This window comes from Coptis chinensis, chromosome 7, assembly GCF_015680905.1.
Source record: "Coptis chinensis isolate HL-2020 chromosome 7, ASM1568090v1, whole genome shotgun sequence".
Taxonomy (NCBI): Eukaryota; Viridiplantae; Streptophyta; class Magnoliopsida; order Ranunculales; family Ranunculaceae; genus Coptis; species Coptis chinensis.
In genome coordinates, this window is record NC_141462.1 from 87,451,207 (window position 1) to 87,519,423 (window position 68,217).

The window sequence follows — 68,217 nt, forward strand, 5'->3', positions numbered from 1 at the left end:
GTTCATGATATATTTGTTATATCAATTTGATTTTCTTATTTACTTAACAATAATTATATTTTTGGAATAAGTTTCCTAACAATCTTAAGACAAATTCTTCTTTATTTTTTTTTGAATTAATTTGGTTGAAATTAATTTTGGCTATACTTATTGTAAATACACTAACAATCTTGAAGTGGGTTTTTGTTAACGTGTCGTTGCGGTGGTCCAAAGATTGATAAGTGGCAAAATTATTTCTTGCCATGGAGAATCGTATTACGCTTATATAAGATGTGGTCTTCGAATGGAGCATACCAGTAAACTTCAAGCATATGAGGAATCAGAAACGCACAGGGTTGCAATATTTCGAATATCGATAAGTTGGATTTCAGTTTCGTTTTAAGTGTATATTAATTTCTGGATATCTTAATAAATTGTTGGGAGTCAAAGTAGACACCGCTTCAAAGATATATACCAAGATCGCGTGCCAATGCCAAAACCGTCAAAAGATGGGTGGCAGTTAATCATTTGATTATTCATAGTGAGTTGGTCAAATGGATTTTCGAAATGTGCGTTGGTTTTGAGATGTGCAAATAGTGGGTGGTCACTGAAGTCGCACATTTTTTTTTTGGAAATATGTGGAACAGTAAAAGTAAGCAACGCCTAAGCCTAATAGTTTTTCAATTTTTTAATTATGGCTTGGGCCTTCTAGTTAGTAAAAGGTAAAAAGTGCACATGTTCAAAATGACGCATGTTTGAAAGGACACATGTTGGAAAAGTAAGTTTGAAAGGACAAAACTAAATAAGTGGCAACTATTAGCGCCAGACGGTTAAAAGCATGGTATTTGTCTATTACTAAGAACAGTAAATTGGTTCCATTTCATGGTTTGATAATTAGTAAAGGAAATCATAAACAACAAGGTGCTTTTCACACCTTCCAATTTTGAACTTTCTGAAAAGGACATCTCATGCACTGTTGATTTGTTACTGAAAATGTACTTTTGACGCCCATTCTTTCTTTCTCAAACAGAAGCAAGTTCACATATTAGTTTGTGAGTGTATCTTTTTTACTAAACAGAATATGTTTCTGTTTTGGGTTTTAAATAATAACAAAGTGTATTTCTATTTCAGAATAAAAATGACAACACCACCATGTTCTCCTATTCATGTTGTTCCTATTGCATTTGCTAGACCTACTAGTCCGTTGAATGGTATGAACATTTTGGTCCCCGATGACAACCTTATGTTCGTAGATGTGGAACTCAACAACTATGGGTGTCTACTAGCAATGGTGGATACTGGTTCAACTCATACATTAATCTCTGAGTATATATCCGAGGTTATTGGATTGAAACTCACTGAATGTAAAGGCTTTATGAGAGGCTTGAACCAAGAAGCCGAACCGGTGAAAGGACTCGCTTTGGAAGTTGACATTAAGATGAACAACTGGCGAGGAAAGGTGGACCTGATGGTAGCTCGCTTAGACCATTTTTAAGTCATTCTTGGAATGGACTTCTTGAAAGCAAACAAGGTGGTGGTAATGCCACACTTGGGGGGGATTATGATCCAAGATTCCGAGAATCATTGTTTCATTCCAGATGTTAGGAATGGCGGGTGCTAAAAGGGTTCTAAAATTATTTTATTATTTGTAAGATGTATGTGTTTTACTATTGCGTCAAAGAGTGCCAATAAAGAAGATTGCTTAAGATATTGTTTTGTAAGCATACTTGTAAGCAAAATTGAGGTCTTAGAAGTGTTTTCGACACTATATGGATGATATGTGACATTCTTTAACAAGATGCCTCACTTGAAAAACATATATCTAAATGGTTTTCCAATTTATTGACTTTGTCATGAGAAATTGGAAAATGTGGGGGATTATGTATCTTTTTGAATTAATCAATTCAAAATTGGAAATTTGTTGAAGTATTACTAAAAAGACATCAAATGTGGTGTTTTGCTCTAGGAGAGATGCATCAATTTCAAGGAAATTCCTCATAGCAAACGTGCATAACAAGGTCCACTATGGAATCATAATTCATAGTGTTGGACAAGGCTAGAGAAGAAGAAGCTGAGTGACTTCGAAATTTCTTAGAGGATATTCCAAATTGGGCTAAACCTGTGCCAGCAGTGTGTATACACTGTGACAGCCAATATAATCCGCTATTGGTAGAGCACAAAGTAGCATGTATAACGGGAAGTCTCGACACATACGTCGTAGACATAACACCGTTAGACAATTGCTCTCAAATGGAGTTATCTCAATCGATTATATAAGGTCAAAAGATAACATTGCGGATCCACTTACAAAAGGTTTAACAAGAGAGTAAGTGGAAAAATTATCAAGGGGAATGGGCTTAAAGCCTTTGAGATAATCAACCAAGAGTCCTCATAATGGAAAAACCAGTTAACTGGAGATCCCAAGATCTATGTTCAAAGGGCCAACTGAATTATGTTTGTGACTCAGTTAGCACTGGAAAGTAATAATATACTTTAACCCATTCCTATATAAGACAGAACATATCTGCCACGAGACTAGGATAAGTCAAGCTTTTAACGATTTACTATATCTTGAAAAGTTATGTTATCCAAGTGGAGTATTGCAGGATACTCTTTATAGAAATCACCTATGTGAGGTGAAATGGGGCCACTTCTATGAGAATTTTAAGGCAAATGTCTCAAAAACACTCTCTGAAACCAAGAAGTGTTCAAGGCCAAAATGAATACAAACGTGAGAACCAACAGTATTCGAGAAAGTATTGCGTGAAGATGATTGTCTAGGTTTATACAAACGGCTGACAGTTCAAGGACATTAATTGAAGTCTACTGATCATCCAATTAAATCCGATCATCTTTCACTAAGGCAAGTTCAAGGCCTCCCATGCTACTTGACCTGATGCGGTATCTTTTCATTTGTAAAAGAATAGAAATCCGATGTTTATGATAGAAGAAACCATTTTCATTCATGTGGGGGATTGTTAGAAAAATGGATTTGAACAAATCCATTGAGATATGAATGAATAATTTGTCTCCCAAGTTACCCCACTTGAGATGAAATGAGTTTCTCTTGAAATAGTACGAAAAGTGAGAAAAACTTTTTCGAAAGGGTGCACTGGTTTGAAACAGTGCATTATGCCGAAAAGGTGCGACCTTTCTGAAATGTGCATTGTTTCAAAATAGTGCATCATGCCGAAAAGGTGTGACCTTTCAAAATAGGCACTGGTTCAAAACAGTACTTTATGCCGAAATGGTGTGTCATTTCGAAACATGTGACTTTTCAAAGAGTTGCCTACTTTTTCCCAAAAGTCACTGTGTTGTTTCGAAGAGGCACCACTCACCTATAAATAGTGGATGAATTTGGAGAGAAAGATACACCAGATCACACAGAGTTCTGATCTTTCTTTTCTCTCCCTGTTCTTAGCCAAATACTATGTTGTGTTCGCTGATTCTATAGAATTGAAGTGCTACCTTTCTATAGAAGGAAATGTGTTCTATCTTGGGAGACAATTTCCATCAACCTTCAAGCACCGTGAGGGGGAAAATCTGTCTTAAGTGTTGGAGTTATCCCTCACATGAGGAGAGAAACAGAGCTGGAGAGAAACGGAGCTGATTCGGCGTTGATATGTCGAGGCGCTGCAAGCTTTCGAGGAGCGCACTCGCTCGTGGACTCAGTGTGTTTGAAGCGACCAGCCATATGAGGCGCGCACCGCCATAGCTCCAGATGTTTAGCGCCGACGCTCAAAGCGCACCCAGCGCCCGTGTCTAACTTTCGTGGGCTTCGCTACAGTAACCGTGAAATTTGGTTTTTGGATATAAAACCAAAATCAAGGTTTTGGAAAACCTAACCAAGTCAGAAGGATTGGAATCCAAACTAAAACAAAGAGAGAGAAATCCAATCTTGAAAGCTATCAAGATTGAGAGATAACCTTTACAGAGATACAACCCAGTAAAGAGATAAGAGTGATCTAGTAAGGTGAGAGACTAAAAGGAGAGATTGTAATCTTCCTTCCCACTTTATAAAGAACCGGCTCTTGTGGAAGTAGGCATCATTGGCCGAACCACGGTAAATCTTTATGTTGTGGTTTGCCTTTACTACTTTGCATTATTATTTGTTGTTGATAGTTGTTTAGCGAGTTGGGCATGTTAGTATAGGTTGTAGTTGATATTTAGATTTTGTTCGGAGTTGAATTGTGTTCAAATACAAGTTATCTGTGTAGTGGGGAATCGATTAGTATTGGTATAATCCCCAACAAGTGGTATCAGAGCCTTGGTTAGAATAGCCTAGGGTGTTATCCGAATCTTGGTCAGAAGGTGTTTGATGAAATTCCCCGGAGAAAGATTTGAGGTTAAATAACTTGTAGAGATGGACCATTCCGTGAACACTTGCATGATGAGTCTGAATAGGAAGAACTACACCATCTGGAAAGCCAAGATGGAAGACTTGCTATACTGCAAGGACTTAACACTTCCCATTGAGAATAAGGGAGTAAAACCAGAAAAGACTGATGAGGCTGAGTGGAAAAAGCTTGACAGAAAAACGATTGGATACATTCGACGCCGGATTGACGACATGTGTTCTTTCACCATGTGTCCCAAGAGACTACGCCCGACCGCGGGAAGAAACTCAAACTGTATGAGAGGAAGTCGGGTGGAAACAAAGTGCTAGTCGTTAAGAAGTTTGCGCATTACGAAGTACCAAGAAGGTTCTTCAATGTCCGAGCATCTTAATGAAGTACGAATATCATCAATCGATGCATTTGATGAAGATCAATTTGGGAGACGGTTGAGGCTTTGTTTCTATTAGGCTTTCTACCCGAAAGTTGGGAGACATTAGCGGTTTCTACACGGAGCGACCAAAGGATGGAATTGTTACCATGGAGATGGCTACCACGCCTTTGTTGAATGAGGAGACTAGAAGGAGTGCAAGAAGCGGCTCCTCTCACTCGAGAGATCTTTTCACGCAGAAAACGGGGGAGAGGTCAAAACGAAAAAACCATCTCGCTTCTAGAGGTGATGACGTATAAATCTAGGGGGTGAAGCTAGAACTCCTAAGGCGGAGAGGCAATGTTACTATTGTGCCACCAAAGGCCACTTCGGATATGAGTCGCAACAATCGAAGAGGGATGAGAAGAATAACCGTACATGAAGACATGGTGCGAGGAACGGAAACATAAAGGAGATACTACCGCACTAGTCGACGACCTAGTGGGAATTGTGTCAGATTGTGGTGTGTGCTATCTTAGTACCTCATGTCAGGATACAGAGTGGGTGATAGATACAGGAGCATCCTATCACGTCACACACCACCACGAGGGATTCTTCACTACCTACAGTAACCGTGAATATGGTGAAGTAAGAATGGGTAACAAAGGGAGTCTCAAGATTATAGGCATTGGAGATGTTCATATAGAAACCAATGTCGGCTACACCTTGACACTCAAGGATGTAAGACATGTACCTGACATTCGGCTAAGCCTAATTTCAAATTTGGGAAATTAGATGACGATGGCTTTATAAACTCGTTTGGTAACGGGGTATGGAAACTAAGCAGAGGTTCCATTGTAGCGGCCGAGGAAAGAAAACTTGCTCTTTTACAAAACACAGCTAGTTTGTATAAAGCGTAAGTTTAATACGCGTAAAAGAAGAAGCTTCATCCGAACTGCGGCACAAAGAGACCGTAATCACATGGGCATAAAAGGGATGGAAGTTCTTGCTAAGCAAAAGGTCGTGCCGGACATTAAAGGTACACATTTAAATACATGTATACTCATCGTTTGGTAGGAAAGCATCACGGTGTGTCTTTCCAAAGATTCCCGTCTCACAAAAGGACAATCGCCCTTGAACTAGTGCACACAAATTTATGTGGTCCTATGAGAGTAAAGTCCCACCGGGAGGGAGCCGTCTTCTTGACATTCATTGATGATCGTCAAGAAAGATATGGGCCTATAGTCCGAAGACCAAGGATGAAGTACTTGGCGTGTTTGAGAAATTCCACAACATGGTGGAAAGAGAGACCGGGAAGTTGTTGAAGTATATTAAGCCGGATAATGGGGGTGAGTACATTGGGCCATTTGAAGAGTATTGCCAAAGTCATGAGATTCGTCATGAAGCGCACCCGTTCCCAAGACACCGCAAATGAATGGAATAGCGAGAGAGAATGAACCGCACCATTGTAGAGGGATGAGATGCATGCTATCTCACCCTAAGCTACCTAGAAACTCTTGGGTAGAAGCAATGCGTCTGGTAGTGCATGTGATCAACCTGTCGCCGGCAAAACCTCTGAATAGTGATTATCCAGAGAGAGTATGGTCAGGCAGAGATGTTGATTATGGATACTTTAGGGTATTTGGGTGCATGACATTTGTGCATATTCCGAAGGATGAGAGATCCAAGCTTGATGACAAAGCCAAGCCGCAGTGCATTTTTCTGGGTTATGGAGATGAAAAGTTTGGTTACAAACTCTATGATCCGATTAACAAGAAGGTAATCTGAAGTCGAGATGTTGTGTTCTTAGAAGACCAAACCATAGCAGACTTTGAGGAGGGTGAGAAGCTACAGGCTTTCACCAATGATCTTGTTGATTCAGAAACAGAAGTTCCTACTATGGAACATGCAGAAAGCATTGAGAAAGTAGAGAACCATGAGTTTGAAGCTCATGATGAGAATCCTATTACTCATGATGGGATATAACCTATTGGTATAGAAGATGCAGATGAGATGCATGAACCACCACCGAGCCGGCGGTAGTGCATCCTCCCCGAGGCACCGCCAGGATGGGGCAAGCGAAGGTCCGATAGAGGGAGACTAGCTTCAACTGTATCCACCACATAATGCACGTCGCTACTATCGGATAGTGGAGAACTTATGTACTATCAAGAGGCACTTGAAGCGTACAGATAAAGAAAAGTGGTTGAAAGGCCATGCATGACGAGATAGATTCTTTGCATAAGAATCACACTTATGAAGTTAGTTGAGAAACCCACGAGGGGAGAAAAGTTCTCAAGAATAAGTGGATATACAAAGTCAAGCATGAGGAAAACAATCCTCACCCAAGGCACAAAGCTCACCTTTGTTGTGAAGGGATTCGGTCAAAGGAAAGGGGATTGACTTTGATGAGATTTTCTCTCCCAGTGAAGATGACTTCTATCCGGGTGGTATTGGGTATGGCCGCAAGTATGAACCTAGAGGTTGAAAGCAACTAGATGTTAAGACAGCTTTTTCTTCATGGAGACCTTGAATAAGATGTCTACATGGACCAAACCGGAGGGTTTGAGGTCAAAGGCAAGGAGCACCTAGTATGCAAGCGATAAAGAGCTTGTATGGGTTGAAGCAAGCATCGAGACGATGGGTACATAAAGTTTGACTCCTTTATGGCGAAGCAAGGATACAAGAAGTCCGCTTCCGATCATTGTGCTTTTGTTCGAGAGATTTCCGGATGAGGATTTCATAGTGCTTTATTATTTGTATGTGGATGATATGTTGATAGTTGGCCCAAACATCAACAAGATATCCAAGAAGAAAAACTTGAGCAAGTCCTTTAAGATGAATGATTTGGGTCAAACAAAGCAGATACTTGGGATCACGGATCACTCGTGACGAGAAAGAGTGAAAGTTGTGGCTTTCTCAAAAGCTACATTGGTAAAGGTGTTGAAGAGATTCAACATGGATCAATGCCGGGCCGGTTATCCCGCTTGGTGGCGGTTCGCATGACCAAAGAGATATGTCCTAAGGGTGAGCATAAGCAAAGTCGATGGAAAAGATTCCTTATGCATCCGCGAATGGGCGGTTTTGATGTATGCCATGGTGTGTACTAGACCGGATATTGCTTTTTTCGCCCGTTGGTGTTGTTGTAAAGCGATTTTGTCAAATCCCGGGGGGAGCATTGGGAAGGTGTTAAGTGGATATTGAGATATCTCAAGGGCACTTCCAAATCGTGTTTGTGTTTTGGTGGAAGTAAGCCCTTACTTGAAGGCTAATCGATGCATACATGGCGGTGATGTTGACTTCGATGAAGTCCACCTCCGGTTATCGTTTACTTTTGCGAGGGGAGCGGTTTTTGGCAATCTAAGTTGCAAAAGTGTGTTGCCCTCTCCACTACGTATTTTAAGTATATTGTAGCCACCGAAAGTGTTGCAAAGAGATGCTATGGATGAAGAGCTTCTTCGAACTAGGGCTAAGCGTAAAACAGTTTGTAGTTCTATGTGACAGTCAGAGCGCCATCCACTTGAGCAAGAATCCGAGTTTTCATTCTAGATCCGATCCAAGCACATACATGTGCGTTATCATTGGATTAGAGAAGTACTCGAAGACAAGCATTTATGTATCGAGAAGATCCATACCGACAAGAACGGGTCGGATATGATGACCAAAGTCTTACCGAAAGGTAAGTTTGATATTTGTTGTGCTACCGCCGGAAATGGTAGCAGACTCCTCTGCTTGATTTGAAATTGCATGGAGGTATCCCCCTCACCGCTCGAGGGGAAGATTGTTGAGTTATCCCTCACATGAGGAGAGAAAACAACCAGGTGAGAGAAATGTCGAGCGATTCGGCGATATGCGAGGAGCAAATCGTGTTGCGGTTTTGCCTTCGTGAGATTATTTGTTGTTGATAGTTGTTTTAGCTCGATGGTTTGGACTCAAATACCGTGCCATATTGAATTCGCGACCATAGTGAGCTTCATAGCTCCTAAAATGTTTGTTTTGTTTAAATATTTGCGCGACCAATAAGCTAACAAAAGGGCCAAAGAAACATTTGCCAATCAAAGTCTAATTTTCGTGGGCTTCGCTAATGCAATTAATATTAACCCTTGTTAAATTTGGTTTTGGATATAAAACCAAAATCAAGGTTTTGGAAAACCTAACCAAGTCGGAAACCTAAATAAATAAATGATTGGAATCCGGACTAAAACAAAGAGAGAGAAACCCAATCTTGAAAGCTATCAAGATTGAGAGATAACCTTTTTAAAACTAGAAAATAAGGGTTTCTCACGTAGAGATACAACCCCTTTAACGTAAAGAGATAAGAGTGATCTAGTAAGGTTAGAGAGACCGAAAGAAGATTGGTTTTAATTTAAAAGATTGACCGTTTTCTGGACTTCAATATTTTCGACTCTGTTAATAATCTTCCTTCCCACTTTATAAAGAACCTGGACTCTTGTGGAAGTAGGCATCATTGTTTAAATGTTTTGTTGGCGAACCACGGTAAATCTTTGTGTTGTGGTTTGCCTTTACCGCTTGATGGTTAGGTAGGTTTCAATTTTGTGAGCATTATTATTTGTTGTTGATAGTTGTTTAGCGAGTTGGGCATATTAGTATAGGTTGTAGTTGATATTTAGATTTTGTCCGGAGTTGAATTGTGTTCAAATACAAGTTATCTGTGTAGTGGGGAATCAATTGGTATTGGTATAATCCCCAACATTAAGGACATAGTGAATCTTCACTAGGCTCGGATTTAATCATTGGTAAATTAAGTTCATTAGTTAAACTAAAATGTTTGTTTGTTTGTTGAACTAAAGGTTTGTTTATGATATATTTGTTATATCAATTTGATTTTCTTGTTTACTTAATAATAAATATATTTTTGGAATAAGTTTCCTAACAAGATGTTCCAGGTCAGAAACAAGGAACATTTGATTGAAACCGTGACAATCAGGGGCAGTGGGGAGTCTACTGCCCTTCCATGTAATACAGATAGCTTAGTTTTCAATCTAATGCAATTAGTTATATTCGTTTTTGTTAGTAATCACGATATGAGTTGATTGTAGTAAGTGCAATGGGTCGAAATTCTTATTTCTATTTGAGACCTGTATGCCTGACTCCAAAGGAAATGCATCAGCTATCAGCTTATAACCTATTAATTAGTGGCACAATGGCTCATGTTATTCGCGTCTTCCTAGACTACTGGAACTCGCAACTGGAAACCTAAATAAATAAATGAAATAAAATAAAAGATGAATCGAAAGATGAAAGCATTGTATTGTAAATTCTGAAAATTACAAAAGAGCAACCGCCTGACTGACATTTGCGTTTCTTTTTATTGCCTGGCCTTCCAATCTGTGCAGCTCTTTGTTGACTCTGTCTCAGCTGAATGACCTTATATCTGGAGTGTCATGCACTCTGCCTGAAGTCTTGGCTGATTGATCTCGGCACTTCGTTATAGGCTCTGCAGCAGAAAACAGCTAGAGGAATACGGAACAAGGATATCTGCTTCCAGTTTTGGTAGTTCTTGTATGTAGGCCAGTAGGCCTTGTTGGAATTGGCCACAATATTCTACCGTCTAAGAAGCAGTTTTATTTTCAAGATTACAAGTATTATATGGGCTAGGAAATCCCCATTTCAGCTCTTTGGTTGCACTTAAAGTTTCATTTTGAAAATCTCTCTTTTCTTAATTTTAGTAATATCAGGGTCAGAATTTAGGAGGCAATGCCATTTTTCTTCTGGGTGTCTGTGTGGGGCATCTGGCAAAATATTTAATGAGTTGTATTCAAACCACATTCGCGCGCAGTCAGGTCCTCATAGTTTATATGACTCGCATGTTAAACAAACATAGAACTGTGCGGAGTTAACTGTTAAGGCAGTTGTGACTCGTGAGATGGCCAGCCCTGCCCAAAAAGTTGAAGTACAAATTCAGAATACGTAAGTTGCAGTTTCTTCTTTAACTCAACAGAACTGAAAGGTCTCAACTAGTGACTGCATCTAGCTACTTGGAATCTTAGGTTACACGTACAAAATGCTTTAAATTAAAGAATTCTTCCTTTCTCACCAGGCATTTCATTCAAGGACTTAATTACAATTTACATTCAATCATCCTAGGTACATACATGTTTGAAACCTCTAACAACAACTGTGGCAATTTGCGCGGTGATGAACCTAGAAAACATCAGAAGGCCGGTTACGAAAATACCTATGGGCATTTACAAGAAATCACCAATTCAGATCACATCTATATGCCATCATATATGGTGTATGCATTTGCAATTGGCTTAATGGGGTTCAATCTGTTAGGCTTTACCCAGTTGGAAGTGGGGATTCCGTGCTGTTGGAACCATTCAGGCATGTGGAACCTATCATAGAGAATCGGTTTTACATCTTCCTGCAGAGAGAGATGTTTGAGCAGAGGTAGGAGGACCCCCAATAGCTGAACCATCACCGAAAGACACATCAGAATGGGAAAATTGATTTGAGCATTTTAAAGAGGAGGTGCAAAAGCACCATCTCGATCATAATTTTTTTTCCGTGTATGCTGTAGAGAATTTGAGGTCAAAATTTTGTACCTGCTCATCATAAGGCTGTCCCACAGAAAATGGTATGCATGGTACCCCATTCAGCGGTTGCAGCACGAAACTGAATGGGTTGTTGTCAACAATAACAGTTCGTCGTAGATCCTTAGAGAGGTAGGACAGATCTTTAACATGTTCCCGATACTCCCTGTTAATTGCCACATTCAAAAATTCTATAAACTAAAAGTAAGCTTAACCTTAAGCAACTACCATAATTTAAAACACTAATGTAAAAAGAAGAAAAAAGTAAAAAAACTTCGTGACATAGGATTTTATTATTTACCTTGTACTATATGATACTGTCTGCAAAAGAATTTGCATGAAATTTTCGATGGACTAACGGGATACTCATATTCTAAAACTTGATTAGGTACAGCCGTACAGTGTTGAGAACAAGGCATGAAGCTGCACCTGTTGAACTTAGAAAAAGAGCACGAGTATGTTTTTTTTTGGATAGGAAAGTGGGGTTTTTGAGAGGTACCCTACCCCTTTTCATTAATCATAAATAATAAAGCTGGTTACATTCTTGGATACTTCCTACCTATTGCATCCTCATAAACAATTTTCCTAATGTCCTCATGAGTATGTTATTAATGCAGGGATGCGGTATGCAGACAGACAGCAATCTCAATTTGCTGTAAAATTTAGATAATGCCCAAGCCTAGACTCTGGAACATTAAGCCTAGATCAAAGACCTACTAATAGGACATTACGAAAGGGTTGGTGCAGGCCAGGCGTTGCATACAGCAAGCTAATTAACGGAATCCAGGCGATGCAGGTGTGTCATTATAGGTGTATCATTAGAAATAGATATACTATAATTATATGTCTGCTTATAGGTGTGTCATTTTTCTGGGATAAAACATATAAAGCCAACGAAAGTAAGAAACTACATGACAGTATGAAAATGAACCTCCTAGAGTCTTAGCAGTATACATATTAGGTGGTGCCGTGATGGTATATAAAAACAAAGTTTTTCTCTGAGCATAAGAAAATGGACCGACTTGATAGTAGGCCTGATACTAATGAATGTGCATATGCCTCCTAATGATCCTGCGATCTGTAATTCAGCGTATTCATATAATATTGATACTAACAGAATTACAGAAACAAACTATCAAACACAAATCCCTTTTATATTGCAATGCTACAGAATAGAAACAGAACTTACGTGCTGACAGTAGAAGGCCGGTAAAGGCGATCTCCAAATCGATTCTCAACATCTATTATGTCAACAAGTGGCCTTGCATAACCTGCACGATGGCAAAAGACTGTAAATCACACAAATTAAGAAACATAGCAGCCAAAGATATAACATGGTGAGCGAATCACAAACATGGTCACCATACTTTCAAGGCCAGCAGTGAAGAGCACAAGATCTGCAAATTCACTAATCTTTTCCAAAAATTCTTGCAAACCCGGACGCTCAAATACTGTGACATGATTAACCTTGGGTTTTCCATCACAATCCTTCACCACAGCAAGTTTTATTCAAGTAAGCTTCTTCCCACAATACATACAGTAGGCAAAGAAAAAAGAATTAAGAAGTATCAGGCACAGACCTTGTCCAAAGATACACATTCCAGATCAAACCACTTCAATCCAGATTCTATAGCATGATTACAAACAATGTCAGGCAAAATAGATGTCTCATAAGAACACACCAGTGTCTCGTCCAAGTCTAGAACCACCTGTGTGTCAAGAGGCATACAAATCAACAGCTAGACTCTAGTAAATGACGTAACTATGTATGTAAGAAGCATTTTCTCTTGATCAAGTTTCCAAGAATTCAACAACTAAATAACTTCCGTCAATGAGAAGGGTAAAGCACAAACGAGTATAACCAATCATAGCTAAAAACCATATGTTCATACAACCAATTTCTAGTTATAAACTTTTACGAAATGACTGCGTAGCATAAATCTTCCATGTTAATACTCTCAGCTATTAAACATACATTTATATGCTTCAGATGTAGTGGAGAATTACATTCGGAAAGAAAACTTTTGTAGAGTCGATCTGGAGAGATCTTCATACTTGGCTTGTATAACTATTTAATGATATTATTCAACCACTGCTCAGTTTAAGTCATCAATCCTATCTGTTTTTATTCCTCAAATGCATTGTTACACAAAATCCACATTCTATAACTATGTGGCATGCATCATAAGTCCAATTACAATGTAGCATGCCTTCATAAGTTTATATACATGCGGTGGTCGAGCTAGTAAATGGTGCAATCACTTCATTCCTTCTCTTGTTAGATATAATTTACATTATTCACAACTCCAATTCTCTGTCTGCACGGAACTTGAAAATCGAATAATAAGACGACACCTCCCTCTATTATCAACTTATAATCATCAATTCATCAGTGTCCTGTCCCTCTCTCCCCAGTCCCCAATATACCAAACCAACACAAATTAATCAATCTTAAATACAATATACACTCTAGCAAGCACACCAAACAGTACCCAAACAACAAAAAGAAAAAGGTTCAAATGATCATACCGTGAGCTTCTCAAACTTTCCATCATTTCCAACTTCTTTTTCCTTGCTGCTAACATGCCCAGTAACAGTAGAATCCGACTCTTGTTGAAGTGCAAGTTCAACAACGGGCAAAGGTTTGAAAGAAGAAGCAGAAGAAGAAGAAGGAAGTAAAGGAGAAGAAAGACGAAAAGCAAAGAGAGAAAAAAGGTGAGTGATTGAAGGAATGAAAATTTGAAACAAGAAGAACGTTAGCCAGCTTAACACACTTTTCCATATTACTGTTATAACTGTTTTCGGTTGTGGTGGTAGTTGTGCATAGAGCTCTGTTTGCTGAGTCAACTCTGCCATGTTTATCAACTGTTATTGAAAGTTTTCTTCTGAACTTGCGATCATTGAGAAGAAAAACAGGACAAAGAAAGATCGAACAATCATGCAAACTTAAATGGGTCCCACCATACCGACCAATAAGAGGATTGGTATATCCTATTTTTGTTTTTTGACTCACTTGTTTATGACCAGACTAGTCTCATCACACGAGTGTAAGCGACACTGTCTCAAAGAGCATCTTCATTTTGAATTTAACCATGCAGCTACAGCAGACAGTGAATATACTTAAATTTTGTCAAGTACACTCCCACATATATAGCAACAAGGAAAAATGAATGAACAAAACATAAAGAAGCGGCATGGGGTTTGTGCATGCCATGAACAAAGTTGTTTTCCTTAAAAAGGAGATCCGAATGCAAGGGTTACTTTATTTATTATCTTCTTTGTTAAAAGCAGAATGAGAAGATATGCACCTAATAACCTGGTGTTAAAGATAAAGATGGGACAACCACTTGATTAAACAACATTTTAGCGATGATTTGTTGGTTGACCATACCGAGAGCCCGAGTCCCGGAGGTGGCCCTCAAGGCCTTAGCCTTCATGCATTATTATGTTGAGAATTAGGCAAAACAGCTGACCTGGCGTGGGTTTTGTTTCCTACATTAATGTTGATTGGACAAAAGTAGATGACCAAGATATCTAACGGGACCCCTATTGTCCCATTTCCCTCCCCCCCTTAATCTAGCCCAGTGATTTTGAATTGCTGGCCGTGCTTTAGTCAGTTTAGTCCTTTAGTGAACCAAGACAGTGAATCTTATTGTTTCCTGCTGTAGTAAATGGTAACTTAAAACAGTGAAATCCTATTTTCTTTTTCCTAAAACGTTTGCTTCAAAATTTGATTTTAAAACCAGTTTACCAGTTTAGGTATTTACCTATTCATTCACTCTTTAGTATACGATGGAGATGCTCAACTATTTACTTCAGAAGAATGAAGAATCTAAAAACTCAATGTTGTTATTCAGCGAATGCAGTGCGCAAGATACATCAGCTCTGGTTGATATCACCTATGAAGAACCATGCCATCAAGTCTCAAACAAACAATATAGTTATTGACAGCCTCACAAAATTTAGTGCTTTTATTCACAAAGATATCTCATAAAAATATACATCAACGGATACATGTGCCAAAATTGTGAGCAATATACATACATACACATCAAATACCCAGAGATGAAACAAGAGACATACTCCAGATCTTCAGCTTCCAATGACGTAAATGTTTTCCAACTCACAGAATTGATGCATCTGCATAGAAACCATCTGCCCGATCTCTCAAAAGGGAATAAGGAATTTAGTTGTACATCGGTGTTAAAGTCATAGATACTGCAGACCTTAATTCCGAAAGAAATTCAGTCGTATTGATAAGAAAGCCATGGATGCTGCAAAGCCTCACTTGCGGTGGGTCGTCTACTTGGGTTCATCTGAAGCAAGCATTTAACAAACTCAACAAAGCCAATATCAGAAACCTTTAGGTGATTCTCCAGCGATAACTCTTCTGGGATCATGTACACCAATTGGTTTGTTTCCTGAAAAAGGATATATACCAACAAAAACAAAATGAGAATCTGTGTCTGAGTCAAGGTGTCAACAGATTAGTTCCTACAGAAATTATATCCAAACGAATGAAAATACATAAGCAAAATTGAATAAGCACAATGTAATTGAAATAAACCTCATTTATATGATACAAATTTTCATAGTCTTTCGTAAAGTATTTGTGCGTCTCCTGCCCCTTCACCAGCATCTCCATATCAATGGGCCCAAACATCCCAATCATGCGTTCGAGCAACGTCACCAACCCTTCATTTGGGAAAAGTACCTACAGGAAAAACATAGCTTGTAAAACGTATGCATTTTCTAGTACCCTATCATCTATATAACTGAAAAACCAGAAACATGTGCTAATAAGTGAACTCAAGTCTCAACGCAGGGGAAGTACACTGGTAAACTAGATATCACGTAACGGAGAACAAGCATGTTTCTAATCCAAAAAGGAAGTAAGGTGAACTTCAGAATCACGAGTTGAACAAGCTCCATCATCTTGATCAAACGTTCAAACAAACAATAATAAGTTTATAACAAACTTCAAACAGCTAAAATCAGGCACATTCTCATGGCGTCATGTAACAACTCCCAATAACGTGCACTCCTTGCAAGTTAGCCTAAATCTTTGCCATCCTTACGCAAAGTAATGAAAAAATGAAAGCAAACCCAAATTAACACTGATCAAACATCTTATTTGCATTCAAACCCAAAAAAGTGCTGAGTCTTGATTTCAATTAATTGCAATCAGAAGCTCGAGCCAAGAACTTTCTCCAGAATTTGAAACCATTATTCATAACTGAAAAATGGCTGAGAAATCCAAAAAGAGGAATTTCTGCCTCTACAGTAAAAGCATATATCAAAGTATAGGGACTTACATCGCCTGAGCAAAGCTCTGCCAATATACAACCAAAAGACCAAATGTCAATTTTTGGGTCATACGGAAGGCCCAAAATGACCTCAGGAGCTCTGTAAGAACGTGATTGTACATATAAGCACAAGTTATCCGTCTGAAAGCAACTACTTCCAAGATCGATAATCTTTATCTCACATCTGCTATAACTTTTGATTAGAATATTTTCAGGCTTCAAATCACAGTGGATGATTCCCAAATGATGTAAGTATTCCAGCGCTTCCAAACATTGTCGAGTTATAATCTGAAAAGGAACAACCAACATCCTACATATTATTACTTAAACAACAAATGGTTAAGTAATCAATCCCAATCTTTTAACTTAGCTCAATCTATATTCCTACATATGTTATTTAATGATTGTGATAGTAAACCTAAATCAACATGTTTCTTAACATAAGTTCTTATCCCTGGGAGGTTCTAAACAGGCCACTCACTCGAAGTTCTGATGGAAACAAATATGCCATTGAAAGTGACAGAAATGCTCACACATCAAATAATAAACATTTGAATAAAAAAAAGTCCAAATTAAACAAACCTGCAATCTGTGTAATGAGAAATAAGCCTCTCCACCAGAATCTTGATTATATTTCAGGAACTCATATAAATTTGCTCGTAGAAGTTCGCAGACAATGAAAAGATGCTCCTGCACACGCATTGAAACCAAGAAGCACCGTTACATTCTCAATTGAGTTCATTTTCTTCATTATTTCCATTATAGTTGGTACCTACCATGTCCTATAACGCATGAAAAATTGGGGATACTTTTGGTTATTTTCTAATTAATTATGGGATATAGACTTTAAAGATTATATGGGTACTTTGTTATGATCTATACGGATACGAGTGTCTGTGATTCTCCCAGCATAGGCAAATAGTCAGTTCTGGATCTAATGTTTTTGCAAGTTACACATGGAATCACTGGGAATATGCAAATATTTCTGAACCATCAAGAAAGTTACATTCACTTGGAACAAAACTCAGTAATGAAACATGCTATTTACACAACGATTTCCCCCCGTTATTTGCATGAAGCTAATAACCACAACTTCAGCCTTTTATGAAAATAGAGAGTAATTAAGCTAAGAAACAATGATTTAGTCTCCTCTCTCAATGCATAGAGTTCTCTAAATGTTTCCAAGCTACAGATTCATTGATCAATATTCTGAATTTGTATGATAAAGAGGATACACACAAGCTTTCCTTAGCATAAGAGAATTTTCTACTACATACCCGGTGATAGAAGTAGTCATAGAGTCGCAAAATGTGGTGGTCATCAGCAGGGTCGTGCTTGTTCACAAACTTGAGTAGCTTGATCTCGTCTAAACTCTGATCAAAGAAGTCCTTATCATTTTTAATAATTTTCAGGCAAACGTCCACCCCCATATGCAGATCATGAGCTTGGACAACCTTGCTAAAAGCAGCTGAACCAATGTATTCTGTGACGTAATACCTACTTGCTATAGTTGTGTTCAAAACAATAGGTAGATCCTTGTTCTCTTCAAATCCTGTCCTGTTGAGGAATATATATACATAAATTGTGGGTGCCTTTCTATGAAGGAAGCTAGTGAAACCTAGCTGCAGACTCCCTAACATAACGTGCTAGTAAGACAGACGATGCTCTTATAATAACAAGGTCAACACCACAGGATATTTCACAAGAGACTCTTCCTGGACTACTAACGCAATTGAAAGTGAACTACTAGTCATACTATACCCACCCGCCAAGCCAAACTTGTATTTCCTAATCAAAGGAATCAATAATCATTTACTATGAGTTTGAAATCCTGTTTTGAGTATCTTCTGTAACGGGTAGCCAACAAGAAAATGTGATACCAAATCGAATACAAGAAGATGAGCCTGGAACTCCTAAGCTCAGTGACCCCAATCATGTGTGCCAAATTGTGAACTTTTTACAATACCACTTCGCTGTACCCACTTTAATTATGAGACACCAATAATCAACCGAGTCCAACAAAGTTATAACAGATTCTAAATACTCAGTAAAATTACTGACTTAGGTAGAGTTGTGAAGGAAGCCTACTGCATTGTGGATGGGTTGTTCTCCAAAAGTAACGAATGATGGAGCCTAAAAACTAAAAACACAAGGCAAAGTTACCTATTTTTCCGATGTATGATCCTCAGATTGAATACTTCGTATTCATCTTCCTGACTGTTATACATTGATAGCTCATTTGGAGTATTACACTCCTCACCATCCCCAGCAGTTCCGGGATCTTGAGATTCTCCAACCTTTTCTTCACTGTCCGCCCTTTCGTGCTCATCATCTCTATGGGGAGGGGAAGAATTCTTAGCCACCACAAGATTTGAATCTGATTCTTGCTGAAACTCCTCTTCATTCAGATTTCTGTTGAGGCCCTTCTCACTCTCCAGAATAAAAACACGGTCAGAAAGGACTTCCCCTAGGGCTTGCTTAGGTTGAATAGTTTCATCCCAATGATAACGATCTTTCACTTTGAAGCCATCCTCATAATCCATTGATGTATTATTAAGTGGACATGACTTGTCTAAGCATGTAAAACTTGTCTCAGAATGGAAACCTTCTGATGCAAAATTTAAACCTGACGGCTCCTCAAATGTCCCCTCAGCTTCTGAAGGTGTGACAAATTTGTCTTCACTTGGACATCCAAGAAGGTCAGCCCTTCCAAAATACGAATGCTTGAGGTAATCCTCGCCTTTCTCACCATACCAATACATATCATTAAGTATATCAGAATCATGGTAATCACGAGCAGTACCAAAATCAGCTGATGAAGCATCAGATTTTAAACGGCTCATAGTTCGGATCCCATATGGATTTGTGAATCCTGTTAAAAGTGTGAAGAAGTATCATCAAGTAAATCATCACCAACTGAGCAAACTCAACTATTTTACCTATACAAACTAACTGCAAATAGCATAAGCACTAACAACAAGCCTCCCCTATAGCTAATTTGCAGCAAATGTAGTTCAAGCATGTGCATTTCAAAAATGAAACAATTACGAAAAAGGCGCTTAACTTGCAAACAACGGATGGGTAGCAGAAGCTTCTAAGTTTATAGAGAACCATCAAAAAATGAAAAATATAATAAGAGGTTTACATAACACAATCTAATTATGTAGATGCAGGCAAGTAAGTGCAAAGTGCAAACAGATTGTTAAAAGCTGAAATTAGCTGGTAACATTGTTAAGATGTATATGAAAGAGGGTGCTAACTGTGCTATATACTAAAAGTCTAAAATCAAACACAGTAACGCAATTCTGCAATTACTTCGATTGGGCGTGTTCTAAAATATCACTGGCAATTCAAAAGCAAACTTTACAGGTTCCACGACTTACAATAATTAAACAATGAAAAACATAAAAAAAACCAAACTTTGAGTTAAAATCCATCAAATTACTTCAACAACAATAAGCCCAATCATCAAAATCAACTACTGACTCACAATTAACATTTCTGGACTTAAACTACCAATCAAAAAATTCATAACAAACTGAAAAATTCAAAATTCTGAATATTTACCAGAAGGAGAACCATGAATACTGAAAGAACCCATGCTAAGAAAATCATCACTAGAAGAATCATCACTAGAACCAGAGCCTTCCTTAAAAACCTCATCATCCTCAAACCTCCTATGATCCAAAGCAATTCTAACAGGTGGAGGACGTTTAGGAGACATGGGGAACTCAAATTTCTCAAAATCAAAAGAGCCCAAGTGAGTAATATCTTGTTTCAAAGCTGTTTCTGCTTCTTTAAGTCCATTTTCTCTTAAAAACTCCAAAACTGCTTCTATGTTTGAAACTGTAGTAGCCATTGAACAAGTTATTGGTAAAAAGTTTTACAGAAACAACAGTGAGAAATGAGGAGTGGGGAAAAAAAACCCCATTTACAGAAAGAGAGAAAGGAATGTAAGTGTTGAGGTTAAAAGTGGAAATTGAAGTTTGCATGCTTGAAGAAGGATTTCTCCTTCTGTGATTGAAGAATCAAGAAAAAAATGTCACCACCAACTTTGAAAAGTATTGTTCTTCAAAGATGTCTTATGTGGGGTCAGTAATAACGTTAACTATGGAACAAAAAGGACACGTGTAATAATAATGTTTGCACAAGTTGGATTACCATTTTTTTTTTTACTTTTCAGTCAAGTTGGTTTAAAAAAAAAATTTAGTTTTTTTTTTATCATGACTCAGCAAAAGGACACTATGAGTCTATGAGATGTCTCGTTTTATAATTTCGCTTTTAATCAAAATGCAAAAACATGTATTACAATTTGATTAATTTAGTCTGAACTCACATGTTGCGAACATATTTACATTTTCTAACATTTGTTTGATTCTTTTGGCACCTTTTGCTTTATTTTTTCATTTTGTTAAATACCATTTTCTCTTCAAATGGTTCCCACCATTTTTTGGGCCATTATGATGACAGTGATATCTGAACACTATGCCATTCCAACTCACGACAAATATACTCAACCAAGCGTATGGAATCAAAAGTTGTTCAAATATTTTAGCTGTCTCTCCCCCACAGCGCGCCGATACATTTGAAATAAATTAAGGCAAATTTTATTGAAAATGGTACCTGGTCTATTAATTCCAGATTTCCACCTGAATTGTTGTTTTTTTTTCGGATGAAATTTTCCATTTAACTCATAAGGTCCTATATGTTTAGTACTTTTCCTTTTTGATTCCAACACACTTTTCTAGTGACCATGCATGAAAGAAAAAAGTGATTGCGAACCACACCTCACTTGCTCCATGATTTTGTTTCTAAAAACTATTGATCATAAAGCACTTTTTTCATGTGTAGCGAAAGAAAGGAGCATGAGTGCTAAGGTTCGGTGCTACTATTGTAGGTGATACAAGAAGTGAGGAAAAGATTCCAAGTGGTTTTCAATCTCATTTTACTATTTTAGAGCTATGGATGGCAAGGAATGATGCATGATCAATTGAAGCAAAATGTTAATTCCCCTGTGTAATATAATGATGGAGACTATAGGAAATAATTCTAAACTTACAGTGCCAACAAACAACTCTATATGATAAATGGCACCCTCCTCCCTTTGGATGAGTAAAGCTCAACTCACACTATACCATATTTGTTGAAAAAAGACACTTTTGGATGTCGTTTTTCCAAAAAAAATACACTTTTGGGTGACGTATGGTGACCCGTTTTTTTTGCAGTCTTTTTTTTTCTATAACACTCGACAAGTTTGTTTTTGTTTTTTTTTTGTTTTTTTTTTTTTTTTTTTTTTTTTTTTTTTTTTTTTTTTTTTTTTTTTTTGTTTTTTTTTTTTTTTTTTTTTTTTTTTTTTTTAAGGCCGAATTAGGGCCAAAAAATGCCCCTACAGTTCTGTAGCATTAATAGCATCAGTAATAAACAGATACTTGTGCCTTTTGAAGTGTGCAGTAATAGACAAAGCCCAGTCCTCATCCATCATCAAATGGCTAATAGTAACAATTTTATAGCCTACTCAGCGTCTCAGCCTAATAGCAACAGTTAAAGGTTCCCATCAAGACGTTACTCAGCTCCTACTAACAAACCATTGCAGCTTTTTTTAGTACTTTTACAACCCACTAACACCACCACCGATTCTCATAACATATTCAAGTTGAGGATATTCCATTCATAGAAACTCAACCAAAACTCAACCAAAACATCAAGTCATTAAATGGTACTAAGTTCCTAAAAAGTTTAGGATATCCCTATTGAAAAGGAAAAATATAGCATATCTAATTAAAACGAAAATCATTCTCCTAGTAAAACGGAAATCATATTTCTAAATTAAGTCAACTATTAAAATGGGGTTAAAAAATGGGTTTATAAAACTTAATTAAAACAATTTGTTAGAAAATTAAAACGGGTTTTTAAAACTTAATTAAAACGATTTGTTACGAAATTACAATAGGTTAGTGACTAAAACGGGAATCACGATTTGTTAGAAAATTTCTATATGTATATAGTTATGATTGTTGAACATGTTTTCAAAAGAGTCGGTGCGTATGCACGGGCCTACTTTCTAGTATTAATATTAAAGCTTTCACAAGGGTATTTTTCGAGCTCTATTAAAATTCCACGTCATCTCCTATTAAAACATAAATTTCACAAGGGTATTTTTCGAGCTCTATTAAAATTCCACGTCATCTTCTATTAAAACATAAATTTCTCTCCTATTTGAAAATTGAAATCTTTTTTTACAATGGGAATTCCTCTCCTATTATAACGGGAATTATTCTCCTATTAAAACATATTCTAGCACTTTTAATTAAAGCGGGAATCATTCTCTTATTAAAACAAAATGTCTCTCCCAATTGAAAAAACGGGTTTTTAAAACTTAATTAAAAATAATTTGTTAGAAAATTAAAACAGGTTAGGGAGTAAAACGGTAGTCCCAATTTTCTAAAAAAAATCTAAATATTTTCAAAAGAGTTGGTGCGTATGCACGGGCCTACAAGCTAGTCTTAATATTAAAACTCCTACAAGGGGTATTTTTTCGAGCTCTATTAAAATTCCACATTATCAACTTAATAGTTAACTTAAAACGGGAAACTCTTTCCCTTTTAGAATCCAACTTCAAACGGGAATCTCCTTTCCTTTTAAAACCAAAACTCAAATAGTAGCATAAAAACTCTTTACTATGCGATGTCTTCTATTAAAAACGGGAATCACACTTATAAATTAAAATGGGAATCACACTTATAAATTAAAACGGGAATCACACTTATAAATTAAAACGGGATCCCTCATTCAATTAAAAAATGGGAATCATTCTCCTATCATCCACAAGGCGTATTTTTCGAGCTCTATTAAAATTCCACGTCATCTTCTATTAAAACGGAAATTTCTCTCATATTTAAAAAACGGGAATCCTTTTTTACAATAGTAATTCCTTTCCTATTAAAACAAATTTTAGCACTTCTAATTAAAGCGGGAATCATTCTCCTATTAAAATGGGAATTCCTCCCCTATTGAAAAGGGAAAATCTAGCATATCTAATTAAAATGAAAATTATTCTCCTATTAAAACATGATTTCTCTCCCAATTGAAAAAATAGGTTTTTAAAACTTAATTAAAACTTCATTTAAAATAATTTGTTAGAAAATTAAAACGGGTTAGCGACTAAAACGGTAGTCCCAATTTTCTAAAAAAATATAAATGTTTTCAAAAGAGCCGGTGTGTATGCACGGGCCTACAAGCTAGTCTTAATATTAAAACTCCCACAAAGGGTATTTTTCGAGCTCTATTAAAATTTCACATCATCTCCTATTAAAACGAGAATTTCCCTCCTATTTGAAAAATGGGAATTTTTCTTCTATTTTCTTCTCCTATTAAAACAAATTCTAACACTTTTAATTAAAGCGGAAATCTTTCTCACCTATTAAAATGAGAATTCCTCCCCTATTGAAAATTAAGCGAAAATCTAGCATATCTAATTAAAACGGGAATCATTCTCCTATTAAAACAGAATCTCTCTCCCAATTGAAAAAAAATGGGTTTTTAAAACTTAATTTAAAACAATTTGTTAGAAAATTAAAACGGGTTAGCGACTAAAACGGTAGTCCCAATTTTCTAAAAAAAATATAAATGTTTTCAAAAGAACCGGTGTGTATGCATGGGCCTACAAGCTAGTCTTAATATTAAAGCTCCTACAAGGGATATTAATCGAGTTCTATTAAAATTCCACATCAAATTTTAACACTTCTAATTAAAGTGGGAATCCTTCTCCTATTAAAATCAGAATTCATCCCCTATTGAAAATTAAGGGAAAATATGGGAATCATTCTCTTATTAAAACATAATCTCTCTCCCAATTGGGAAAACGAGGTTTTTAAAACTTAATTTAAAACAATTTGTTATAAAATTAAAACGGGTTAGCGACTAAAATGGTAGTTCCAATTTTCTAAAAAAAATCTAAATGTTTTCAAAATAGCCGGTGCGTATGCATGAGCCTACAAGCTAGTCTTAATATTAAAGCTCCCACAGAGGGTATTTTTCGAGCTCTATTAAAATTCTACGTCATCTCCTATTAAAACGGGAATTTCTCTCCTATTTGAAAAATGGAAATCTTTTTTTATAACGGGAATTCCACTCCTATTATAACGAGAATTCTTCTCATATTAAAACAAATTATAACACTTCTAATTAAAGCAAAGATCCTTCTCCTATTAAAATGGAAATTCCTCTCCTGTTGAAAATTAAGGGAAAATCCAGCGTATCTAATTAAAACGGGAATCATTCTCCTATTAAAACAAATTCTCTCTCCTAATTAAAAAAACAAACTTTTAAAACTTAATTTAAAATAATTTGTTATAAAATTAAAACGGGCTAGCGACTAAAACGGTAGTTCTAATTTTCTAAAAAAAATTCTAAATGTTTTCAAAAGAGCCAGTGCGTATGCACGGGCCTACAAACTAGTGTGTTCCTAAATGTGCTCACGGATTACAAATCCTTTCGTTTGTTTATTAAAAAACACCACAACCAATTGAGTCCATTTGTTTCGTTCATCTTTTTTCTTCTCGGGATTTTGTAGGCTTTAATGGATAGTGCAAAATATGGATTTTGGTGTGCACTTTGGGGATTAATAATAATTGTTGGAAGGATGTTACTGTTGGAAGTAATCTATCAACGTGGTTAAACTCTAGTTATCTTAGCGGGTACATGACCTTTTGGGGCGTTGTGAATAAGGATATAGCTCTATGTTCAAATGGAGTTTTTCATTGGTTCTTTCGCCGTGCTAATATAATTTTGTCGTTTGACATCCACTCTGAAGATTTCTCAATTGCTGTAGATCCGAATTGCTATCATTATACGGATACTTATACTCATAGTACAAAATATCCCGATATATCGTAATATTTGGGGATATCTATTCAGATTTTAGAGAAAGATATATAAATATCATGATATGTTTAGAGATATATATGACTACAAATATCAGTGATATTTCAACGATATTTGTGATATTTTGGGATATTTGGAGATATTTGACGATGTTTTGTGTATATAACAATTTTATTTAATATTTACCATTATATTTCGAATAAATATAAATAATGTACCATGATATATCAAGAAATATCCACAATATCCATAATATTTGTCGATATTTTAGATATATCCATGATATTTGCATGTGAAACAATGTCAAATATCCCCAAAGAAGAGGATATATCCACGATACATATCCAAAAATTGAATATCAATAAATACCCATATCCTGATATTTTGTACTATGCTTATACTTATCGTTGTTTTCTCATTGAGTGGCAAGGCTGTGTGTGTATAGCCTTTCAGAGTGGTCAGGCCGAAAGTCTGTGCTGGCTATGTACACTTATTTAAGTATATGCTGCAGACCACTACTCTGATATTGACCTACTCCGTTGTGTAGTTTGGGATGAAAGCACATATTTTTCCCAATCAAGCCTACTTCTCCCGTCGGTCTTTTGGAGGCTGAGTCTTTATTCTATTAGTTCACTGAGTAAGGACTTCTTTTAATGTATTCTCCACTATTTGTCGATGGGCGCACAGGATGTAATATATATACTACGATGGGGATTTCAGAACACATAGTTTTTTGCTTCCAAAGGGTTCGGATTATTCCTTGTTAGCTGAGTGTGAATTTCTTCTTCCCATTGAGAATGTTCTCTCCCTAAAAACATGTGTGACATCCAGTCTAGATCAAGTCAGATGTGTGAATCTACTTCTATCAATCATGTCAGTTTTCAAAAATTAGGAAAACCATCACCCATGAAAAATATGTGGGAGCCCCGTTAATCCTCAGACGCAAGAGTCGTATTGATTTTGATGAAGTGCTAGAAAGAGTTTCTCAGAAAATGGAAGGGTGGAGAGCCAAGCTACTCTCCCAAGCCGGAAAATTAACGCTCATTAAAGCAGTCACTTGACCATCCCTCTTACATGATGTCAGTTTTCCAACTGCCAGGATCTACATGCAACAAGTTGAATTCTCTAAATGCTAGTTTCTTTTAGGGAAGAAAAGAAGACAACACAAATAAGGTGCACTATATCTCCTGGAACAAAATATGCTTACCAAAATCAAGTGGGGGCTTGGGGATAAGGCGTGCATCTCATCACAATATCGCGCTTCAAGCTAAACTATTTTGGAGAATCTTTAAAGAGCCAGACAAACATTGGGTGGTAAGCCTTCTAAAGAAGTACGTTCGTGGAAATTCGATCTTGAGGGTAAAGTGCCCTAGGCGAGGGGCATCCAAGATATGGCAAGGTATACTTAAAGCAAGAGATGAGATCCTCCCTAAGCTATGTTAGCATATTGGGACGAGAAATGACATCGATATCTGGCTCGATCCTTAGATACCAACTCTACCATACAACAAACCCATGAGACCCATGCCACCTGTAGGTCCATATAGGTGCGTAGCCGACCTCATTGATCCAGAAAACCGCTCATGGAAAAGAAATGTTTTGGATACCATATTTCTCCCAGCCACTGTCAAGGAAATTCTAAAAGTGCCTCTCAGTCGACAAGAACACAACGACTCTATCAGATAGTTAGAGGAAACAAATGGGGAATTAACAGTGAAGTCTGTTTACAAATACCTCAGTGAAAGCACAAATGCAGATCAAAACCAACATCGGCAGCTCTAGAAAAGCATCTGGAATCTCAACACAGCGGAGAAAGTCAAATTGTTCTTTTGGAAAGCAATCAGAAACAGCTTGCCCACAAGAGAAAATCTGGTAAATCGGAATATCATCTCCTCAGCTACTTGCCCACGCTGCAGTAATCAGGTGGAATCTACTCATCATGCACTTTTTCATTGTGTCATGCTCAGACACATATGGTATGGCTCTAAACTATCTATAAGAACTGATAATTGGAATAGCGATGATTCTATCATTTCCATCATCACAAATATCACCACTATGCTAAATTCTAAAAATGATATTAAAGACACCCTAAGTGAACTTGCCTCAATCATGTACTCCATATGGACTAGCATAAATGATTTTATCTTCAACAACAAACAAACAAATTTTTTTGGCGTCATCTCCAAAGCTTCAACTTTTATCACTAACACTGAGAGGCCGTTTACTAAAAACAAACACATAAATGTCTAGCCTCATATAACCGATAACTGTTGCTACCTCACTACAGATGCCTCGTGGGATAGTAATACTAAACAGGTAGGTTTAGGTTTTGCTATTTGGAATAACTTTGGCTATTGCATTGGCGTGCGGGACATGACAAAGACATAAGTGCTGATCCAGAAGAGGCAGAGGCTCGAGCCATCCGAGGAAGCCTAGAGTTTTTACAGCGCATGCAGATCTGGAACATCGCCATTTTGACAGACTGTCAGAGACTTGCTAAGATTTTGGAGAGTAGAGGGACAAACCTATCTTGGGGAGCTACTTCGGTGGCTCACGACATTTATGCCAATATTTCTGTTTTGGATGATTGTACCTTTTATTATATTAGTAGAAACTCAAACGTTGTAGCTGATGCACTTGCGGCTAGGGGAAGGCTGAAACCTAACTATAGTTTAAACCCTCGCATCGCAAGGTCGTTGATTGAATTATATATGCACTCTCTAGGGGCACTTCCTAGTTTGGAAGTGTTTCCCTTTTATCTCTTTAAAAAAAAAAAATCATGTCAGTTTTCTCTTTAAAGCTAATAATCTCTTTACCCTCTTTTTGAATGCAAATGAGAATAATATAAACAACAATGCACAAGATAAGGTACCTATCTGGGTTGGTTGGTCTCTGCCACCAGTCGGTTAGTATAAGTTGAATACAGATGGCTCTGCTTTAGGATGTCCTGGACCAAGTGGTGCTGGTGTTATTGTTAGAAATGATTATGGTGGTTTTGTATGTTGTTTATCCGTTCCTTTTAAGCGCTAAGTGCCATGTTTATGGAGTTTTATGCATTGAGATTGGGTCTCGTGGCCGAGAGTCCGAAATTTGAACGCGTTTAATTGTGGAAGTAGACTCCTCCTATCTTTGTTCCTCGCCATATTAAATGAGCTGGAAGACATACCAATGGAGGTTGTGGTGTTACTAGATGATATTAAATATTTAATGAATGCAATTCCTGAAGTTAAGATGACGTAGAATTACAGAGAAGGGAATCGGGCGGCTGATGCATTTGCTAGATATGCTTCCAACCAAGCTACTGATGAAGTATGGATGGATGACACCCATCACCTCACCAACCTCTTGAACCTGTGGAAATTCAACATTTACTAACTGCTTATACCTCGTGTTGGTGGAACCAATGTCCACACTTTGTATGTAACATCTTATTATCTGATGTACAAGGCTTGTGTACTTAACGTTTAGTCCGTCAGTAAATATAATAAAGACTATCTTTACCAAAAAAAAAAAAAAAAGTCAGATGTGTGAAGGATAAAAGCGTTGTGCAAGTCAAGTTAGTCACCTCGCTGTAGAACAATCATTTTTTTGCAGTAATTTTTACACCTTGGCTCGTATTTGTCTTTCGTAATGATCATTAATATTGGTAAGGGATTATGTATTTGTGCTTAAATCTCTAAGGAATTATTCAATTTTACCAATATTGGAATTTGTTTGATGTTTTACCAATAAGGCCTTTGTCTTCTACTCGTTTGCCGTTGGATTGAAGAGTACGGGAACTAACAACCGAATTGAATCCTTGGCTTTTAAGATTCTCCTACGTTTGTTTTGGAAAGTGTTTTTGGTACTTTTGGTATCTCTCCTGCTTGTGAAATTTGTGCAGCATTCTACGGGAGTCAGATGTTAGAACTTTTCTCTTTAAGGTGTACCTACATAGATCATACACATTACACAATTGTTAATTGTCGAACTACGTCCGAATGACATTGAGAAGACTCACTAAACTGTGATCTTAAAGTAACATGACTGAGTCATTTACATGTCTCAAACCACATGTGTCAAGTCATGACACGTGTATAAAGTGAGTATGGGCTTAACGATATGTGCAGATACTTTTTTTGGGCTTAAGCGTATTTCTATTATCATGATGGTATATAATGTAAATACACCCATAATATATAAGTTGAGGTCCCCACCCCAAACCCTATTCGATTCTCATAAGTTTTCCATCCACCGCGAGAAACACGCTAAGGGTTTTGGAGTGGAAGACAACAACGTTCCGCTGCTGCTTATAGGACTTGCTTGATAACGCTATGGCTTCAGGTATGTCCTATTATTATTTGGTTTTCTTTATTGATTGACATGTATTCTGGGTATTGGAGAAATCCTCACAATTGGTATCAGTCGCCTAGATGTTAATCATGAAGAAAACATACAGTTTAATTTTATTACTGTGTAACATTGAGTAAAAATCGAGTTTTTTTTTTAGTTATGCGGTTAAGTTTGCGAAATATATATTTTTTCGTTTTTTATCGAATCACCGAATCTGTTCCGGTAAAAGGGTTTTATAGGGTCGCAAGTTCGTTATCCAAGAATCATGTTCATAAGGTGGATGACGGATTTCGATTAATATACCTTTGATTCGTTGCCACTAATCCGTTAAAAACTCGTTTTTTCTCGACTTTAAATCCATGGATCTTTGTAATCTATCTTTGGATTGTGCTGGAATTTGGTGTGGTGGGTTGTGTGATGATAGAGATGATATCTGATGGTCGAAACTTGTTTTGTTTCGTTTAGTCAACGGGATTAATGGCGGCAGTTTGGTCGGAAAAACCATCGTCTGGTTTTTTTTTTTTAAGTTTGTCTTTTGTGGGTGAAAGTGACGATGAGTTTCATTGTCAACTCACTTGAGTCAGAGTTAAAAATTTTGAGTTTTAAAACCGATCCAAATTTTTGAGTTTTAAAACCGATCCCAAACACAAATTTTTTTTTGGGCCTTTTGTTTTCTTCTAAAGCCCGTTAAAAGAAGAATTTGTGTTTTATTAAAGTCTGCCCCATAGCCCAAAGTCCATCTCAACCCATAAACTATATTAGGCTTGGGTCTGACCCATGTATGCCAAGTCTGACTTTGCAAACAAAGTTTGACTTGTGCTGACCGGGTCCTACTCATGCTGAATGGACCTAGTTTGACCCGGTTTTGGGCCTATTTGGTATTTTTTTGGACCCAATTACCTTATTTCAGTTGTATATAACTCAATTTAAGTCCGTTTTGGGCGGTTGAATAGTCAAATCGAAGAGTTTTTCGAGCCCAATAAAGTAGACAGACTTAAATTTTAGTTTGATCATGTTTGGATTTCTTAAGTTTGCTATTGGAATTTTCTTTTCTATTATTATCATGTTAATTAATAGAATTGAATAATAGCATGTTCCAAACATTTGAAAATTTGCAATCTAAACCATGAAATTTGGGTAAGTTCAACGTGATACGCTACCTAAGTGGCCTCTTTCATAGAAAATTTATTTGGGTTTAATGGTAAAGTTTATTAGATTGTATATGGTTGCGTCTTAATCCATGCAAGTAATAATCGGCCCAAAGGAAGTTTACTATTTTGGCCGGATTAGTGACGGTATAAGGTAATTAATATATGTAAAATAATTTTAGGAGTTACTTATGCATTCAATAGTCGGCCCTAAGGAAGACTTATTGTTTGGCCAAGCCTAACTTTGTTTTACATATGTCGATTAGCCTTATGTGTTTAGAGGAAACCACTTACACGTTAAATGCTTGTCCAAAGACTTGAATTATAACGGTGTGTTAGGTTTCTCATTAAGGTCCCCTACTAAAGTTTTATAAATGTTTTTCTTTCTTGTCATTTGTCTATTTGATTATTAATTTTCATTTAGACTAATGAATGCATGATAATATTACAGTTTATTATTGTCTATGCATTAAAGAAAATGGCATATGTATTAATGTGAGTTATCTTTTGTATCATGTTCAGTGAATACATCTTCTATATCTGCCAATTTAACTAGTATTCCAGTTCTTACTGGTTCCAACTTTACAAAATGGAAAGAGCATGTTCTAATCGTTCTTGGATGTATGGATTTGGATTATGCATTACATGTTGATGAGCCTGCTAACCTTAAGGCTGATAGTAGAGTTGAGGAAAAGGCTACCTACGAAAAGTGGGAGCGCTCCAATCGCCTTAGTCTTAGTATAATGAAGCACTCTATTTTTGAAACTTTTCGTGGTGCAATGCCTAAGGAAGAAAATGCCAAGAAATTCCTAAACCAAGTTGCAGACCGATTTGTTGCATCGGAAAAGGTGGAGGCAAGTACGCTCCTTAGCAAACTTGTCACCATGCGGTATACTGGCAAAGGAAATGTTAGAGAGTACATTATGGAAATATCTAATCTTGTTGCCAAAATGAGGGCACTAAAGTTGGAGTTCTCGATGATCTCCTTGTGCACCTCATTCTTATTTCTCTTCCTCGCACAATTTGGTCCCTTTAAGATCAATTATAATACTCAAAGGGAGAAATGGACTCTTAATGAGCTCATTGCTCAAAGTGTGCAAGAAGAGGAAAGGTGAAACAAGAGAAGACAGAAAGTGCTCACTTGGCCACTTCCTCTATTGGCAATTCAGGCACTAAGAAAAGAAAATGGAATAATAAGGGTAAAGGAACTGCAGATAATGTGACACCACAGGTGAATGCGAAAGATAAGCAGGTTCAGGCTACTTTCTGTTACTTTTGTAAGAAACCTGCAGGTCACATTAAGAAAGAATGTCCAAAGTATATAAAGTGGAAAGCAAAACAAGCAGGGTTGTCTAAGGAGCCGCAAGCCAAGTGATACCGAAAGGTTCATTTACATGGGTGATGGCAATAAGGCATGTGTTGAGGCTATTGGAGTCTTTAGATTAAAATTAAAGTATGGTTTTTATTTGGATTTAGATGAGACTGTTTATGTACCGTCTTTTAGACGGAATTTAATTTCTATTTCCTGTTTGGACAAATCCGGTTATACTTGTTCAGTTGGAAAAGGAATATTTAGTCTCTTTCAAAATTCAAATCTTATCGGTACAGGCTCTTTGATTGATAATCTATACAAGTTAGACTTGGATGCCTCTCACTTAAGGTTAAATGAAACTTTGCATGTTAATAACTATGGTACTAAGCGTAGATTAATTAATGAGAACTCCTCTACATTGTGGCACAAGCGTTTGGGTCATATCTCTAAACAGAGAATTGAAAGGCTTGTGTCAAATGGAGTTCTTGGTGCCCTTGATTTTTCAGACTTTAAAGTTTGTATTGCATGTATAAAGGGTAAACAAACAAATATAAGGAAGTTTGGTGCCAGCAGGAGTTCAAGTGTCTTAGACTTGATATATACCGATATTTGTGGTCCATTTCCTCACGGCTTCTTGGAATGGTCAACGGTATTTTATCACGCTTACGATCGACTATTCTCGTTATGGGTATCTATACTTAATTCATGAAAAATCACAGTCCTTTGGATGTTTTAAGGCCTATAAAGCTGAAGTTGAAAATCAACATTCTAAGAAAATTAAAGCTATCGATCCGACCGGTGGTGGTGAATACTATGGTAGGTATGATGGAAAAGGCCAACATCTAGGACCATTTGCAAGATACTTGAGGAATGTGGCATCGTTCCTCAATACACCATGCCAGGGACTCCATGTCAAAATGGTGTATATGAGAGACGAAATCGGACTCTAAAGGACATGGTTAGGAGTATGATTTGTCATTCTACCTTACCAGAGTCTCTTTGGGGTGAAGCCTTAAAGATAAAGATATATCCTTAACCGAAAGTACCTAGTAAAGCAAAGAACTAAAACCCCATATGAATTATGGACCGAAAGAAACCCAAGTAAGGCATTTACATATTTGGGGTTGTCCATATATAGGCCTAATGAAAGAAAAAACGGACTCAAGAACAGTTAGTTGCTACTTTATTGGTTATTCGGAAAGGTCAAGGGGTTTCAAGTTTTATTACCCCTCTTCCAATACCCTAATTGAAACTGATAATGCCAAATTTATTGAGGATGTTGAGGATAGTGGGAGCACACAACAAAGGAATATTGCTTTTGAAGAAGAGCATGTTGATATTCCTTTAATGGATATCCACAGAGATGAGTTGATCACACCGCCATTAGGCGGGATCGGGTTGTAGATCAACCAAATATTCCCCGAAGTTGGCCCCTCGCTATTATAGAAGAACCTCAACAAATTCAATTGGAAGTGCCAATAAGGAGATCAACTAGGGAGCGAAGCGGAGAGCGCCTATCAATTCAGATGAATATATAGTCTATCTCCAAGAGCATGAGTTTGATATAGGAATGGAAAATGATCCTTCTACTTTCATTCAAGCCAAACAAAGTGCTCACTTCTTAGATTGGATGAATGCCATGATAGAGGAGTTAAAGTCTATGAAAGACAATGATGTTTGGGATCTTGTCGAGTTGCCTAATGGAGTCAAACCCATTGCTAACAAATGGATTTTCAAAACCAAAAAAGACTCAAAAGGCAGCATTGACAGATATAAAGCACGTCTTGTTGCAAAAGGCTTTACTCAAAAGGCAGGCATTGACTATAAAGAGACTTTCTCTCCAGTTTCATCGAAAGACTCTTTTAGACTTATTATGGCACTTGTAGCTCATTATGATTTAGAGTTACACCAGATGGATGTTAAGACAACTTTTCTGAATGGTGACATTCAGGAGACTATCTATATGAGGCAACCTCATGGTTTTGAGTCCAAAGGCTCTGAACATTTGGTTTGTAAATTAAAGAAATCCATCTATGGCTTAAAGCAGGCATCTCGTCAGTGGTATTTAAAGTTTGATCACATCATTTCCTCTTTTGGTTTTAAGGAAAATGATGTGGATCAATGTGTTTATCACAAGATCAGTGGGAGTAAATTTATTTTTCTAGTGCTATATGTTGATGACATCCTACTAGCGAAAGCGAAGGACATAGGCCTTTTGCATGAAACCAAGCGATTTCTTTCAAGGAATTTTGAGATGAAAGATCTTGGTGAAGCATCTTTGTGCTAGGCATTGAAATTCATCGTGATAGATCATGTGACATTCTAGGCTTATCACAAAAGGCTTATGTTGAAAAGGGTGCTAAGTAGGTTTGGCATGCAAAACTGTGCACTAGGTGATGCTTTATTGCTAAGGGTGATAAATTGAGTTTGCTTCAATGTCCAAAGAATGATTTAGAGAAAGAACAAATGCAAGATATTCCTTATGCATCAATAGTAGGGAGTCTTATGTATGCTCAAGTTTGTACGCCGCCCGGATATTGCGATGTACGTGGTTGGAATGCTAGGCAGATACTTAAGTAATCCAGAATGGATCATTGGAAAGCGCTAAAAAGGTGATCGCGGTATTTGCAAAGGACAAAAGATTTTATGCTCACATACCAAAAACCCGATCATTTTGAGTTGATTGGGTATTCGGATTCAGATTTTGCTGGTTGCTTGGATAGTAGAAAATCCACGTCTGGTTATGTTTTCATGTTAGCTGGAGGTGCTGTATCATGGAAAAGTGTCAAACAAACACTAATAGCCTCCTCCACTATGGAAGCAGAATTTATTGCTTGTTTTGAAGCATCAAATCAAGTAAAGTGGTATAGAAATTTCACTTCTGGGCTTCATGCAATGGGTTTCATTGAGAAACCATTAACGGTTTATTGTGATAATAAAGCCGCAGAACTTTATTCCAAGAACAACAAGAGTTCGTCAAAGTCTAGGCACATTGACATCAAGTTTCTTGTCGTGAAAGAGAGGGTTAAAGATCATCATATGACAATTGAGTATGTTAATACAAATCTCCAGATAGCTGATCCGCTAACTAAGGGCTTACCACCTAAGGCATTTAAGGAGCATGTAGCTCGTATGGGGGTGGTTAGTCCTTCTGATGTTTCCTTTTAGTGGGAGTTTGTATTAATTTTTTGTTTACTATTGATGATTTTTTTTTTTGAATAAAGTTATCTACTTATTCATTTATGGTTGCATATAAAAGTTTGATTAAGTAGAATAAAGAAATCATTATAAATCATAAGGTTGGACCAGTTGAAAATGAACATGTTCCGGGATCACATTACATGTTATTTTCATGCTACACATCCATACTTAATCTATGTCGTTGGAGATATTAGTATTGTGACCACAGATGGGTCTAGTCATGCTAAATGTGGCAAAGGCCGCTGTGATCCTATATTTTTATTTTCAATGGACCAGATTGTGTTTTTTGAGACGTCACTCATTATTTCGACAATAAAATTTAGAGCTCTTAAGGTCAACATTGTTTAATATCAGGTTATGACCTATGTGGTACAAGTGGGAGATTGTTAGAACTTTTCTCTTTAAGGTGTACCTACATAGATCATACACATTACACAATTGTTAATTGTCGAACTACGTCCGAATGACATTGAGAAGACTCACTAAACTGTGATCTTAAAGTAATATGACTGAGTCATTTACATGTCTCAAACCACATGTGTCAAGTCATGACACGTGTATAAAGTGAGTATGGGCTTAACGATATGTGCAGATACTTTTTTGGGCTTAAGCGTATTTCTATTATCATGATGGGCTATAATAGAAATACACCCATAATATATAAGTTGAGGTCCCCACCCCAAACCCTATTCTGATTCTCATAAGTTTTCCATCCACTGTGAGAGAACACAAGAAGGGTTTTGGAGTGGAAGACAACAACGTTCAGCTGCTGCTTATAGGACTTGCTTGATCAACGCTATGGCTTCAGGTATGTCCTATTATTATTTGGTTTTCTTTATTGATTGACATGTATTCTGGGTATTGGAGAAATCCTCACATCACATTCTTGGTGCTCAATGGTGATTGAGGACTAAACCTCTTTTTTGGCAAAAGCATCTATTCCTTAGTTATGATCTTTGCTGACTACTTGCCCGCTTGGTGGCAGATTATACTAATTTTTTTTTTTTTTGATAATCACTTGCTAAGTCCAAAAATTACTCAGAGGCCGTGGGTCACCTACAACCAGAGTCTAGAGGTAGTCGAGGCCATAGAAATTTTTATAAACCCAAATGACACGTTCAGGAGATCGATCTCGGCCCACACTCCTACGATCTTACCAAAGGTGGGATTCGTGTCTGACTAACTAGAATTGGAAGTTTGTTAAGGTGGGATTCTATATTTTGTTTGGTTATATATGCCTCCACGGTTCACGTTGGTTTTGGTTGAAGAGATGATGAGCTCGGTAGAGACTAGAGAATTCTCCCCAACAACAACAATTTGGATACGATGACTCCCCAGTCGACCAACAACATTTTGGATAGTTTGGTTGTGTTCATTGAGGAGGCAGAGTTGGATTCTTCAAACAAATCTTCAGATCAACAAAAACCGACTATAGTTGTGATTTTGCAGTTGAACAATGTAAAAAATGTCGGTAGTAGGCTGAATAGGAAGCAAGGTAGGTGACTTGAGAGCCCTTGAGAGTAGGCCCAAAATATCGAATTCGGTGAATATTTCGATGTATCTAAAAACTGATATATATTGGATATATCGAAAATATCGGAGATATCTATTTTTTTGTTGACCAGTCAAAATTTTGTTTTGTATGTCGATATATCAAAAATATCGTTGATTATATCGGAAATATCGTCAATATATTGATCAAAGTCAACAATATTTAGTCAAAGTCAACAATTTATATCGGATATATCGGTCGATATATATCGTTATATCGGAAATTGCGATATATATCGGAAAAAAAGAATTCAATATTCGGTTGAGATATATCGAATATATTCATGTCGGTGTACAAAAAATAATAATATATATCGACGATATATCAGATATATCGGCGATATTTTGGGCCTTGCTTGAGAGTAGAGGCATAAAGAGAACCCAATTCTAATGAAGAAGTACAATTATATTGCCTCCATTACTCATGCTTTGGGCATCACCAAGTCCCTATATGAATCAGTGAGCTATGAAAGTGAGACTGATGGTGCTTGCAACGGTTTTGAAACAACTTAAAAGGGTGCACCATATGTTTTTCCATCCGGAGATAGATGAGGATTGTTGGGTAAAACAATACCAGTCGATCCCCACTAAGATAGCTTGCACTTGGAGAATCTACTACTCCAATAAAAAAACTAATATTTCATTACAATCAACAACAACAATCCTAAACTATGGATATAACTATAACAAAACAAACAATTGAAATATAGAGAAAGTAAAACATACCACAACACAAAGATGTACCGTGGTTCGGCCAATGATACCTACTTCCACAAGAGCTAATCCTTTTATAAGTATGAGAAGGAAGATTACAATCATTCCTTTCAAGTCTCTCCAAACTTACTAGATCACTTCTCTCTCCTTACAAGCTTTTCTCTTTACAAGATTTTTCTCAATATTTTGATTGCTCTCAAAACTAGGTTTCTATTCAAGACTTGGTTTTCCAAAACCTAAATTTTGTTTTTATAATAATCTGAAATTTTAGCGCGTCTGCGAAATTTCGTGCTTACTGTAGAAAAATCAGAACTCGGTTTGTTTAGGCATGAGCGTGGGCGTGCTCTTGGCAAGACCAATTCGAGCGCACGTGTGCCCTCTTATTTTTCCAGTTCCCAAACTCTAGTAGACATGTTTCGTGAGAGGTTGAAAAAAACTATCTTCTTTTTCATGGCAAGGCTGGTGCCTGGCACCAGCACGAATCTCCCGGCGCCGTCGCCGCCTCGACTTATTCACACGAACAAGCGATTACTTTTTTCCTTTTTCCTCATCCTCATGTGAGGGATAACACCAACAATCTCCCCCTCTTGAACAGTAAGGGTGGATACCTCTATGCATTCCCAAATCAACAAGATGAGTGTGCTACCATTTCGGCTGTAGCACAACAAATATCAAACTTATCTTTCGGTAAAATTTTGGTCATTATATCCGACCCGTTCTTGTTGGTATGGATCTTCTTAATGCATAATTGTTTGTCTTTGAGAACTTCTCTAATCCAATGATAACGCACATGTATGTGCTTGGATCTATAATAAAAACTCGAATTCTTGCTCAAATGGATGACACTCTGACTGTCACATAGAACTACAAACTGTTTCTGCTTTAGCCCTAGTTCATCAAAGAACCTCTTCATCCATAGCATCTTTTGCAACACTCTGCAATATACTCGCTGCAATACATTTTGCAACTTGGATTGCCAAGAAACTTCTATAGTGGATAATCTAAGGGACTTCAACATCACCTTTGCAACTTGGATTGCCAAGAAAGGTCTTATTTCCCCCATGTAAAAAAGCTAATAATCGGAAGTGGATTCTTCATAGAGATAACATTCATTTTCCGCCATGTTTGAAAATTGTATATCCTTCAGGAATATGCAAGAATGTAAAAGCTTTATTATTTTATTTATGAAAAGGGTAAGGGACACCAAAACCCTGCCTATACAAGGTCTTACTTCCACCAAAACACAAATACACCTTGGAAGTGCCATTGAGATATCTCAATATCCACTTAACATGTAAGACCCCAAATTATTTTTACATTATTTCGTAACAATATTTAGTATTTCGGAATTTGATATTTATTTCTTGGTCAATGGGCTAGTAAATGTGGGCTTGACTTTTTGATAGTAAATAGAAAATAGGAAAAACAAGTATTTTGAATTTTGTGTAGAGATTTTTAATAGTTGGAAAGTTTTCAAAAAAGATGTTAATATAAGGTTTATAATAAATAGAATATTTTTTAATAGAAAATAATATTATATATTAGGAATAGAAATATTTGGTAAAATAGGAAGTTTCTAAAAGGTTAAATATAATATATGGTAGGTAATATTATTTAGAAAGGCCTCCGGAAAGAAAAAAAGAGGTTTTCTTAAAACAAGAACTAAATAGCTAAAAAGAAAAGAAGAACAAAGAGAGAGAGACAGGGCGGATTGTGCAAGTTAGCTTGGGATTGGTTTTCTCGCGTAATTTTCTATATTTTCGTTTTCGCGATACTGGTGAGTGGTTATATTTTTTTTCAATTTTCTTCACCGAACCTATGGGTACTGTCATAGTTTTGTTTCTGGCTCAGTATAGTTTTGGTTATGCTTACTGTCGATTTTTTTCCAGTCGAATAGTGGCAACCACAACCCGAACAAAGGCAGTAGAAGAAGGTTTGAACTGGGGCATACTGGTAAGCAACTTGAATTTGGCAGAAGAAAGAAGGGATTTAGCTCGCATCAGGCTTGAGAAGTATCATCGACGTTTCTAGAGACAATATAACAAGAGAGTCAAGCCGCGGCAGTTCAAAATAGGAGATTCCGTGCTGCGACGAGTGACGCCCAGTACCAAGAGGGAGAACGACGAAAAACTGGGTCCAAGCTGGGAGGGGCTCTATACAGTGGCTGGCGTAGGAGGGGTTGGAACGTACAAATTGCAGACCGCGGAGGGAAAATTAATAGAAAAGCCATGAAATGTGAGAATGTTAAAAAAATTCTACACTTGAATGTAATGGGGATCCAGAGCAAAACACTGGAGCTATTTGTAAATATATAATATAATGACACTTTTGAGAAGAGAATATCACTTGTTATGCATAGCTTCAACAATCAAACTTGACACAGCGGGGGGAAAGGAGCCCTTTGTGGACGAGGGGTCCAAATCAAATTTGGGGCAGGATGAGCTGTCCCAACAGGCTTCATGGCCTACTAGAGCCCGCTGGAGTGGGATGCCCCCTTCGTAGATGAGGGGCCTAAATCACACATGGGGGCAAAGAAAGAGCCCCTAGTAGTCTGCAAAATCACTCAAAGAGAGAGGCAATGGGGAGGGGAGGGGAGTAGCCCTTTGCGGATGAGAGCTGTCCCAATGGGCTTCATGGCCTACTAGAGCCTGCGAAGTGGGACGAGCCTTTCGCGGATGAGAGGCTTGAGTCACACATGGGGGCAGGAAAAGAAGTGGCCCCAACAGGTGACATGGTCAATCTGAGAGAGTTGAGATGGAAAGGGATGAATAATGGCATCCGGAGTCGCTACGCTAGAGAGTGGCAAAAGGCAGAGCCACTATATGGTGCGTGGGTATGTGAGGTCGCAATCAAGACAATAGTTAAAACAAATTAAGAGAGATAAAAACAAGGTGGGGAGCAAAGCAGTTCAAACAAAGTAATTAAACATCATGAAAATAACAATTGAGTACTACCAGTGTCAAAGTTAGTTACAAAATGGATAGGGCAAAATCAAATACAATCTTCAAAGCAAAGGAATAGCCAGCAGTGTGGACTAATCTAAGTCTTGTAGCGGGACTTCAGCAGGGAGTGTCGGTTCAGGTGATGTTGCGGCATGTTCAAGAGGAGTATTCTCATCAACAGGGTCCTCGGACAGCAGGTTGGGAGTAGCATCAACAACAGGGTCCGCGACATCATGAGTTTCTGGTAGGGGAGACTGAGGCTTGGCTGGGAGGAGGCGACCTTCTTTGACTAGATAGGCATGCTCTTCATAGAGCTTTTTAGCCACCCGCTTGTCGGCTTAAGCCTTGAAGCTTATCCGCAACTGCTCCATATCTTTGGTGTGTCAGATCGTGTAGAAGTTGGATCCTCTGATTGGGAGTTCGACATATGGGAAGATTAATGGAAGATGAACCGTTACACAAAAGAAAATGTAAGAGAAAAAGAAAAAGACCACCAACCTGACGCACTGATCCAATGGCGAGAACGAGCATCTGAGCAAGCACTGAGAAGAGAAAGAAATGGGAAGAAGAACTCCAAGAAGTAAAACGGGCTGGCAGTAAGGAGGAGGTGAAGATAGCAAGGGAGGGAGAAGTGAGAGAGGTTAAAAATGGCGTCTGAAGCAAAACAAAGAGGAGAGTGAGAAATGAATGAGAGAGGGATGGGGAGCGAGTGGGATTTGAAGAGTGAGGGGGGTAAATGGTAAAAGCAGAGAGGCAGAAACCGAGGGGCCAACAGTTGAACCAGAGAAAACACGATACGTGTGGGAACAAGAAATGAGGAGATTCAGACCGTGCACGCGTGGGACACATGTAAGATGAATAATTAAGCGTGGAACAGAAGCCAAGTAAAAAGGCGGGCAAAGGTGGGTTCTCGACTCTGCAAACATCAGTAGGTTCGTGGACTCGAGAGGGGGCATTGTAGCGACCCAAATTATGATGGCTGAAAGATCAACGACATATGGGCTTGGTATTAAGATAGTAAGTGAAACAGGGAGCATCCTAGCAGGGTCGCGGCTACCGAAATGTAGAGGGGAAGGAGGGAACACGTGGGGCATGGGGCTGACAGATGAATGCCGTGAGTCGAAGGTTGGATGAGCCTAGAGTCAGATAAGCACGATACACGCGTGGTACAGGATAGATCCTCAAACCTTCTGGTACTCACAGAAACCCTACACGGTGGCAGAGAGACCGAGAGATTGATGGACAGATGGACGACCATGAGGGAGTGGGAGGGGATATAAAGAGAACAGTGAAGAGGAGAGAAAGGTGGAGGAAAAGAGAAAAAGAAGAGGCGTAGAGAGAGAAGAGAGAGGAGTGAAAAAGAGGCTACAACAGCTGTCTTCTTTGTTAACAAAATGTAGTAATATACTTGATGTTTATGTACTTATTTGTGTTGTTTGGCTTTTAATGACAACACATTTTTTTTGCATTTTATTCTATTTGTATTGGCTTTAATGGGTAATGCAATATGGGTTTTCTTAGTTCTTCCTTTAAAACTTTGTTATACTCTGTGCACTCAAACATCGCCCCACTGTCTGCTGTATACTAGTTACAACTAGGGGTCCAGAAAGAAGCCTGACGACGGTGGTGATCATGGTGGGTAAAAAATTGAATTGGAGTGCATCTTACCCTGATCTCCCTCATGAAATAGTATTCTTCGGCATACTCAACAGACTCCCTCTCAAATCTCTCGTAAGATTCAGTTGCGTAAGCAAACTATGATATATGCCACAATTGGCGACCTTGAGTTTATTAATCTCACTTGGATCGTGCAAAAGTAATCTCTAGCACTTCGGTTGTTGGTCTCCTCCATCTTTGATTCAGGAAGTCAATCCAGAACTCTGACTATATCTTTGTCAATAAAGATGGTCACGAGTATTTCCGTTTTCAAACTACAAAGTGGACGTCTAGAGTAGGCCATTGGAATGGTCTATTTTGCTTTTGTTCAAAATCTGGTGTCGAAATTTGCAATCCTCTCACACGCGAGTTTTTATACCTCCCACTTCCCCCGCACCCCCTGCTTATGGATTTGGTTTCGATCCTTTGACTACGGAATATAAAGTAGTCCAAAGTGTCGTTCATGAAAATGAAAATTTCCATAGGTGCATGGTTTGCACTTTGGGAATAATTCTTGGAAGGACATGACTGTTGGAAGTAATCTATCGAAGTGGTTGAGTTCTGGTTATCTTAGGGTGTCCAAGAGCCTTTGGGGCGTTTTGAATTCAGATAGAGCTCTATGCTCAAATTGCGCTCTTAATTGGTTCTTCCGTGATGCTTATATGCTTATGTCATTTGACATCCACAATGAAAAATTCTCGATGGTTAGAGGTTCGTATGCTTTTCCTTATATGAAACCGTTTCGCTGTTGTCTCGTCGAGTTCCAAGGCTCTCTGTATATCATTTTAGAACATTCGTCTGTTGGCTATGTACACATATTTAAGTAAATGTTGAAGAAACCCACTACTTTGATTTTGACCGGCCCCTTGATGAAATTTGGAATAAATTAACTTTTGTTTTCCCTTCAAAGCCTACTTCTCCAATTGGTCTTTTGAATGGCCAGTATTTATTCCATTGGTTCACTGAGGAAGGACTTCTTTTAATATATTCTCCGCACATTCTTGATTGGGATAGTGTATACTGTTCGGGGGAATTCAGGACACACAATTTTACGCTTCCAAAGTGCGTGGATTAAAGAATACTCACTCTCTAAAACCATTCCCAGCATCCGGTCCATATCAAGTCAGATGTATGAAGGATAAATGGGTAGCGCAAGTCAAGTCGGTCTCCTCTATATGTAGAACAATCATGCTTGCAGCCTGGTGTAGTTGAAGACTATATGTATATTATTATTTTTTTATTTTCTTTTTGAGATTTTCATTTGTCCCCTCCTGTGTAGATTGGGGTTTGAAGTATTAATTTACCCTTAATTTATTACCTAGTAGCTCTCTTTTGTAGTAATCTTTAAAACTATCAGGGTGACAGACTGACAGGTGCTTTATGTGGATAGCATTATGTGAAACGCATGACAGAAAATGACTTGTAATCTTACTGGGCAGATTGTGTTGCCAATAAGAGCAAGTCCAATGGGGCTATATGGGTTGCGGCAAATATAGCACCCTAACCACAAAAATATCATTTCAATAGGACGGCTAAAAGTGTCTTAAATTTTAAAGGAGTCAAAACCCAAAAATTAAGACTTTCGCTAGCAACTACCATAATAAGTTCGGGAGACGGATGACATAGTTTCTGCGTCCGTGTGTTAAATTTCGACGGATGGTAGAAATTGTGTCATCCATTCAAAAAAAATTCAACTTAAGTTAGAAAATAATAGACAGATGGCAAAAATTATGCCGTCTGTATTATTGAACACTTCAAAACCAAAAACGCGATTGGATTCGTTTTTTTATTTTGGTGTGCCAAATTTGAATGGACAAGCTAAAATGCCTATATGGTACTTTTTAGCAGCCCAATTTAATAGCTCTCCATTAGACTTGCTCTAAAGAACCTGCTCGAGTATTTGTTACTTATATATCCAAGGAATCGATGGTGCGTCGCATTAGCAACAACTTTGAATCACCCTTGTAATCTTACTCTAGGCTTTCCCTTTTTATATCCGACCAATTTCCAAGCAGGTATTTGAACCCTAATTGATTTCTGTTGCTAATTAGACTTGGCGATTCACACAGATAATCATGTAAAATGAATCTCTATTGATGCCTGGAGCAAATGTGCTCCCGGAGGCACTGTTTCGTGTATGTGCAATTGTAAAACCCATGAAAAAAAATTGGGTTGTTTGAAGCTGAGATTATAGAGGTTTAATATTTGTTGTCTGCACTAGTAAGTCGGTATATTTTGTTCTAAGAGTGCAAGTAGTTAGTGATAAGATGCAAGTTACCTACTACCTTAAGTAGAGTTTCTTGTGTGATCATGTCCATCAGAGTTTTGTCTTCTTTATTGATTGAATGTCAACCAACCGTGAAAAGTTCAAGAGCGTTAAGAATAGAACAAGTAGGAGTGTAGGACACGTGTTCTAAACACAGGAATTGTTTTCTCACAAATTCCTTGTGTTTTTTTTTTCGAAAATGTTACTAATTCACTCCAAACTGCGGCTTTGTGCCGAAGTTACAACTAATGCCAAGTGAATGGTGTTATCACTGTTGATTCGCTGTTATTGGAGGACTAAACATTCTCTTTTGGTAAAAGCAATTATTATTCCCACATTTCAAGTCGTGTGATATGATTGGAAATTGTAGCAAACGTTGCAACTTGCTCCCTTTAATTCTTTAATGAATAATTTGCTGTTTAATAAATAGTTAACCTTTGTAATCTCAGGTTACAAGCATTTTCAACTAGATAATAATAAATTTGAAGATACAGATTTGGGGATACTTTCTTCCCTTCTCATTTACAAATGTTAGGCTTAAATAGCCAATAATACAATCATATTTTCCCTGATTCTAGGAGCTTTTCTTTCTAACTTTGTTACATCCCATAATTACAGGAGTCCTAACATATCACTACTAACCATATCACTACTAACCGTAGGACTCAAGCTATATCGCAACACTCCTCCTAAGTTGGAGCATATATGTTACTCATGCCCAACTTGTCAACACATTTATGGAATGTCTGACTAGAAACAGCTTTGGTAAGCACATCTGCCAATTGATCTTGAGACCGAACATAAGGAAGTTCTATCACCTTAGCCTCGAGTTTCTCTTTGATAAAATGTCGATCAATCTCAACGTGTTTTGTCCTATCATGTTGCACCGGGTTGTGAGCAATGTCGCAAGCTGCCTTATTATCACAATATAACTTCATTGGATGCATATGTTTAACATGCAACTCATGCAATAATCTTCTAAGCCACAATACCTCACATATTCCATTTGCCATGCCCCGAAACTCAGCCTCGGCACTTGATCTTACAACTACAGCTTGTTTCTTACTCCGCCATGTCACCAAGTTACCACCTATAAAGGTTAAGTATCCTGATGTAGATTTTCGATCATCAACCGATCCCGCCCAATCTGCATCAGTATATCCTTCAATATTAATTCCATTGCTCTGTCGAACTAGAATTCCCTTTCCGGGAGAGGACTTTAAGTAACGTAAGATACGGATAACAGCATCCATGTGTTCTTGACTTGGGGAATGCATGAATTGGCTGATTACACTCAGAGCATATGCCAAATCTGGCCGTGTATGAGCAAGATACATTAACCGGCCCACTAACCTTTGGTACTGTTCTTTGTTCGTAGGGACTTGATCTGGATAGTTTCCCAACTTCACATTTTCAGCCATAGGAGTAGATACTGGACGACACGTAATGGACCAAGGTTTTTCATATCGAACTCTCGAGCAAGATAGGTTTGTAGTGCCTTTTGTTCAGCCATATCATCTCCGGTGACTACCATATCATCAACATAGATGATAAGTGCAGTAATCTTCCCTTTCTTGTGCTTTAGGAAAAGCGTATGGTTAGAGTTACATTGCCGGTACCCGAATGCCTTCATTGAGCTTGTAAATCTGCCAAACCACGCCCTGGGCGACTGCTTTAGGCCATACAAGGATTTCCGCAATCTACAGACTTGTTTGCTTCCTGTAAGTGACATACATCCTGGGGGCAATGCCATATATACCTCTTCTTTGAGAGTTCCGTGTAGGAATGCGTTTTTTACATCAAATTGATGTAACGGCCAATCAAAGGTCACAGCCAAAGATAGCAATACCCGTACCGTATTCGATTCATCTTGGCGGCATGGGGAAAAGTTTCCGTGATAGTCAACACCGTAGGATTGATCAGATCCTTTAGCAACAAGTCTCGCTTTGTACCGCTCGATAGCTCCATCTGCCTTGTATTTAACTGTGAATACCCACTTGCATCCAACCGGTTTCTTTTCATAAGGTAAGTCAACCACATCCCATGTTTCATTCTTTTGGAGGGATCTCATCTCTTCGTTCATTGCCTCCTTCCATTGTGTATCCCGTAAAGCGTCCTGCACACTATTAGGAATAGACACAACAGATAATTGATTCACAAATACCTCACATTCTTTTGACAAATTATGGTACGATAGAAAGTTATTCATTGGGTATTTGGGTTTGGATTTAAGAACAGGTTCATAAGTCTGTTTAGGTATACCTCTAGTTAATTACCCGAGTGGGTAGAAGTTTTCTATTGTGGTCAGATATTACCTGAGGTTCTATGCTGGATGCAAACTCTTGAGACAATTGGTTATCTGATACTTCAGCCATGGGAGGTGTGGTTGGATTATCTTGAGTTCCAAGAGTTTCATTATTCATTTCAGGAGAGCCACCACTTGCATCTGTTTCGATTTCATCCCTCGAAGTTTGCTTCGACCCTCCAAAGGTCACAATTCCATGATTTTCCTCAACCACTGCATCATCTCTTGATTCCACACTAATACGTGTATCATTGAGCTCCGTAACATTTTCATGAGACAGCTGAATATTTTTCATAATCTCCTCATAAGAAGGCCCTGTATCACCTAATTTCTCCTCCTGAAATGTAGACTCAAATTTAGAGTAATACATTTCCTCTTCATGAAATCGAACATCATGAGTAATATAGATTTTCTGAGATGGTGGATGGTAACAACGGTACCCCTTCTGATGTAACGCATAACCAACAAATAGACATTGAAGAGCACGGGGTTCCAATTTATGTCTTAAATGTGTAGGTAGATGAACATAGGCTATGCATCCAAATATTTTAGGAGGTAAATTTGAAACAGTAGGTGAGTTTATGGCTTGTTGAAGGACCTGAAGGGGTGTCTGAAATTTAAGTGAGCTTGAGGGAACCCTATTAATAAGATAGGCTGCTGATGTCAGTGCCTCACCCCAAAACCGGGTGGGCATCTTTGCACCAAATAATGATGCACGAACCACCTCAAGGAGATGACGGTTCTTGGCTTTCGCCGCCCATTTTGTTGAGGAGAATATCGACACGCGTGTCCGATGAACAATTCCATGGGTACTCAAATAAGTAGCCACATCGTTGTTCACAAATTCGCCACCATTGTCAATTCAAAGAACTTGTATATGAGAATGATATTGTGTCATGACCATCCTGTGGAATTGCTTGAATAAAGAACTTACTTCATGTTTATGTGTCATGCGGGTATGATCATCAATAAAAGATAATGAACCATCGAAAGCATTACTTGCTTCAAGGGACCCCACACATCGGAGAATGACCATAAAAGGTACTTGACTTTTATTCATACTTATTGGAAAGGAATACTTGGTGGCTCTTAGCCAATTCACAAACATCACATTTAAACTCGAGACAGATAATTGAGAAAACAAATGTGGAAACAATTTCTTCAAGTACCCAAAAGACGATGACCTAAGCGTTTGTGCCAAACCAAATTTCTGAGTTCGGTGATTAGTAGAGCTTTCACTTGAAAATACTTGAGCCAACTTTGTTGAACTTGTCGGTGCCAACTCAAGATAATATAGCTTCCCTTTGTCTAGTACCATAACCAATTGTCATCCGAAGTCTTGATATCCTTAAAAACACAATGGTTAGGCCAAAAAAAATCACAAGACATTGTAAGGTACGAAAATTTGAGAAACGGATAATAAATTATGGTTAAGAGATGGGACGACAAGAACGGAATCCAAGTTTAAAGTCTTTGAAAGAGTTAGTGAACATTCTCCTACTACGTGAGAGGAAGTACCAATGAATTGAGACCGCGATAGGACATTTAGATGGTTTCATAGAGTGGGGCAAGGGGTTGTCAAAAATCATGTGATCGGTACATCCCGAGTCAATTATCCATGCGTCATTACTAATAGGTGAAGAAGCAATTAGTGCCTTTACCTTCATTACCTGACTTGGCGATAAAGCGAGGCACAAGCTTCATCAACGTGTTCTCGTTCTCGAGTTTGCCATGGCAACATAACCAATATTCTGCTTTGCCCTTCGCTAGTTGCTTTGTTCGGATCCCACCGGTCGGGTACCCAATCAGTTAAGAATATCGCTTCTTTGTATGTCCGGTTCCACCACGGTGAGTACAAGACCTCTCGATCGATTACCTCCTAGTTCATAGCTCCGATTTTTTTCTCTCGTAGGATTTGATGATTCCGTACACGGTCTATGGCTGAAACAAACTTCTTGTTCTCGTGGTTTAAATTGTCGAAAGCAACCATAGCGTAAGGTTCAAGAAGATTAGAATCATCATTTTGAGTAGTCGTCGATTTGCATCACGCCGCATATATGCATAAGCAAAACTCCAAGTCTAACAAATCTCTTTTTTCAAGAATTTCTCCACACAAATTGTTCAAACTCGAGATCAAGGCCGTGTAAAAATATATGTACACGCTAACCTTTCCACTCGATTTACGATAATGATCACATCTTCGAGATCCTTCATGGTGATTTTGTCACGGTAATCCAGCTTCTTGAAATATTTCAATAAGTTCACCATAATAAATTGAAAATGAACGACCAAAGCCGCTTTGGTAGAGAACGCCGTTGGTTTAATGCAAATACCGTGATTCGTCCGGACCCATCATAAAATGCTTTGGCAAGTCGTCCAAATTTCACGTCGCGGTGCGAACCGTAGATAGCGCTTCATGATTTCGGAGACATTGAAGTTAACAACCAACCTTTAACCTTCCTCGATTCTCAAAGATACCATTTTGTGTAAGAGGGTTCGGTTTATTTGGGTGAGGTGTTTGGCCTAGAATATAATCAAGTTTTTCACGTCCGACGATATGCATCTCCATAAGCTGAGACCACACATCATAATTTGTTTCATTCGGACTCATTCCGCCTTTGAAAACTGAATTTTCTGTTTATTGTATATGTATTTGGGATTTGAGTGGTTTGAATAGAGGTTTCGACAAAGTCATTTTTTTTTTTTTTTTTTTTTTTTTTTTTTTTAATTTTTTTAATGACTTAGCTCCGATACCATAATAAATTTGAAGATACAGATTTGGGGATACTTTCTTCCCTTCTCATTTACAAATGTTAGGCTTAAATAGCCAATAATACAATCATATTTTCCCTGATTCTAGGAGCTTTTCTTTCTAACTTTGTTACATCCCATAATTACAGGAGTCCTAACATATCACTACTAACCATATCACTACTAACCGTAGGACTCAAGCTATATCGCAACAGATAAGTTTACTATGAACACACTTTTTTCGATAATGTCTCACCGTCGGCGTCGGGATCTATGGTGGTAGCAATTTCACTGTAGATGTCTATTGTAATCTTTGGAAGCGCACAAACACTACACTGATTGCCTCCACGAGCAACTAGATGAGTAGTCCACGGCTAAACAGCAAAGTCTATATAACACGATTACTTCATTAAATCCCAAGTCCAAAGGTTCAGATATCAGCTTGGAGTTGCCTGAGTACAAATGTGTGATGCATAGGAGTTGGGGTTCCCCTCATTAACAAAGGCATCAAAAGTTAACTAGCACTGCGTTACAAAAACAATTTCGAATCTGTACCAAACAAACTCCAGTTTTGGTAAAATTGAAATCATTCCTTGGAGTTTTACATACAAATATATATACTTAAACAAGTCCCATTATTGTAGCACAACCCGCAGTAAAATTACTACCACCAATAATTTGCCAATCAAATGAACCCATTTCACATAATGCAATCCACTTATATCCACAAACAGCGTGTCACAATTACAGTTCTGATGATAACATTATCAAAGGTAACTACCAGGTAAAACCGTTAAACAACCAGACAAGAGTGGACAAACCCCCAATGATAAAACTTAAAAGCAAAAAAACACGGGCGCTCGCACACACATGCACGCAACAACAAAAAACAACCCGCAATGCTTCTTATAGACGGTTTGGGCATCCAACATTGACTTGAAGCGGGCCTTTGGTCTTCATCTAATCACTTGAAGTCATTAACAGCTCCAGGTTGCAAGAATGCTTGCTCTACAGAGAGGATACATTCCTAGTGTTGATGCATGCCATTTGTAGACAGCCATGTTGTGTACTGGCAAACTATTTTAGAACATGCCGACGAGCTGAGAACCACCCGACCCTGGAAAGAGAGCATTTTACCTACCCAACTTGATGCCTTCAATCTAATCTTATCCACCAGTCGAGCAAGAGCAGCGTTAGTAACTCTACCTGTAAGAATTGGAACACCAAGGTACTTCTCAGGGATTGCCCCATCTTATCCACCAGTGGCACAAGCCCTCCTTTGCCAAACAACAAACAAACAGCATCTGTCCCCATACCAGTACGTTTTCATGATCATTACGAAAGACAAATACTAGGTATAAATCCAGACATGTGGACAAACAAACAATGGAAAAATTCGAAAAAAAAAGTCACTTGAAGCCATCAACAACACCACCAGGCTGCAAGAATGTTTGTTCTACAGAGAGGTGACAAATTTGACTTGCACAACGCTTTTATCCTTCACACATCTGACTTGATCTGGACTACTAGATATCACGAATGTTTTTAGGGAGAGAACATTCTCAACGGGAAGAAGAAATTCACACTCAGCTAACAAGGAATAATCCGAACCCTTTGGAAGCAAAAAACTATGTGTTCTGAAATCCCCATCATCATAGTATATTACATCCTGCCCACCGACAAATAGTGGAGAATACATTAAAAGAAGTCCTTCCTCAGTGAACCAATAGAATAAAGATTCAGCATCCAAAAGACCGACTGGAGAAGTAGGCTTGATTGGGAAAACATATGTGCGTTCATCCCAAATTACACGACGGAGCAGGTCAATATCAGAGTAGTGGGGTTGGGGTTGCTGCAACATATACTTAAATAAGTGTACATAGCCAGCACAGACTTCCCGACCGCTCTGAAAGGCTATACACACACAGCCTTGCCACTCAATGAGAAAACAACGATAATCAATCATATAATGATAGTGAGTCGGACCTACAACAATTGAGAAATCTTCAGAGTGGATGTCAAACGACAAAATTATATTAGCACGGCGAAAGAACCAATGAAGAGCTCCATTTGAACATAGAGCTCTATCCTTATTCACAACACCACAAAAGGTCATGTACCTGCTAAGATAACCAGAGTTTAACCACGTTGATAGATTACTTCCAACAGTAATATCCTTCCAACAATTATTATTAATCCCCAAAGTGCACACCATGCACCTATGGAAATTTTCATTTTCATGAACTCCAATTTGGACAACTTTATATTCATTCTTCAAAGGATCGAAACCAAATCCATAACTAATTGTATCACGATCCTTACTTGGGGGCTGCGGGGGAAGCGGGAGGTATAAAAACTCGCGTGTGATAGGATTGCAAATCTCAATACCAAATCTGGAACGAAAACAAAACAAACCATTAGAATGACCAATTCTAGATGTCCAGTTCCTAGTTTGAAATCGAAAATATTCCAGACCAACTTTATCGACAAAGATATAGTCAAAGTTCCCACGTATTCGATAATGGAGGAGAGCAACAGCCGAAGCGCTAGAGTTTTCTTTTGCGCAGACCAATTGTGATTTAATGAATTCAGGGTCGCGAACCGTGGCATACCATAGTTTGCTGACACAACTGAATCTAGCGATAGATTTAACAGGGAGTCTAGTGAGTATGACGAAGAATACAATTTCATAAGGAAGGTCAGGATTAGGTGCACCCAAATTCAATTTTTTACCCACCATGATCACCAACTTCGTCTGGCTTCTTTCTTCACCCCTAGTTGTTTTTTAGAAACAAAATCAAAGGACTAGTATTAAAGGGATTTCTAATTCTGGGAAAACTACATCCGTTAGGAATTAGAATTCTACTTGGAGGAAGACAAGGAGTTTGATTCTCCTCCTAAAACCATGTTGCTCGAGTACGGCGTCTGATATGTGATACAGTGGTCCTATAGAGATGTGATCGACCTTGTATATTGGCTCTTAAAGATGGAAACACCTATTTTGAACCGCACGTTGTACATGTTTGTTTTTTCGTTAGGGATTGGGAAGAGATGTTATGACGTCTTAATTCAGGAAGAGTCCGGATTCAGAGAGGGCACCCGCACAAGGCAACTTGTGTGGACCCACCTATTCTCGTTAGATATTCTTTGGGATTGGGATTGTTTAATTAAGTCAATTAACACTGTTTTCTTTTTACTGTTTTCTTTTTAGTTACCGAAAATATAGCCTATCAAAATCTTTTCTTTTGGTAACTGAATCTAATCCAATCCAATCAAATCCGAAAGAGATAAGGTGATAATTCAGCCGCGAACTCATCTTCTTCCCTCCTTTTTTCACTTCTATTCTCCAATCTCAGTATCTTACTATGAATCTTTGATATTTCAAGCATTTGTTGATTGTACATTTGTACTAGTTCAAGTAACGGCTAAACTGTGTGTCTCTCGAATTGAATAGTTTTGAGAAACTAACATTTCGATAAAGTTGCAAAAACTTATTTGTAAGTGGGACTTCTGCTTTGGCAGAAGGTTTAGAAGTCGGAAAACATATGAACTTGCATGGTTGTATAGAGAACAAAGAAGTACATAACTCCACATTTTAAATCTGTTTCTGGCCATCGTAAATTCACGTGTCAAATATTTCTTCAGAGATACCAATAAATCTTAAGTAATCAGGATGAGATTCTGAAGAGACTAACGCTGCTGTGTGGTGTTACTTGTATATAACTTCCACTAACTACAGAAAACTTGACTTAATTTTGGATGTGCACTGTTGTTGCTGTAGTAAGCCATTTGCTAATGATAGATTGCATATTCAACATCTTATGGAGAAAAATCACATTGAGGTATTGTCAACAGAACAGGGTTCTGTCCAGTGTTTAGCACTTGATGCATGGATATTGAAAATCGGCGGGTAGAACTTGGACACCCATAACTACTTCTGCTGTGTTGCCTACAGTTGAAGCCCGGTGGAACTCTGAATTGAGAAAAAGTAGTCCCTGGGAATGGGCAACCATAGAGAACTGGCCAGTATCTGATGACCAAGAGCAAAAGGACTCCCTTGAACTCATTCAAAAGCTTATGTAAGGTACAAATTTGGCAGTAGAACATATAGGGACATGATGATTGAATACACTAAGAAAAATCTAGAAGATCTTCATCCTAGTCTAAGGGACAAAGTTCGCCAAGTCAGCTTGGATAAAACACATTTTTGCATCTGCATGCTGGGAGCGTCCGAACTCCGAACTTGACACTGTCCATGAATATGTTTAAGGAGCTACAAGAATTGTATAAGAACAACAGTGCAATTCGTAAAATTCCCATGCCTATAACCATGGTTCTAAATGAAGATAGAATTCTCCTTAACAGTGACTCCTTATGTCTCTTTTTGAAAAGAATCCACTTCAAGGCGGAAGTACTTCCGGAACATACACCGAGAAGACTTGCCAGCATATTGATAAAAATGCTTCATCAGCAACTTATGCTCCTGAGAGAGATGACAGTGTACCACCCAATAGTGAGGCTTTGTTAACTTTGATCTTTTCATGTCTGCCTATATTGAGCTATAAGATTATATTATGGACACAGCTCAAAGAAGATAAGGCACATCGTGGAAAGGAACTTCTTAGGGAGCTTCAGAACACATATAGTAACATCTTACAAAGAATGTGTGATGAAAAACTTGACAAGATGAGCTACAAGGAAGCTTTAAAGGCTATCTTGGGTCTCTGCCTGAAGAAGGAGACCAAAAGGAAGTTTGCTAGCAACAATGACCATCAAAGTTATAAGGCTAAGTCCAATGGTGCGGTAAAAACACCAAATATCATGGAAATTCTAATCCAATGGTGCGTCAAAACAGTAACCCGTCAACGCTATCAATATAAGTTTACCAATCTATATGTTGGAGTTATCCTTCACATGAGGAAGAGGAGAGAAATCGGTTGAAGTTTGCGTGGAGAAGGTCCGAGTGATGCGACGCCGATTGGCCTACGACAAAGCGCCACCCTCCCCAGGTACTGGACTTTTGGTTCGAGAGAAAATCAAAGATGCCAAGCTACCGATTTTGCCTGGACAAGGGCACGCCCGCGCTTATGTCTATTTTTGTAGTTTTCTGTTTTGCTACAGTAACCGCGAAATTGCGGGTTACTATAAAAACCAGAAGTAAAGTTTTGGAAAAACTAACACACAGAGAAAACCCAATTTTGAGAGCAATCAAGATTGAGAGAAAACCCTTGCATTTAGAAAAGCTTGTCAGGAGAGAGGAGTGATCTAGTGAGGTGAGAGACTAAAAGGAGTGATTGTAATCTTTCTTCCCACTTTATAAAAGGATTAGCTCTTATGGAAGTAGGCACCATTGGCCGAACCACGGTATATCTTTGTGTTGTGGTATGCTTTTACTTCTTTGCATTATTATTTGTTGTTAATAGTTGTTTAGAGAGTTAGGTATGCTAGGTTGGTTTTAGTGGATATTTAGAATTGTCTGGAGATTGTTGTTGGTTCAAATACAAGTTATCTGTGTAGTAGGGATCGATTGATATCGTTATTCCCCAACAAGTGGTATCAGAGCCTTGGTTAGATTAATCTAGGTTGTTATCCAAATTTTGCTCAGAAGGTGTTTGACAAAATTCTTGAGAGAAGATTTGAGTTGAAATAACTTGTAGAGATGGACCATTCTAGAAACACTCGCATGATTAGTCTGAATAGAGCAAACTACACCATCTGGAAAGCCAAGATGGAAGACTTGCTATATTGCAAGGACTTGGCACAACCCATTGAAAATGGGGGCGTAAAACCAGACTCAATAGTGGCGACTGAGTGAACCAAGCTTGACAGAAAAGCAATAGGGTACATTTGACAGTGGATTGATGACAGTGTCTTCTACCATGTATCCCAAGAGACTACTGCTTTTGGCTTGTGGAAGAAACTCGAAGTCCTCTATGAGAGGAAGTCGGCCGGAAACAAAGTGCTGCTCATTAAGAAGTTTGCTAACACGAAGTACAAAGAAGGTTCTTCAATGTCTGAGCATCTTAATGAAGTACAAAATACCATCAATCAGCTACATTTGATGAAGATTAATATGGGAGACGAAGTTGAGGCTTTGTTCGTATTAATCTCTCTACCCAACAATGGGGAGACGTTAGCAGTTTCTCTTAACGGAGCCGCTAAGGATGGAATCATTTCCATGGAGATGGATACCGAGGCATTGTTGAATAAGGAGACAAGAAGGGGTTCACGAAGCAACTCCTCTCACTCAGAGATCCTTGTCATAGAGAAGTGGGAGAGAGGTAAGAGCAGAAAACCATCTCATTCTAGAGGTGATGACAGAAGCAAATCTAGGGGTGATGCTAGAACTCCTAAGGCAGAGAGGCAATGTTACTATTGTGCCACCAAGGGTCACTTCAATGCGAAAGTCAAACAATCAAGAGGGATGAGAAGAATAATTGTGTACATGAAGACATGGTACAGAGGAACAGAAACACAGGCAGAGATACTACCGCACTAGTCGACGATGGTCTAGTGGGAATTGTGTTAGAATGTGGTGTGTGCTGTCTTAATACCTCATGCCAAGATATAGAGTAGGTGATAGATACAGGAGCATCCTATCACGTCACACCACACAGGGAATTATTCACTACCTACAGCTGTGGTGATTTTGGTGAGGTAAAGATGGGTAACAAGGGCGTCTCAAAGACTGTAGGCATTGGTGATGTTCATATAAAAACCAATGTCGGCTACACCTTGACACTCAAGTGATAGGGTTATATACTAAAAGCATTACTTTTGTATTAACTCTAATTCTTTATATTTTGAATGAGAATCATATGGGCAAATGTTATGCATATTATATATGTTATTAGTTATATGCATGTGTCTAATACTTTATGTTGTAGATGATATGGTGTGAACACACAGAAGATCATATCATCAGTACCTTATAAAGTATAAGTAATCGTTCACAACCTAAATGGATTTGGACAAACCATTGGTACGGTTGTATTATAATCTGGTATTAGTCTATCTTGACCATAGGATTACACTAGTACACTTTGTGTGTATTGAACAGGACCAAGTGAGGTTGTTTCTCCTTATACTGACTATATAAGAGAACAAACACCTCTGTTATGATGGATGCTTGTCCTCTTAATCCGGATATAATAACGGGCACTTATGTGTATTGTATATTACTTAAATCATCAATGAGTGAGATTCATTTGTGAATCAACAAACTCGATGAATTGGGTAATGACATTATATGTAAGGTGTACTGTTGATTATAGAAGGAATCCATGGCCTGCAGGAAGTTGGGTTGATGATGTCCCCTTGAGGAGCTCAAAAAGATTGTCATGTAAACCCTGCAGGTGGATTTATTTTGACATGACAATGAGGTTGAGTGGTACTACTCAAGGACATAAGAAGTTGATTAATGTAGTTGTCGATGCTTGACTTAATCAACGGACATTCGATATCTTAAACACGGGGAGATCAACGAGCATATAATATGGAGCCCATAAACGTTGACACGTAATTTGGGATTAGGGCGGTAGTGCAACAATGACCTTTAGTGGAATAAGCCATTTGTTGACGGACTTAGGCCGTGTGTTCTGGGCGAACATGGGAAGCCCAAGCCCGTCAGGAGGCCCAACCCTAATTTCTCCTCATGGTCCCTGTTGTAGCCTATAAATAGAATACTCTCTCTTTGGCTGAAAATCACTATTCACTGTATTAGAAAAAGAGACAAGGAAAGATAGATCCAAAAATTGGATCTAGCTTTGTGAGAAAGAAGGGGATTGATAGACCGTTATCCACACAACGTCCAATCTATTCTAAAGGAATACAACAGAAGATCAAGAGGTTGATTTTGGATTTCATAAAGCTTGGATTCTCAGAGATTTCATCTAAACCGATTCTCAAAGGTATGTTTCCAATCACAAATTGTGGACACCCATTAATTCTGCTGCGCGTGGTGTTCGCAGTTTGTAGAAATAGTCATTCTGAAATAACGGTTCCTACATCAAGGATGTAAGACATGTCCCTAACATTCAACTAAGCCTAATTTCCGTTAGGAAGTTAGATGATGATGGCTTTCTAAACTCGTTTGGTAATGAAGTATGGAAACTGAGTAGAGGCTCCATTGTAGCAGCCAAAGGGAAGAAAACTTGCTCTCTTTACAAAACACAGACTAGTTTGTGTAAAGCAGAAGCAAATGCGGCAGAAGAAGAAGCTTCCTCCGAACTGTGGCATAAGAGACTGTGTCATATGGGCGAAAAAGGTATGGAAGTTCTTGCCAAACATTAAAGGTACGCATTTAAATAGATGCACTCATTGTTTGGTAGGAAAGCAACACATGGTGTCTTTCCAAAGATTCCCGTCTCACAGAAAGGACAATGTCCTTGAGCTAGTTTACACTGACTTATGTGGTCCTATGAGAGTAAAGTCCTACGGGGGAGCTTTGCACTTATTGACCTTCATTGATGATGTGTCAAGAAAGATATGGGCATATAGTTTGAAGACCAATGATGAAATACTTGGTGTGTTCAAGATTTTCCATAGCATAGTGGAAAGAGAGACAGGGAAGCCTTTGAAGTGTATTCACTCAGATAATGGGGGTGAGTACATTGGGCCGTTTGAAGAGTATTGCCAAAGTCATAGGATTCGTCATGAGCAGACCGTTCCTAACACTCCACAACAAAATGGTATAGCTGAGAGAATGAACATGACCATTGTAGAGAGGATGAGATGCAGGCTGTCTCACTCTAAGTTACCTAGGAGTTATTGGGTAGAAGCAATGTGTACAGCAGTGCATGTGATCAACCTATCGCCATTAAAGCCTCTGAATAGTGATTATTCAGAGAGAGTATGGTCAGGCAGAGATGTTGATTATGGATACTTGAGGGTATTTAGGTGCAGGGCATTTGTTTATATTCCCAAGGATGAGAAATCCAAGCTTGATGACAAAGCCAAGCAGTGCATTTTTCTGGGTTATGGGGATGAGAAGTTTGGCTACAAACTCTATGATCTGATTAACAAGAAGGTAATCCGAAGTCGAGATGTTGTATTCTTGGAAGACCAAACCATAGCAGATTTCGAGGAGGGTGAGAAGCTATAGGCTTTCACTAATAATCTTGTTGATTCAGAACCAGAAGTTCCTACTGTGTAACATGCAGAAGGCATTGAGAATGCAGAGAACCATGAGTTTGAAGCTCATGATGATTATCCTATTGCTCATGATGTGATAGAACCTATTGGTATAGAAGATGCAGATGAAGTGCATGAACCACCACCTGAGCAAGCAGAAGTGTATCCTCCTAAGCCACAAGAAGCTAGTGCAAGGAGGTCAGATAGAGAGAGACAAGCTTCAAACTGGTATCCACCACATACGTATGTTTTACTATCTGATGGTGGACAACCTATGTACTATCAAGAGGCTCTTGAAGGTACAGACAAGCAGAAGTGCATCCTGTAATAAAGATGACTTCTATCAGGGTGGTGTTGGGTATGACCGCAAGTATGAACCTAGAGGTTGAACAACTAGATGTCAAGACAGCTTTTCTTCATGGAGACCTTGAAGAAGATGTCTGCATGGACCAGCCATAGGGGTTTGAGGTCAAAGGCAAGGAGCACCTGGTATGCAAGCTGATAAAGAGTTTGTATGGGTTGAAGCAAGTACCGAGACAGTAGTACATAAAGTTTGATTCTTTTATGGAGAAACAAGGATACAAGTCTGCTTCTGATCATTGTGTGTTTGTTCAGAAATTTTCAGATGGGAATTTCATAGTGCTCTTGTTGTATGTGGATGATATGTTAATAGTTGGCCCAAACATCAACAAGATATCCAAGCTGAAGAAAGACTTGAGTAAGTCCTTTGAGATGAAGAATTTGGGTCAACCAAAGCAGATACTTGGGATGCGGATCACTCATGATAGAAAGAGTGGGAAGCTGTGGCTTTCTCAAAAAAGCTACATTGAGAAGGTGTTGAAGAGATTCAACATGGATCAAGCGAAGCCAGTCAGTTGTCCGCTTGGTGGCCAGTTCTGCATGACCAAAGAGATGTGTCCAAAGGGGGAGCATGAGCAGAGTCAGATGGAAAAGATTCCTTATGCATCTGCAGTGGGCAGCTTGATGTATGTAATGGTGTGTACAAGATCGGATATTGCTTTCACCATTGGTGTTGTAAGCCAATTTCTGTCAAATCCAGGTAAGGAGCATTGGGAAGGTGTTAAGTGGATATTGAGATATCTCAAGAGGACTTCCAATGCGTGTTTGTGTTTTGGTGGAAGTAAGCCCTTACTTGAAGGCTACACTGATGCAGACATGGCAGGTGATGTTGACTCGATGAAGTCCACCTCCGGTTATCTGGTTACTTTTGCAGTGGGAGTTGTTTCTTGGTAATTCAAGTTACAAAAGTGTGTTGCCCTCTCCACTACAGAAGCCGAGTATATTGCAGCCACTGAGTGTTGCAAAGAGATGCTATGGATGAAGAGGTTCTTTGATGAACTAGGGCTAAAGTAGAAATAGTTTATAGTTCTATGTGACAGTCAGAGCGCCATCCATTTGAGCAAGAATCCGAGTTTACATTCTAGATCCAAGCACATATGTAACCCCCGTATTTAAAATACGTAATTATTTAATAATTAATTAATTTAATTATTTATATAAAATTCGCTGGATTGGATTTGGAATATATGGGCCTGATTTCTGGGCCCGAGTCTGTATTGGGCTTGGGTTTCAAACCCAAGTATATTATCACATTTTTCCAGAGAATAGGGTTCTTAGAAAAAAAAATATAATAAAAATGGAGGCGGAGATAAAAGCTCGTTGGCTAGAGAGTTGGAGAGTGACGATTCGGATTAGGAGGGATTCGTCGAGCTGTTAATACAGGTGAGTAGTTATTTTTGCTATTTCACCGAGCTATAGTTTTTCGTGTATTGGTGTATACCGACATATTTTTCTGTTTAAGGTTTTGGCCTATTGGTACTGCTCATTATCCTATTTTATTCAACGTCGTGCCTGTCATATTATTAAACTTTGTTGAATATCAGAAATTTTAATTGAACTGTCGAAGAAGCTTGATTGGGCCCGTTAATGGTGGCGCAAGCCCAGGAGACAGAAATCGTTCTGCCTAGTTTTTTTTACTTTTTGTTGTGGTTTTAAATTCCTCTTGGTGTATTGGTTGTGGAGTGTTGGTTTGATGTTTGGTTTGGGGTGATTGAGTGTTGGAGAGGAGTGGGGCTGTTCAAGCTCTGCTGATGCTCTGTAAAAGTGTTAATGGCGGCTGGAGAAAACCGCCAGTAAATATTTAGTTGAACTGTTTTTGTTGTTGTGTTTTTGAATGGATTGTTGGTTGTTGAGCTTTGAGTGATTGCTGGATTGGGTGGGGGCTGTCGAAGGTGGTAGAAGCCATTAATGGAGGACGGTCCAGATCTACTTTGGAGGAAGGGGTTTGATTTAACTAATTAGAGTTTTTGGTTTTATTAAAGTTGTAGGGTTTGTGTTTAGGAGTGAAACCGCTTGGTTGAAAAGGGGTGGTGTGTGGAGGAGTGGTGGCTGATTTTGGTGGCTGGTGGTGGGAGCTGATGGAGAAGATGACGACTGTTGCTGTGGTTGGGCCTTGGGCCGAACCAATTAGCTACTTGGGCCGAAACCTATTAGTGGGTTGGGCCAGTTCCAGATTAAGTTCTATGGGCCAATTTCATTTGTTTTGTTTGGGCCCGGTTTTGTTTTAGTTGTTTGGGCCAACCTTCCATTTGTTTTCTTTGGGCCGAAAATTAGATTGTTTTGTTTGGCCCGATCCACCTTAGTTTAAGTTGTTGGGCCAGTTTAGCTGGATTGTTTGGGGCCAGTCCATATAACTTAAAATAGATCTATTTGGGTCTTTAAATGTTTAGACTTTTGGGGCCGGGTTCTAAGGTTTGGGTTTGGGCTTGGCTAGTTGGGTTTGAACCATTTCCTTAGTCATGAGCCCATGAGCCATGCACCTTTGACCTTAGCCATGAACCATGGCTATGACCCTGAACCCGTTGAACATGGAAACGACAGTTTGACTTTGACAATGACGTGTTGACTTTGACTTTGACTATTGACCGTTGACTGTGGAATGTTGACTTTTTCCAGATTTCCACATATTTGATTTTATGGACAATTGTAATAATAAAATATTGTCGAAAATGGTATAACTTTGTTTGTCATTACCTAATTAAGATTTGACCTGAGTAGTATGTAAAGTATATAAATATTGACACGTAACAAGAGGGGAATTCTTAGAAGACTTAGATATATACGTTTTTACGAGAATTAAATTATATACGGACTTAGATTTATGGACTTTAGTATTGGGCTTTGATGGTGACTTGAGTTCACATAAATATATTGAACGAATACATTTCATGATTGATTATTATTATGAGTTGCTACTTAAATGAATTGTAGTATGTATGAAGGCTTGAGATATTTCATAGGGTGTAGTGCAATATATTATTGGCACGTGAAATAATAAGTTTTGAGATTTGATATAGAGATACTTGGATATCGTGCAATGAATAGTATTGGCACGTGATAATGTGGATTGTATTATAACGAGAAACGTTGAGCTTCAGTACAATTAAGTATACTGGCATGAGAAAGAATAAGAATTATTCTGAGATATAAAGGTATGACTCCTGAATAAATTACGTAACGAAAATCCTAGAACCTAGCTACTACAACTCATGTGATTTGCCTTTGTGATGGGCGTATGTGATATGATTGGCCCTTCTGGCGTTTCAGTGAATCTGAATGGCCCTTCTGGCGTAAGTAATGTGATTGGCCCTTCTGGTGTTTCAGTGAAGCTGAATGGCCTTTCTGGCGTAGCCGAATAGTGGCTTGATTATTCCATTCGCAAAATTTAGAACGAGACGCGCGATATTTTATGCCGAATAGTGGCAGTACTTACATAATGGCTTTCGTGTGAGGGTTACCTGGTGTGCGGCATCCCGCTCAGGGTAGTTACGCACGGAGTAGTTCATTATGTAAGGGGAGGCATGTGGATGTACATGTTTGGCGTTGAGAAGCAATTGTGGTAGCCAGGGAAACTAGGTAAGACATAGATACGACGTGATTTTAGGGACACACAAAGAAAGCCTAAAATAATATAATTATGGTAATATGTTGGTTAATGATAAATCTTTAAATATATGATTGTATATGGCTTTGCAGAAGGGTGGGTCAAACTAATTACTTGGGCTGAGACGACCCACTATGTAATTGAGCATGAAATGCGGTACATATATAATATTCTTGGTTGGTTATTTGTTTAGTTAGAACCTAAGGCGTCTCAATGGAGGAACTACATGCCTTATTTATTATGCGTATAGTTGTTGTGTGGTTAGTGGGAAGTTAAGGTGCCTCAGTGGAAGAACTACCTGCCTTAATTATTGTACTTAAGGATGTTGTATTAGTCGTTGAAAGTTAAGGCGCCTCAGTGGAGGAACTAACTGCCTTATGGATTGTGTATATATTTGTATAAGTATATGTTGTATTTTAGAGCTACTCACATCAGCATTTTTATAATGCTGACCCGATTTGCATGTTTGCTTATCGGGTGTGTTCATTAAATGAACATAGTTGATAAGTATTGACAGGTTTAGTGTTGAAGAAGGTTGGTTGCTGCTTGTGGTTTGCGTTAGCTATGCATTTCAGGATATGTTTTGTTTTCCCTTGAGGTGATATAGATTTTCAGTCTAGACAATGTTTTTGTATTTTCATTTGTAATTTTAATTAAATAGTTATTGAAAGGAGAGTTGTAACCTAATCTTATTTGTGAAGTTTTGTAATGAAGAGGACTTTTGTTTAATGTTAAATTCTTATTGGTTTTTAATTTTCCGCATATTTAAACTGTTATGGGTTTTTGGAAGTTGAGAGTGCGTCACACCTCGAAAATCGAAGAGTCGGGAACAAATATTGTTTTTCCGAATTCTGTCAAAATTCGGGGTGTGACAACATACATATGCGTTATCACTAGATTAGAGAAGTACTCGAAGATAAGCATTTGTGTATTGAGAAGATCCATACCGACAAGAACGAGTCGGATATGATGACCAAAGTCTTACCGAAAGGTAAGTTTGATGTTTGTTGTGCTACCGCCGAAATGGTATCACACTCCTCCTGGTGATTTGGAAATTGCATGGAGGTATCCCCCCTTAATATTCGGGAGGGGGAGATTGTTGGAGTTATCCCTCACATGAGGAAGAGGAGAGAAATCGGTTGAAGTTTGCGTGAAGAAGGCTGAGCGCGCACTATCTCAGATTGGCCTACGCACAAAGCGCGCCCGCCCTCAAGGTACTGGACTTTTGGTTCGAGAGAAAATCAAGGGGCGCGCGCGCGCTCGATTTTGCCTGGACAAGGGTGCGTCCGCGCTCATGTCTATTTTCGTAGTTTTCTGTTTTGCTACAGTAACCGCAAAATTGCGGGTTACTATAAAAACTAGAAGTAAGGTTTTGGAAAACCTAACACACAGAGAAAACCCAATTTTGAGAGCAATCAAGATTGAGAGAAAACCCTTGCATCCAGAAAAGCTTGTAAGGAGAGAGGAGTGATATAGTAAGGTAAGAGACTGAAAGGAGTGATTGTAATTTTCCTTCCCACTTTATAAAAGGATTAGCTCTTGTGGAAATAGGCACCATTGGCCGAACCACGGTATATCTTTGTGTTGTGGTATGCTTTTACTTCTTTGCATTATTATTTGTTGTTAATAGTTGTTTAGAGAGTTGGGCATGCTAGGTTGGTTTTAGTGGATATTTAGAATTATCTGGAGATTTGTGGTTGGTTCAAATACAAGTTATATGTGTAGTGGGGATCGATTGGTATCGTTATTCCCCAACACTATAACACTAGTTTTAACGAGATAGTGTCAAGTCTACACACCAGTATGAGTGGTGGGTAGAAGAAATCTAAGCTACACGCCACCATGTGTGGCGGCTAGATTTTTTTTTTTTTTTATTTTATTATTATTATTATTTTATTTTATTTTTTTTTTTTTTTAATTTTTTTCCCACACGCCTTTGACAATGGCGGCTGGAGAGTTTTAAAAAAAAAATTCTTGTACGCCATAAGTACTGGCGGTTGTGAGAAAAACCATTGCCTTTGCAAACGCTAACCCGCTAACTCTATATATTGTACTATTGTGGTTGGGTGTGATGGCGCACCAAACCATTGGACTTAGCCTAAGACAATCCTTACAATGCATCATTTTTTGGGTAGGAAAGGAAGATGAGTTTTTGCTACTGAATTCACACGTTCTCACTCTTTTTGGTTTTTTGCGACTGAATTCACACGTTCTCACTCTTTTGGTTTTTTTTGCATATGTTTACATTTGTTTTGATGAGTAGTACTCTGTTTTGGTTTAGTTACCAAAGGAAAAGATATTTTGATTGCTATATTTTCGGTAACCGAAAAGAAAACGAGGTTAATTCCTCGTTAAACAATCTCAATCCCAAAGAATATCTAACAAGAATGGGTGTGCCCACACAAGTTGCTTTGTGCGGGTACCTTCTCTGAATCCCGACTCATTAAGCAACTTAAGTCTTTAATAATTAAGGAAATGTAATCACATAGGATTAAGAAAGTTGTTTTATTAGGTAACATGTCATGTGATTTAGGCAAATATCACGCACTTTTATCAAGGAAAATACAACTCCCTTCGAAACCCTATATAATATCCAAGTCTAAAGAACCGTTACACCTCTCTCTCTACGACAATGGTGATAGAAACAGGATGTGTTGATGGTGCGATTACTACATACTAGTATAGTATGTCAAACAAATTTGTGATTGTCTTTTTTGCCAATTTGTTTTAGTTGGTTGTAAAAGTTAAATTTCTACTTTAGTTTTCATTGATGTTATTATCCTTGGTTTTTGCAGGACCGAGAATCCTTTTTGAACCACCAAAGGAAAGTGTGCCAAATGCCCTAATTATATAAAACAAAAGAATGGTGTTAAGATTGAGTGTGAGGTGTGCCACTCAATATTGTTTGGGACTGATTAGTTGATAGAGGGTGTAAGGGACATCCCTCCAGTCACGTGATGTGCACATGCAACGACTCCCCCAATATAATGCGACCCCCAGATGTACGAACACCCATCACACTCGCATATATACTCAGCAGCTCAGTGACTCGTCACTCGACTTCATCTCGTGACATCATCACCTACCACTGTCACATGCACCATTACAACCATCCACCATCATTACGGAGAACATCATCATTACACCCTATGCCAACTCAGATAGGCCTAAACACCTACAACTGCTATCCACGTGCCTCTCACAAGCACATGTCGTCCATCTCGACCGTACATCTGTACTCATTAGTACATGTGTCGCACTTGATACTCACTCTCAATGACTATAAAAGCCACCCTCTAGAGCTACGTGTAGCTTGATTCCAGTCTCACTAACACAGTGCTAGCTGGATACGTAGGCATCTTCTTATTCATGAAGAGCAACCATTAACACCACATAAAACCATCCCCTATTTATTATCCCAACTTAAGAGCTAAGAACTAAGTATTAATCCTTGATGTAAATTTAGACATTTACATTTGGCATCGTTTGTTTGCTCAAAGCACTGTGAATTTCATTCCAGACTCAGGCATTCATCCAAAGCATCAACATAGTCAAGGCTAAGTATTTTTATTTTTTCATTTACATTCCCCTTTTTATTTAACAATGACCTGACATTTCAGTATTTACAATGCTTGGTCACTAAGGGCTTGGCTTTAATTTATATCATCCGAAATTCAAATTCGAAACTTACATGCCGAGCACCCTTACAACGGCTTCATCAACGTATACATACAAAATCCAAGTAGGCCCACGACCTAACTCTTGGTACTCTATTATAGACAACATTTGGTGACTGAGGTGTAGATTTTTGCCAAACCCTCACCAAGTCAAGCCATAGTGAATACAGAAACATCATAGACAACCAAGCTAAAGCATTTCTATTTTTTTGTCTTCATTTTACTCACAACATTCCAAACCTTTACTAACTGGCATCGACATTTTTTATGGCATAACCAAACATTTGGTAACTGAGGTGTAGATTTTTGCCAAACCCTCACCAAGTCAAGCCATAGTGAATACAGAAACATCATAGACAACAAAGCTAAAGCATTTCTATTTTTTCATCTTCATTTTACTCACAACATTCCAAACCTTTACTAACTGCCATCGACATTTTTTATGGCATAACTTGACACATTGCAGGTCAATCCAACAACTTTCAATCACCGAGAGTTTGATTTTAATCTATGTACTCAACCGATCAAATACTAAACCCAAGAAGGCCAACGACCCAACTCTTGGTGACATACGCTTAACGCCCTCACAGCGGTTTCAAAAAGCATCACACTGCAAACAATACTCCATAATTGAGGGATAGATTAAAATCACGTCCTCAAAATGATCAAGGCACGACATCTCACGTTCTACACTGAGGACTAATAGTTGCACCTACAGTCTACAATAACCAAGGGCTACACGCAGTTCATAAAACCCTCTCCTGCTCGCATTTTATTGAGGCAACTCATAAGCCCTCTTCTGCTCGCTCTCATTTTACTGAGGCAATTCATAAGACCTCTCCCGCTTGCATTGATTGAGGCTATTCGCTGGCACACAACATCTACATATGTCTACTACCAAGTCTTACAATGACACCTCAAAGGCTACATTAATTCTCATTTCAATTATGGCACGACTCAAAACCTCAACACACTGATGGCTACCACTCCCTCTTTTACACTTGTCCAGTCAGACCAGTCGTAAACAAGTAATCAACAACAACAGACAACAAGTCATAGGAAATATGCTAGCTACATCAATCACATGCAAGCAGAGATTTTTTTGCAACAAAATAAAAGGCAAAGGCATTCTTTTATTATATCATAATACATTCTCAAATTATAATTCTCATAATACGTGAGTACAAGTTATTCTCTCATATTACATTTCCCAGATTACAAGTCACTCCCTCACTCTCTATATAAACTGAGGGCTCGTATCGCCCTATTCATTTGTTGAAAATTTTGCTGGTTCGTCGACATCATCATTAGCTCTATCATTGCATTGACACTACCAAAGTCTCTCGCAACACCAGGCGATGAATGTACTTCAGAAAAAAAGAAAGGCCAAGGCATATGACTGCCTCTTCTCTATCTCTCTCGACTCACACATTCCACGACCAACATCCAGAGGCAATCGAGTGGTTCCAAGCCAGTATAAGACGAGTGTCACCACCACTCGAGCACAAACACTACTGAAGAAGACCACTCGATTCGCCCAGAACCAACAACCCGAGGAAAGCAAGGATAACAACACAGCCGAGACACGCATAGTGAGCCCGCGCAATGTGACATCATCCCTACCGAATGCATCACAAACACAAAAAGTACGAGGATTCTCCATTACCAGAAGATTCGCCCACCCCCACACATGGTCACTCCCCTCATGCGGATCACCAATACCACAGGGCGAGCTAGACATCTAAGGCACTTGATCAAGGATGCCTTGCTAAAAGCACCTCCTCACCAACCAAGCAACATGTCGAAATCTCTTCCTCGTGGATCCACGCCTCCT

General features: G+C 38.3%; 4 protein-coding genes across 5 annotated transcripts; 1 reads left to right on the forward strand and 3 right to left on the reverse strand.

Annotated features, from left to right (window-relative positions):
* Positions 1-10,712: 10,712 nt before the first annotated feature.
* Positions 10,713-14,235, reverse strand: LOC147489679 (uncharacterized). Of its 2 annotated transcripts, XM_086572769.1 has the most exons (6): positions 13,770-14,227; positions 12,821-12,949; positions 12,608-12,728; positions 12,430-12,511; positions 11,253-11,406; positions 10,713-11,116 (listed from the first exon to the last, which is right to left on the reverse strand). In XM_086572769.1, the coding sequence occupies exons 1-6, from the start codon at positions 14,094-14,096 to the stop codon at positions 10,922-10,924; spliced, it is 1,008 nt and encodes a 335-aa protein (XP_086428895.1). In that variant the 5' UTR covers positions 14,097-14,227; the 3' UTR covers positions 10,713-10,921. The 2 variants fall into 2 exon arrangements, with proteins under 2 accessions (XP_086428895.1, XP_086428896.1); XM_086572770.1 differs by lacking the exons at positions 10,713-11,116; positions 11,253-11,406 and adding an exon at positions 12,106-12,318 and having other exon boundaries at positions 13,770-14,235.
* Positions 14,236-15,181: 946 nt separating this feature from the next.
* On the reverse strand, positions 15,182-20,618 carry LOC147489680 (Protein kinase superfamily protein). The gene is made up of 7 exons (XM_086572197.1): positions 20,114-20,618; positions 18,710-19,418; positions 17,824-18,103; positions 17,129-17,236; positions 16,556-16,834; positions 15,808-15,954; positions 15,182-15,661 (listed from the first exon to the last, which is right to left on the reverse strand). Exons 1-7 carry the CDS (start codon positions 20,403-20,405, stop codon positions 15,485-15,487), a joined length of 1,992 nt encoding a protein of 663 aa, XP_086428323.1. The 5' UTR covers positions 20,406-20,618; the 3' UTR covers positions 15,182-15,484.
* Positions 20,619-29,681: 9,063 nt separating this feature from the next.
* On the forward strand, positions 29,682-32,553 carry LOC147489681 (uncharacterized). Its single transcript, XM_086573207.1, has 2 exons — positions 29,682-29,755; positions 31,435-32,553. The coding sequence occupies exons 1-2, from the start codon at positions 29,746-29,748 to the stop codon at positions 32,025-32,027; spliced, it is 603 nt and encodes a 200-aa protein (XP_086429333.1). The 5' UTR covers positions 29,682-29,745; the 3' UTR covers positions 32,028-32,553.
* Positions 32,554-50,287: 17,734 nt separating this feature from the next.
* LOC147489682 (putative F-box protein At1g32420) lies at positions 50,288-52,689 on the reverse strand. Its single transcript, XM_086573383.1, has one exon. The coding sequence runs from the start codon at positions 52,348-52,350 to the stop codon at positions 51,067-51,069; it is 1,284 nt and encodes a 427-aa protein (XP_086429509.1). The 5' UTR covers positions 52,351-52,689; the 3' UTR covers positions 50,288-51,066.
* Positions 52,690-68,217: the final 15,528 nt, after the last annotated feature.

Coding starts and splice junctions, on each gene's coding strand:
- LOC147489679 (XM_086572769.1), bottom strand. CDS start 14,096: ATGGCAGAGTTGACTCAGCAAACAGAGCTCTATGCACAACTACCACCA. Junction 11,407..12,429: donor CGGCCTTCTACTGTCAGCAC/GTAAGTTCTGTT, acceptor GGCAATTAACAG/GGAGTATCGGGAACATGTTA. Junction 11,117..11,252: donor GACAGCCTTATGATGAGCAG/GTACAAAATTTT, acceptor GTGATGGTTCAG/CTATTGGGGGTCCTCCTACC.
- LOC147489680 (XM_086572197.1), bottom strand. CDS start 20,405: ATGGCTACTACAGTTTCAAACATAGAAGCAGTTTTGGAGTTTTTAAGA. Junction 18,104..18,709: donor ATCATACATCGGAAAAATAG/GTAACTTTGCCT, acceptor ATTCCTCAACAG/GACAGGATTTGAAGAGAACA. Junction 16,835..17,128: donor TCTCATTACACAGATTGCAG/GTTTGTTTAATT, acceptor GTTCCTTTTCAG/ATTATAACTCGACAATGTTT.
- LOC147489682 (XM_086573383.1), bottom strand. CDS start 52,350: ATGGTGGGTAAAAAATTGAATTTGGGTGCACCTAATCCTGACCTTCCT.